At 31.6% G+C, this 71,401-nt stretch overlaps 6 protein-coding genes, 1 non-coding gene and 1 pseudogene across 18 annotated transcripts; 5 read left to right on the forward strand and 3 right to left on the reverse strand.

Annotated features, from left to right (window-relative positions):
- The first annotated feature begins 4,307 nt into the window (after window positions 1-4,307).
- Window positions 4,308-8,900, forward strand: LOC114375102 (annotated as a pseudogene).
- A 9,984-nt stretch (window positions 8,901-18,884) lies between these two features.
- LOC114376020 (ankyrin repeat-containing protein At5g02620-like) lies at window positions 18,885-23,410 on the forward strand. Its single transcript, XM_028333919.1, has 4 exons — window positions 18,885-19,308; window positions 19,537-20,157; window positions 20,722-21,131; window positions 22,399-23,410. The coding sequence occupies exons 2-4, from the start codon at window positions 19,800-19,802 to the stop codon at window positions 23,278-23,280; spliced, it is 1,650 nt and encodes a 549-aa protein (XP_028189720.1). The 5' UTR covers window positions 18,885-19,308; window positions 19,537-19,799; the 3' UTR covers window positions 23,281-23,410.
- A 1,950-nt stretch (window positions 23,411-25,360) lies between these two features.
- On the forward strand, window positions 25,361-34,146 carry LOC114376250 (E3 UFM1-protein ligase 1 homolog). 4 transcript variants are annotated; one of them, XR_003658929.1, is made up of 22 exons: window positions 25,361-25,709; window positions 25,882-26,193; window positions 26,333-26,599; window positions 26,806-26,853; window positions 27,132-27,197; window positions 27,336-27,439; window positions 28,180-28,273; window positions 28,350-28,406; window positions 29,015-29,444; window positions 29,528-29,682; window positions 29,840-29,905; window positions 29,987-30,055; window positions 30,139-30,231; window positions 30,397-30,462; window positions 30,642-30,688; window positions 30,794-30,857; window positions 31,247-31,324; window positions 31,398-31,460; window positions 32,562-32,654; window positions 32,933-33,078; window positions 33,234-33,284; window positions 33,975-34,146. XR_003658929.1 is itself a non-coding variant. In XM_028334266.1 (21 exons), exons 1-20 carry the CDS (start codon window positions 25,536-25,538, stop codon window positions 33,035-33,037), a joined length of 2,451 nt encoding a protein of 816 aa, XP_028190067.1. In that variant the 5' UTR covers window positions 25,361-25,535; the 3' UTR covers window positions 33,038-33,078; window positions 33,975-34,146. The 4 variants fall into 4 exon arrangements, 2 of the variants coding, with proteins under 2 accessions (XP_028190067.1, XP_028190066.1); XR_003658928.1 differs by lacking the exon at window positions 33,234-33,284 and adding an exon at window positions 33,756-33,847; XM_028334266.1 differs by lacking the exon at window positions 33,234-33,284.
- Window positions 34,147-34,829: 683 nt separating this feature from the next.
- LOC114376252 (probable NOT transcription complex subunit VIP2) lies at window positions 34,830-42,809 on the reverse strand. 8 transcript variants are annotated; one of them, XM_028334274.1, is made up of 16 exons: window positions 42,560-42,722; window positions 42,406-42,483; window positions 41,079-41,211; window positions 40,506-40,614; window positions 40,253-40,431; window positions 40,098-40,146; window positions 39,774-39,983; window positions 37,583-37,789; window positions 37,391-37,492; window positions 36,878-36,966; window positions 36,580-36,762; window positions 35,986-36,408; window positions 35,845-35,897; window positions 35,717-35,758; window positions 35,310-35,454; window positions 34,830-35,205 (listed from the first exon to the last, which is right to left on the reverse strand). In XM_028334274.1, the coding sequence occupies exons 3-16, from the start codon at window positions 41,094-41,096 to the stop codon at window positions 35,146-35,148; spliced, it is 1,869 nt and encodes a 622-aa protein (XP_028190075.1). In that variant the 5' UTR covers window positions 41,097-41,211; window positions 42,406-42,483; window positions 42,560-42,722; the 3' UTR covers window positions 34,830-35,145. The 8 variants fall into 8 exon arrangements, with proteins under 8 accessions (XP_028190075.1, XP_028190071.1, XP_028190073.1 ...); XM_028334270.1 differs by adding an exon at window positions 41,326-41,476 and having other exon boundaries at window positions 39,774-40,146; window positions 42,560-42,721; XM_028334272.1 differs by having other exon boundaries at window positions 39,774-40,146; window positions 40,545-40,614.
- On the forward strand, window positions 40,506-40,586 carry LOC114377745. The gene has a single exon (XR_003659182.1). It is a non-coding gene; the product is annotated as a small nucleolar RNA snoR35 (small nucleolar RNA).
- An 11,256-nt stretch (window positions 42,810-54,065) lies between the features above and the next one.
- Window positions 54,066-57,275, forward strand: LOC114376327 (receptor-like protein kinase HERK 1). Of its 2 annotated transcripts, none has more exons than XM_028334408.1 (2): window positions 54,066-54,416; window positions 54,534-57,275. In XM_028334408.1, the coding sequence occupies exon 2, from the start codon at window positions 54,598-54,600 to the stop codon at window positions 57,106-57,108; it is 2,511 nt and encodes an 836-aa protein (XP_028190209.1). In that variant the 5' UTR covers window positions 54,066-54,416; window positions 54,534-54,597; the 3' UTR covers window positions 57,109-57,275. The 2 variants fall into 2 exon arrangements, with proteins under 2 accessions (XP_028190209.1, XP_028190208.1); XM_028334407.1 differs by having other exon boundaries at window positions 54,066-54,396.
- Window positions 57,276-58,552: 1,277 nt separating this feature from the next.
- Window positions 58,553-59,434, reverse strand: LOC114376328 (histone H4). Its single transcript, XM_028334409.1, has 2 exons — window positions 59,305-59,434; window positions 58,553-59,204 (listed from the first exon to the last, which is right to left on the reverse strand). The coding sequence occupies exon 2, from the start codon at window positions 59,159-59,161 to the stop codon at window positions 58,850-58,852; it is 312 nt and encodes a 103-aa protein (XP_028190210.1). The 5' UTR covers window positions 59,162-59,204; window positions 59,305-59,434; the 3' UTR covers window positions 58,553-58,849.
- Window positions 59,435-65,751: 6,317 nt separating this feature from the next.
- LOC114375569 (two-component response regulator-like APRR9) lies at window positions 65,752-68,871 on the reverse strand. The gene is made up of 3 exons (XM_028333395.1): window positions 68,329-68,871; window positions 67,223-67,396; window positions 65,752-66,293 (listed from the first exon to the last, which is right to left on the reverse strand). The coding sequence occupies exons 1-3, from the start codon at window positions 68,818-68,820 to the stop codon at window positions 66,066-66,068; spliced, it is 894 nt and encodes a 297-aa protein (XP_028189196.1). The 5' UTR covers window positions 68,821-68,871; the 3' UTR covers window positions 65,752-66,065.
- Between the last annotated feature and the right edge of the window lie 2,530 nt (window positions 68,872-71,401).

A 71,401-nucleotide genomic window follows, 5' to 3' on the forward strand; every position in this document is an offset into this window, starting at 1 on the left:
TAAATGTTTGCAAACCAAGGGAACCCCCGCGGGTTGGCCGAAAAGAACACAAAAGCGTGAGTCTAATTAAGGCCCAATGGAATCTGTTGAATTGTAGAAATCAAATCATCTAGTGTGCGTGGGTGACTGGCTCTCATTGACTACGTCTCATTTATCATCTTGCATTATCCGCCGAATGTTTGGCTGTGGTAGTAGAACTTCAACACTTTTTCTGTTCTCCTTTTTTCATCTTCTGTTTTTTTTGGTAAAGAAGTCGATCAAACGCCTTTTTTTATTCGAGACAAACTGGGAAAACACTCAGAGCATCATCAAGAGCTAGCCACGCATATATGCTCTCCTGAAGAGTACATCATCATACAATTAAATAACACTTGTTGATTTTGAGGCCAGGAACACTACAGATGGGTGGTTCTTTTTCCCTTTGCTGCCAGATCCTTTAACTGGACCGGTGTGGATATATATCTGATTCCAATGCTTAAGTTAAGTTAAAATGGTGTATACATAATGTTTATGTATGACAAATAATGTCTATTTGACCTTAAAAAAGCAACGTTCTCTATGATAAGTTTTAGTAGCATTTTTTTTTTGTACGTAGGAATAAGACAATAGTACAAAAAAATCTATAACACTTATACACTTTATTCATTCAGCTAAATTTCTTTGTTTAAATTTTAGTATTATGTAAATAGCTAGAATATGTAGCCATAGTATAACAGACTTATGCTCTCATTGAACCAATAATGGTGTATAGTAATTTTGTAAATTTTTATAATAATAATTATCTTAAAAGTTATATTAATAAAAAAATTATCACATAATTAGTAAATTATAAATCAACTGATACACACTTATTTTAACTTAATTAGAGACCTTAATTTTAAGTTCAAGATATACCTAAAAGTACGTTAATTAAATACTCATAAAAAATTTATGACTCATAATTATGCTATTAGTTCGAATAAAAATAATCTAATTATTTAGTTGGTACTGTAAGACATTTTATAGTGTACATATAAATTAAACAATTTACTTATAATTATATTTTCCGCTTTTTATAATTAATTTCGAGAGAAAAAAATGATAAAAGGGATAAGTATGTAATAAGATAAATAATTTGATGGGAAAAAATAAGTTACGAAAATATTATAAGAATTAAATAATTTCTTATTTATATAAAAAAAATGTGTTTTCAATGCAACTTCATCTTTATTTTCAATACATTTCTAACACAATTTTTTATAAAAAAAAATATGTGTTAATTTTTCAGCCTGTATCCTTAATAATGACACTTGTTAGTCGGACTCATATTTTAATTAATAATTATTTTATATCAAAATAAGTTATTCTTAAATTATCATTATCAAATAAAATTCTTTTAAATAAATTGATTTTAATGTTCTTTAAATTTATTTTTTTAAAAAACAACTTGTATTTTATACTTAATTTATATTTTTAATATAAGAAAAATAATCTTCAAATATCTTTTATTTTATGCATATTAAATACTCATAATTTACAGAGTCTTGTTAGAAAAGGACATGGATAAGACGAAGGAAATTATTAATTGTATATGCATGAAAAACTCCTTGCAAGTTGTACTTTAACGTCGTAACCCTTAAGCAATAAGCATTCGAGCACATGATAAAATCTCCATAACTTAAAGTCATTAACATCAATACAAATCTTCATAACTGGAGAAAATGAAAGGGAACGTGATCTTCCTTACAGAGTGTGGGCTATTAAAAAAAGGGATGAAAATGACATTAAAATTTATTTATATATATGATTGATCTTTTGCATCTCAATTTCTGTTATTTGTCCTCGAAAACAATTTTTATTCGGTAGAAGTTTAGAAAAATATTTTATTTATATGGATACAAGATTTAACGGTCTATTTTGCATAATAATTTTATTTAAAATGGAAGTTTTATTAAGTCAACCATCATGATTATATATATATATCCATTATCTTCATTATTTATATGTCAAAGAAACAAAAAAAAAAAAACAAATAACGGTGACAATATAATTAAAAATTATCCATCTACATAAAATAATATTTATTAAATTTTTCTTATTTAAAGTTCAAATCTTTAATTAGCTGGGAGAGGTTTTCACATGTCAAAGAGTACTTCAAATTAAATTGCCTATGAAAAGAATAAGTTGAATATATTTTTGGCTTCTTGAATTTGGGTCAACTAATCAAAAACTTTGGGTCACTTTAATTTTTTATCGCCTAAATTTAATTTTTTTTTAATTCCTCAATTTTTTTAAAAATATAGCCCTTCTTCGTGAAAAAAAAAATATCAATTGATTTTGGGGTGAATGAAAAGTATATTTTCTTCGAAGAGAGATTAAAAATAATATTTTTTAAAATTAAGAGACTAAAAAGTAAGTTTAAATTTAAAAGACTAAAAATAAAAGTAACAAAACTTCAAGAAACAACTGAAAAATATTTAAGCAAAAAGTATATAAGTGAAAAAAATGAAATATAAATAACAACAAAGTATAATTAAAATATTTAATTTGTTATTTCATTTCTTATATTTTAAATGTATGTTTTAATATATATATATATATATATATATATATATATATATAAATATTTAAAATTATAGACTTAATTATACATTTTGCCTCTCAATTTTCATAATTTCATAAATTTTGTCATTTAATTTTTTTTACATATTTTATTTCTTAACTTTAAAAATTTTCGCACATTTTATCTTGTCATTAGTACACCACTAATGTAAAAAGTTGATTATTGATGTGTTGGAGTATTGTAGATATGGACTATTGTTGTGATTGTACAAAACATTGTTAACATGATAATTGATGTGGCAAGAAAATTAAATTATACTTTTTGCCTTTTTACTTTCAAAATTTTACATTGTTTGTTTGTCTAACTTTTTTTCACAGATCATGTCCTGACTTTTTAAATTTCACAAACTTTACCTCATATTATTTTATTTTTAGTGTGAGAATATTAAGATCTTAAAAATGTAAGTGTAATATGTATATTAATTTTTTAAATTTTTAGAGAGAGACTTTATAAGGTAGGTTAAACCACAAGCTTTTGTTTTTGTGAATGATTTAGCATATTCTCATCTCTACTTACATAACACATTTCTTGTTAATTTTTCTCTTCTCTTTCTTATTACATTACATATCACATTTATTATTCTCTTTCCTCCTTTCACATGTCTCTCTTCTCACCTATGGTATAGACACTCCAATGGATGCGACAAAAGATTTGTTTAATTCCTAGTCCCACAGGTAGATGAAAAGAAAATTGAAAATAATATATATATATATATATATATATATATATATATATATATAATAAGTTTATAGTTTGTTTCTACATAATGTGTGAATTATTATTATACTGTAAACATTGATATTTATCTTTAATTTTTACTCATAAAAAAATATAAAGCTTAAGAGTGCAAGCATAGCTTCATATTGCGATCCCACTTGGGGACTAAAAGTGGAAATAAAGCTTAGGGTTGAAGGGTTATTTTTTCTACACCATTCAAATTTCTTTTACACCCAACATATTTTTAAAAATTTCAAATTTATCCTTTTTTACTTTTTCTTCTTCAAATGGTCAATGCAAGTCTTGAACCTATGACTTTGCATTATTAACACAACACTCCAACCAACTAAACTAATAGGTTAATTATATTAAAAAATAATTAACATCGCTATATATAATACTAAAGATTCTAATATATATTTAATACACATATAAGTTTACACAATAAATTTTGATCTAATAATATAAAAAATGTAATAATAATTTTTATCTAATAATATTTTTTACATGTATAAATTTTAAATAAAAATAATAGGTTTAATAAAAATTTATATATGTAAAAAAACACATTATAATATAAAAGTTACTGATACAAAATTTATTATGTAAACTTATATGTGTATTAAATATACATTAAAAAATTTAGTTTTATATATAGCTCAGTTGATTAGAGTATCGTTCTAATAATATGAAAGTCACATGTTTGAGACTTACATGGGTCATTAATTTTAAATTATTTCATAAAATATATTTTTAATATAATATGGGGATTGGTAATCCATATGGGACTTACGGGTTCGGATTGACAATCCGTATGGGGTTATATGTAAGGGTATTTTTAGTTTTTCCCTCTCCATTTTTGGGTGTATTAGAAAAATTCCGGGTGCAGAAAGAAAATCGCAGGATTGAAAACAAAGAAGCCCAATAGTTACCCAAACTAGAACCCAAATGTTACCATTAATCTATCAACGGGCCCAGCCCAATATGTATCTTCGAAGAGGAGAAACCTCTCCGAGTCGGAGTTAGCATCGTCGACGTTGCGATGGAGAAGGAAGCGAGTAGCACCGACGACACTTCTTCGTTCACGCTTCTAGTGTCATGTACTTCTGGACTTTCACTTTCACAGGTTCGCTTCACTCCGAATCCTCACGACTCGCCTCAAACGTGCTTCACTAACGAACTTTTTTCTCATCGCTTTTGAAGGTTTCTGTGGCATGCAGCGAAGCCTACGACCGGATCCCCCACTCTGAGGTCAGCTTGGAGAATACGATTTCCGAGGTCGATCGCATTCGTTAACATTCGTTTTTACAAGTGATGCATTCATGTATTCTGCGCGTGCGTGCGTAAATTAGGTACTTGGATTTTTCATTCCGTTTTATGCTTTTGTTTCCTCTTATGCATATTTTTCTGTTTCCGTTGTGCAGATATGGGAGCAGAGGAGCCAGAAGAACAATTCGCTCTTCAATGGAAAGAAGTTCAGGGTATGTGCGCCTTGTTAATGAGATATTCTTACCTTCTCTGAAATTACTGTAATTCACCAAAATCCAAGTCATAACCCTTGACATTGGCAACTAATAACCATACGTGCAGTAATGTTAAAAATATAATGAGATTAATTATTAAATTAGATTCCGGTTGCTAAACTACTGAAGATATTAACTTCTTTTTTTTATCGGCAAATGCTAGTTTGTTAGTTTTGTTAGAAATGTCGGTTGGGGATTCGAAGCCGCGCCCTCTTCCTCCTCCCTCCTCCCTTCCCCAACCTTGTATCTCCTTATTTAAGATATTAACTAACTAATGTCATAGTACATGAGTATTTTTTATCTTTATTAATGTGTGTTTGGCTCGTTGGTGGCCCTGTTTTTTGATTATTTGGTTTCTTAATAGTACTCTTACGGCATGGACCAGATGAACAATAAAGGCTTAATTTAATAATTCATAATGCTATTTGACCCTAACATCATTGGCCCTTGGGATCATGGCATGTTTATTAGTCTATGGCCCTTGGATAAACTTCTTTATAGGAGAAGAAAATAAAAAAAGTAAAAATGCATTGAGTTTCTCTATAACTTGATCAACTTATGCACCTTAGCTTTTGCAAAAGTCAAATGAAAAGAGCTTTTGTAGAAGTTAAGCGCATTAAGTTGATTGTAGTTTATGTGACTAATGTGAGAAGCTCAATTCGTTTTACCTTCTTATTTTCTTCATATATAAGTGCTTATGGAAAAGTTCATCCAAATAGGGCCTATGTACATATTCCACAATATAATGCAATGACCTCAATCTCTTTCTCTTTCTCTCTCATTAGTCCTTTCTCTTTTTATGAATGTATGTGAGGTGTTATTGTAGCTAGAGTAAAGTTTGAGGCCCTGTCAAGGACTATCCCTAACAGAGTGTGTGTATCTTTTTTTGTTGCAAATATGACAGTATGGAGGGTATGTTTTGGAATCTGGAGATGGATCTGTCTGTGAACCACATTTATGCCTCCACCTAGGTTTGACAGATTATAGGTATCATCTCAGCGCCTCTCTTTTAAATGTTTCATTTTTTTTAGCATGGTTAGTGATATTGATAAGATGATAATGATCCTATAACATTGAATGATTCTATAACTTTTAATATGCATCTATGATTGATAGGTAGAAAATAGTTAAAAGTTATATTTGATAAATTAGTGAGAAGCTTTTTGTATTTCCAAATTAAATTTCAACATAACTGTGGTCTTTCGCTAAAAAAACATGTGCACGATTGATATATTAAACAATTTCTGTTTGTGTGTGTGTATCAGCTGACATACAAATTTCTGATGTTATTTGCAACAAATTTTGTAAAATCTGTACAGTTATCTTTAGTGTTTTTCTGAAACCAAGCATAGTTGAATCTTATTGCTATTCTCTCGTTGGATTTATTTTTGCTTATCAGTTGTACTTCCCTCTATTTATTAATTATTGGTTAAACTTTCTTCCAGGACTTTTGTGGGGACAAATTTAAGTCCTATGTGGGAAAGGTTCCTGTTTCCATCAGAAGGTAAATCATTACAATTTTCTGCCTTCTTTTTAACTCAAGTACTACTATTTTGTGGTTACCCTGTGACCTTAAACTGTTAGCACCTGAACTTAGGATAATGTGACACCTGACTTTCAAAATGAAGTTGCTTTGATGTCCAATAAAATCATCAGGAAGGGATCAAGGGGAAGGGGATGAGGGTTGAGTTATGTTCCCTCTGGATCTGCCTCCTCCTCTTCCATCCTTTCTTTGATTTGAATTGGTATTGATTTATTTGTCAATCTTTTGGCTTCATCCTTATTTCTCCTCAGATGATTCTGTTCTTTGTTAGCACACCTCCAGCCCACTAGGAAATGGTGCAGTGGTAGAGACAAATGACAACAAAATACTTGTATTACAATGAAGTAATAATGTTGGTGAATTTCCTGGACATTTTGTTTTCCCTGGGGGCCACCCTGAGGTATTCAATGGTGAAATGGATGTGCTAAATCCTTTCTGTTGCTGCTATCTACTGTTGCAGTAGTACCTTTATTTTCTACAATAGATATGTAATGGACAGTTAGTTCAAAAATAAGTCTTTAATTTGATTTTTGGGGGTGTGATGCATTTATTTGTCATGATATATGCTCCTTTTTGCTGTACCGTATTGTATTTTGCTCTTTCTACTTTACTGTATTGTCTTCTGTTCAATGATTAATTGATTACTGAATAGAAGCCCATAATTTTTTCATGTTCATAAAATTTATGCAATGACTTGGCTATACATTGATTTTTCTTTATTAATGATTGACAGCCTCAAGAAATTGGTATAACATCTCATCAATATGACAAGGAGTTAACAGAATCTGTTAACATTAAGGTTTCACAGGAGATTTTTGACAGCATTGTTCGTGAAGTAGTTGAAGAAATTGGAGTGCCAGCTTCATCCCTTGTAAGTTTCATAATTCCTACTCTGATAGTATTACTATGAGTGAAAACAACATACGTGGTTTTTACCTTTACAAGTGAGTGAGCTTCAGAGCCACCTAGTATGCTAGCTTTGGTAGACTTTCTGATTTATATGTTTTGGTTTTTTGTTATACACCTGTTCTCTTAGTGAATTGATTGCTGGTAAAATTTCAGTTGGTTGTGCTAATATTAATCTCCTGTCCCTTTTCCCTTTTAAACTGGGGTTGGATAGGTTTGAAAAGTATGTATCTAATTTTTGATCTTTTGTCATGTAGAGTATCCCGGCTTTCATTGGTATATCTCAAGGAATTTGAATGTGAGACCAGCTGCATTTTTCTCTATCAAATGCAATCTTGACTCAAAGGAAGTTCAGCAGTTTTATTCTATCACACAAGATGGCTATGAATCAACTCAGCTATATGCTGTTCCAATGGTGAATCTAAAGCTTGTTCTTATCATGTTAATGAAATTCATTCTTAATAACAATTATGTGATTATTTTCATTCTTATTTTTTGGCTGTTTCCATTTAAGAACATTTGCATTATTTCGATAGTGGCATTAATAAGAGACATGAGCATGGCCTTGGTGGGCTTTTTTTTTTCTTATGCAACAGAAGGCACACATCAAAATGATGATTGGTTCAGACTTAAGAAGAGCCCCCCATGGTGGGTTGCAGCTGTAGCATGATGAATCGATGATAATGACATAGCTACTTGTTTAGTGATATTTCTTTCTCTAGGTTATCATGGGATTTATTGGGACTAATAAACGTGATGGTTCAAAGATAAAAGCTAGTTTATTGTTAATAAAACTTTAAATCAGTCATTTTTAATGCCTATATTTAAAACTTGATTTTTTATCTTTCAGATTGAAGTAGAAAACATGACTTCTAGGATGCCTGGATTTGCTCTCTATAAATTGATGGCTGACACCAGGAAGATTACTTGATGAAAATTTGTAGCACTCATATTTGTCAAGAATCGTGGTAGCACTACATGCCTTCGAGGATTTTTCCTTCGTATGTAGTTTGATGCTGACATTGCCGTGTTGATTCTCCACTTCCCTTCCCATTGAAAGAGACATAAATCTTCCCACGGAATGCTATACAGATGTTCTCTTTCATTTCAATAGATTATACTAATGCTTGTTTTCAATTCATACCCAAATAAAATAAGGACAAAACTTAGATGCAGTTGTTTAGGTGTTTAGTGTTATTCTTAATTTAGAATTAGAGTTTCATCTTGATAGTTTGTGTAGTAAGGTTTCCATTAAATGTCAACACAAATTATTGAGGTGAAATTTTAATTCTAATTAGAGAACAATACCAAAATTCTATTGTTGTATTTATATTTTATAGCATATTATTTCGAATGGCTTCTATCCGATGGCCACCCTACCCAACACGGATAGACGTACTTGAGCTCAAGTGGCTCAAACTGCAGTCCATTTTGGACGAGTTTGCAGTCCACTTTAGTGTTATCATTTGAGATATTTATTTTGGATTTATCGCCGCATCCGTTTCGGTGAGAAAAATTATCTTCTTTTTATGAGGAAAGTGCTGCAATTGTTGAATAATATACATTTATTTGTAAACAGGAGCCCTTTAAGATTGAGATATTTTTCCTGTATCAAGCTTTTAGCTTTGTTGCCTATGAATTTTATGCTGCAAATTGAGCTTGTTCATTTTGTTTGGTTTATTTATTTATTTAAAATGTATGTATACGATAGGATATGCAGTTCTTATCCATTAAAATGATCGAATGAGTCTATGATCTTGACGGCTGATCGTTGAAACTTGTAGCGCTGACAATCTTTAGCTTCAAACTACAGAAGTTATTCCATTTTGTGATTTAAGACATGTTACATTCAAGAAGCTTTTCAACTTGCGCAAGGGTGGACCTAACTTTGGTGCTAGTATAGGGAGGAGGTGGCCTCTCAAAGCCAAAAAATTCCTTCGTAAACTTTCTTCTATATTTTATACTATTTAATTTAATTCATTTGGTAGGCTTTCATAAAGTTTAAATTTGCCTAGTTTTAATGCGTAAGTAATCTCACCTAATATTTTGTAATTAGGCCTCCCCGTTAAGTAATTTTCGGTGTGACACGGCACGACCACAGTTGCTGACTTATACCGCCAAAAGTGGTTATGCTGTATTGTGTGAGCATGTACGTGATATTATCAGATTCCTAAGCATTTACCAATAAAAAAAATCAGATTCCTAAGCATTAATCTTCATTGTAAAACTCAGATAGAACCTAATATTCTTATATATCACGAAGAGTTCTATAATTGAGGGAATGTGGATGCTATATTTTGAACAAATACCATTATGAATTGGGAATACCGGCAGCGTAGCTTAAAATCCGTATGTCAGGTCATGCTCATTGCTCAATAACTATTTCAGTCAATGGTCAACGGCCGGAAACATAAAAATTGGTCATCTTCCCCGGTCAACTTTCAGTTCACGTCAAACCAAAATTTTAATATGACCTTTAGAGTTTGGACAATAAGAAGTAGGGTACTAAAACCCACTATGCGAATAAATATTCATTAAACTTTTACACGATAAGAAGATGAGGGTCCCACCCTACGATTTAACATTAGTAGAAGAGAAACTAGAATTAGATGAGGGTCCCACCCTACGATTTAACATTAGTAGAAGAGAAACTAGAATTTTCAAATAACCTTATCATATAAAAATCTATTCTCACAATTTTTTTTTTGAAAGCGAAAAATAGAAAAATCTATTATAAAAGGATTTATTCTCCACATCTAGTACTAGAGTTTTATTATATTTTCTTAAAAAAATTATATTAATATTTCAAATATTAAATCTATGACAAATAAATAATAATTGTATGTAACATTTTAAGAATATCCAGTACCATCTTTACTTAATAATTAAAAATTATAATGGAACTTAAATTTATTCGCAATACCACCCTTTAACAGGATGTGCTTAAGGAGGCCAAAAAACTCTCAAACCAAAAGTTTTTTTTTAGGGAAAACCAAAAGTTTTTAAAAGACCTTTTATGTTTAATTTAAAATATTTCATTGGATGAGCTTAGTTATTTACATTATATATTATATCATTTATTTTTAGCTCTCCTCAAATAATAGGATTCAGACATATGGATGTGTATTATTCATTTCTTGACATCAATTAGGTTATGTAAGTATATTCCTTTCAGGAGACTATCATCGTGAAAAGAAACTTCAGTATTTTTATCTTTCCTTAGTCACTCTAATGCTAGTCTGTGCAGCAGGGGTCGAACTAGGTGTAGCCCAAGTTTAATGCTCAAGCTTCCCTCTTCATAATGTGTTAAATTGTTGCTCCCCCTAACATTTATTTTTGGTTCCGCCCTGGTCTGTAGTCTCCTAGTTATTCAAGTAGGTTTTATTTTAGCTTCCTAACACCCTTACTTTCTATTCACTTTTCCAAATAGAGCATACATGTTTTGTCTTGTGATTACATTGCTTCTCAGTCAGTTGCAGCTTTATATATGCCTAAGGGAAGAAAAAAAAAAAAAGACAGGTTGTGTCTCCCTAATTTTTTTTATAAATAAAGCATAGAATAAAAGAGGGAGAAAAAGGAGGAAGTTGATTAAAAAATGGAATGGTATAGTTAATTTTATATAATAAGAGTATTTTAAAAGGTAATTTAGTAAAAATTGTGATTTATAAGTTATTTTTTTATTAGTAAGAATTAAAATCTATACACAAATATTTAATCACGTGAATTAGACCTAGCTCCTTAATTGTGATTTATACATTCAATTCATACTTATATCAAGGTTTAACTTCTACCAAAAAATTAGATTTAAATGTAACTTTGGTTCTTTTATTTTTTTTAAATCTATAATTTTGATTTCATATTTTTATAGTAGAAACATTTAATCTTTCTTTTTTTTAAGTATGTAATTTTAGTTCTCCTATTTTAAAAGATATATTTAATCTTTCAATAATTGTAAAGGTCCTTCCATCAAATTTGAGAAGCTTGCTTACTAAGAAATTAATTTAATATGTCCCAAATTCAGTGAAATAGGCTGTGGAATGATGTAATTTGTTTAATTCACCTGATAGTGAATGTTAATCTCTTTACATACAATATTTTTCAGTTTGACGAAAAAATTAAAATTATAAATTTTATAAAATAAAAGATTAAATATTTTTATTTTAAAATAATAAATTAAAATTACGAATTTTAAAAAATAAAATATCTTTATTTTAAAATAAAATACCAAAATTACAAATTTTAAAAAATAAAAAGACAAAAAGTGCATTTAAGTGGAAAGATTAACATTAGCTTGGTTAAAAGAAGAGATCGTTGGTTTTGTTTGTATTTTCCTTTGGATGCTTGGCGGCTTGGCGCACCATGTCCATGCGACTCTGTGGCTGAGGTTTCCTGTTTTCTCATTTGTTATGGATATTGTTTTATTGACTTTCTTTTTTTATTTAAATACCACTGTTAGTCTATACACATATTTTTTTAGTTTTTATAAAAGTTTTCAATCATTGTATTTGAAAAAATTAACGAAACTTTAGTCTCATGTTAAATATTAGAAATATATTAATTTTATAATTCTTAAGGAATAAAAAAATCATTATTCATGTGTGTGTCTGTGTCATAATATGTTTTTCACATAATTTCATTTTGCCAATGTGTCAAATAATATGTTTTTCATAAAATTGAAAAAATAAGTAAAGAAAATGTTTATTCTTAATTATCTTTTACACAATTTTTTTGTTATCTAAAATTAGCAAAAATAAATAAATGCTGGACTAGGGTTGAAACTTGAAAGAGAGAGGCCGTGATTCACGTTTTTTGTGTACTCCGTATGTGAAATTGACCGGTATTTGAGGAATATATGTTATCAATTGCAGCGTTCGTGTATAAATTAGCATTTAATTGTCAACGTTAATAATTTGTATTGTTGAAATTTTTTTGGAATAGAAAATTGATAACCAATAAGAGGTAAAGTGGTAAACTTCTTTGCTGAAAATGACAGACTATTTGATTTATATAATTATACAAAGTAATGTTACAGTCTCTTTTAACAATCTTATTATAAATATTTTTAATATTTAATGAAAATATTAATTAAACTAAAAAGTAAAATGTAGAAATTCTGATATATGATTCAATTTTTTTACCATAAAAATTAAACATGAACCCTAACGTTTTACAATAATTACACACTCTTTTCAATTAAATGAGTTAAATCCTCTTCATATTTAATATTATAAATTTTTGCATAGTGGAGTAAACTTTTCATATACTTTTATAATATGTATTCTCTTTTAAAATAATTTTTACTTAATAATTTATTTTTAATTTTAAAATACATAAAAAATAATATAAATGGATATGATTATTTTAAAGAAAAATATTGCAAAAAGACCCCAAAAAAACTCAATTTTACAGTAGTATTAGTTTGATAGTACCAACTACCAACAGTCACGCGCCCAGCAGAACAACACTTGAAAATATTAACTTGGTTTGGAGGAACTCGCTGCTTTGATATATGGTATCTTACAATCTTATTGATATACTTGAGTATTCAGACGGGTCCATTTATATTTTATATTGTATATGAAGAGGATTTGGGTTATTTTTTCTTGGTTGTGTTATGAGAAAAAAAATCATGAAAAATAAATAGTAATTTACATAAGGTTTATCATTTTTTTATATTTTTATTGCAACATAAAAAAATATAGATAGATAGATAACGGTATTTTTTTTCCCAATAACCATAGATAACGGTGATATACTATAGTGATAAACGAATCTGGAGATAATACAAAACACATGTGCAAGAGACATATGGGAAAGACAAATATATAGCATATTTTGGATTTTCCCCGCGCAAGAAATAATAATGCTTTATTTCTTTAAAAGTAAATGACGTGACATGAATTTCAGTTAAATTTCATTTTAAGTTATTTTTCTTTTTAATTATGTAAATGTTTTATGACAGAATTCTTAATTAAGATGGTAAGCAGTAACATTATTTGATGTGTCATTTTTTAGTTTATATTATGGCTAATCACAGCATATTGAACTTTTACATTGGAACCGTTCACTATCATGGCATAGTCAACGAGATGAAACAACGACCAAACTCTTGAATGATGTTAGCATATTTATTTATTTATTTTGAAAAGTTGGGTAACTCTCAAGTCTCCATGAGTCAGATAGCCTATTGAATACAACAAGGTTACTCCAGTATTCTCTTTTCTTTGAAAATTGGGTTTATTGAATGTGAAATTCAATCCTAGCTAGTTCATTACATTTTCAAAGACCGTCCTCTACACAGACTACATATATAGTTAGAAAAAAAAATCCCATTGAAAATTGTTAAGAATATTATTAGTTTATAGGTATTTATTACTGGTCAAATAAAATTTGATTCTCTTAACAAAATTAATGAGATGTGATATTATCTTAAAAGATATATAAGGTAAATAATTATAAAATTAGAGTTTAGCAAGTTCTCCTGTATAAAAAACCTTTCATTTATATACCTGTATAAATATCACTACCTAGCACTCAGCAAAAATAAAAAATAAAAAATCACTACCTAAATCGTTTGATAATATTGACAAACACAAGATAAGACATACACTGTGACTTCACAATAACGGTTGTGAGCGAGACATTATTGAGGGAATTATTTATAGGGGGCACAATTATTAGGGAATTTTGTGTATAGATGTAGATGCCTCCTTATCTTGAGTGCAAATTCTGAGTAGGGATATTATATGCGGAAATTAAGGCAATTATTCTCTGAGACGAAATCGAGGGCAATGCCATAGTTAGTTTTTTGTCGATTGGGAATGTGAGGAAAGATAGTTATTAGAATCTCAATCTCTTACTACACCATTTTGCATTGGCATGGATAAACAAACCACTTTGCATATGCGTTTTTCAGTGTTTGTCGGGTCAGGTTACCCAAATGAAGCATGTCAATATGTTGCTTCAGTGATTCTAATTTTGCCTGCACCTTCACGCGGAGAACAAGTTCCACCATATGGTTGAGTACCAGAAATTTTATAAAGGAAAAATTTGCGATGGCCATTACTGACCCAATTTTTAAATGGGTGTATTGTAAATTATTAATTATATGAGTATCCATTTAAATAATGTGGCATGGGTGTGCCCACTTTCCCACGTCCGTCCAAAAACAGACACTATCACGTCGTCAAGACCAATCGTGTGGACCCAATGTTGAGTCAACTCGCTGTAACCCCTAATCACTAATCACGGCTGATACCAAAGATGGAGGAGGTGGATTAAGTCGAACAAAGTTAGAGGTAGTTAAAATTTCTTTTATCGACTTAAATTTGATTTAATTTAAACTTTTGAATATTTTAGTTTAATGAATTTGTTTTTTCTTTTTTCACCATGATCATTTTTATTATTTTTATAATTATTATCACAACTTTTATTATTGTCATGTATCATTATTGTCTATTCTAAATATCATTTTTTATAATGTTATCATTTTAACTATTATTAATTTTGTCATCATGATCACTATCACCATATAGATTATTATTGTCATTTTCATTGTTTACAACCATCCATTACCTTTATTTTGCTGTCATATATGTTGTCATTGAAATTTTTATTATCATAAATATTACCTCATCCACTATTGTAATCATTATGCATGACATCATTTCTAATATTATTATTATTATAATTATTATTGTTATTGTTACTATTCCTACTAACATATTCATAACAATTCTTATTGTTGTTACATGACATTTTTATTATTATCATTATCATTTTATTTTTATTATCATTATTTTATTTATTATTATGATCATTATTTTTTTTTTCTCTCACCACTCTTATTATGACTATTATTGACATCACCTCTACCAGTAACATTATTATACACTCCTATCTCATGATTGTTGCCGTCAATCCCTTCTATATGAATAACTTTGTTATTTGCATGTAATATGTATATATTATTTTATACATTCTTATCGTATCCTTATGATCAAATCAATCCTTAAATACCTATTTGTTTTCTTAAGACTAAGTAATTTAAGTTGTTTATAATTACTTTATAAATAAATAAAAAACTTTTCCTATCCGAAATCAAAACATCATCTCCTTATCCAAAAATTACCTTTTACCAAAAAACTATCGACTAATAAATTGAGTGTAAGAAAGTTTAATCTTTCGATAATAAATGTAAAGAATTTTATTTTACTGAACTATGAATAAATTGAGTCATGAGTAAGCCAGTGAATTTGCTTAGCTCACTTCCCACCTTCCCTCACTTTTGTTCTCTTTCTTGTTATCAATAATAATAAATTCTCCTTTCAATTGTTTGAAAATAATTAAATAAATAAAACATGTTTTATACATTAAAATTTGATTCCCACTATTAAAAGTGAGATAAATCTCTTATAAAAAAAACATTTTAAGATGTATGACTTGATGATTATTTAATATTTTTGTTTTTAATTTTAAATTATTAATCACTTAAAAAATATATTTATTTTTTCTTCTGAAATTTCAACTACTTATACTATAAAAATATTTATTTTTAAATTTCTTCTTTACATTCGAATTTTCTTCTTCCAAAATCTAAACTGCTTATAAATGCCAAGTTGATCCCTTTTGAATTTTACATTATTATTATTTTCTCTCTCCTAGATCCCATATGCTCCACTTCTGTATGTTAAATTAAAATTAACTACCTTGAAAATGACTTAATCATTTAGTCTACTATTACTTGAAAACGGCACATGTAATTCTTAAGTTTTTTTTTAGAAAATGAACTTTATATTTTTTTATAATTAATTATATATGTACATACTAATTATTTTAAATAGCTTTTTAAATTGTATCTAAATAAATTATGTATATATCTTATAATTTTACTATTTTCTTTCAATTTACAAATTTTTTAAATTTTACTCAAATTTGAAATACTCATATCATTTATGTGACACTGGCTAGCTATATTAATCTTTGTTTAAATTATTTCCCATCGCAATCAACCTGGTTTAAGACGAAGTGCATGCACCTTGGCTAGTTGTTGTTGGAGTGTGCCAAATTAACGAGGTTGACATTAGAAAGGCACGTTTCTGGTAGTGTGTTTAAACTAGACTATCCATTGATCAAGTATGAAGCATGTCTTTGAAAAGTGAAAACTTCGGATTTAATATATGTCAAGATGCATAGAGCCATCTCTCATAGATCATAACTGGTATTTTTATTTTATTGATGAACTAAAAGTATATTTTATATTTTATAAGAGACAATTCACGTACAATTGGAAATTTTTATATAAATCAGTAATATAATGTAATATTTACAATGTTATGTGACTAGCTTTTTCATTGGAAAATTTCCTCATACAGTCGAATCTTTAACCTTACTTAAAACGAGTCAAGTTTATATTGCTTGAGTCACCTACTCGTCAGTACTTAATCATATACATTGATATTGTTTACTTTTAAAAAAATGGAAATACCCAGTTCAAGATGAAATAATTATTAACAATGAATTTTAAAATGTTTCATTATAGCCACAACAAACTTACAATTTAAAATCTGAAGATAAAATTAGTATTTTAATTCTCTAATTTCAATTTAATTTTCTAATTTCCTTCAGTTCAGTTTAATCTTTTAACACAGTCTTAAAAAATGTAATATTGTAACTTTTCATTTCATAATTGTTTTAGAAACTCTTTTTTTAGTTAGAGTGAATTAACAGAAAGGTTAACATTATTATAACAAAAAATTGACGATAGAAACTTAAAAGACCACCGAAACACAAAAAGAAAAGTTTAATGATTAAAATTTACCAAAAAATGATTATATTAAATTTTTTTATTAAAGTTAAAGAACTAAAATATTAATTTTATCAAACTTAAAAATGTTAGTAAAGGCGACAACTATATAAATTACTTTTATTAAAAAAATTATCAAAATTACTAAATTAAGATTTTGACTCAACTTTTCTGTCATATAATTAGAAATTAAACACTGATGATTTGACAAAAACGAACTTGTTATGAATATTATGTTTAAAATATAAAAATTATATTGACGATTTTTACATGCATACTGTAAGATACCCACAGGCTGCTATGTTTACTAGCTTCGGGAGAGGAACAAATGTCTCTGTTGGAAATTGCTCATTCGTTTCGAGTTTTTATTTTTATTTTCTGTAACAAGAAAATATTAGGATTTGGTAATAGTACTTAACTATCTCTCCTCCTACCCAATCTGTTCATTTGAGAGTAAAATAATACCTTTCTTTCGTAACTTCATTTTCAGCCAAAAATTGAATCTCTCAATCTTTCATTAAAGGACGCAAATGTTGAATTATTTGTGCCACTTTTTTGAGTTTCTATTACTATTTATCAATGCAGGATAGTTTGTGTGACGAATGCTATTTTTTCCCCATTTGTTTTTAATGTTTACCATTAAAGCATATTTTTTAAAGCATATTTTTTCCCCATTTGGTAAATTGGGGTTCTATTACTATTTACGAAATAACACGCATAAACCCACAAGCTTATAAAAAGAAAATAAGTTTGACCAGATTGAATTGATTTAATTAATTATACCTTTAGTTTTTTTAGGAAATACCTTTAGTTTTTTAAAAATGAAAATTACTTTTTTAAAATATTAAATAAATATAAATTTGTAATATAAAAGTAGTTAAATCAAATATACATTAAATTTTCCCTTAAAAATATATAATAAAAAAATGAGTCCAAATGTCCTTAAATAAAATGTATAACTCAATTGATTTAATAGAATACATGAATAATTGGAAACCTTTTGATATTATTTCCGATTCTTACAAATAAAAAAAAGAATTATTAGTTAAATTGGATTAAATCCACTTTGAGAATGAATTACAAATCTCAACCATCTCAATTATGAGTAAGTTGCCACTTGAATTGGGTTGGCTTGCTATAATTATAAAATAAAAGTTATAAAAGGGCGATCTATGACACCAAATAAGTATATAGTAAAAAATAAAAATATAAAGATGAAATTATATTTGCATTCTTGAGATTTCTTTGAATTACATATAACATTACTTTTTTTTTTTCTATTCTCACACTAATTCTTTTAATATTTAAAAATATTACGCGGATATTCATATATATGTTATATTATACTAACACCCCTTAATGTTTAAAAGTATTATAAAAAAATAAATTATAAATGATTCAACGCAACTTATTATAAGTTCAACTCATTTTACCATTCATAATTTCTCAAATTCAGAAGCTTAAAAAAATAAAATATAAACTATAATAATTGATTAAAAAATGATGAAGAATATTTTTTTCACTTTTAATATTTTATTATAATTTTAAAATTTATTTTAATAGATACAGTATAGTACTTTATTATTTCAAATATATTTCTCAATTTAAAAAAGAAAAAGAAAAAAAAAAGAAGGATAATGAGGACTTAAAATTAGCGATGGAGGAGTCAACTGAAAATCTGTTGCTTAAAGAGAAAGCACATTGTCCACTCGCGGCAGTGGGAATCGAAGTGCGCGTGGCACTTCCTTCTGTTAATTACGTTTCCATTCGTTGGACGCTTTCGTTTTTTTGGTCTCATGCTTGTCTTTCACCGCCGTTGCTGTTTGCCACTCTTTTTTCCTTTTATTCTTCTCTTCACTCACTCTTCATTTTTTACTATTATTCACAAACACAACACTTTCTCCTCCTTCTAATTCCATCGTCACTAAGTTACTTATTAAGTTTGGTAGCATAGCTCTGCCTCTGATTTAGATCCGCATAAAGTTGTTACTTACATGTGCCTTTCGTCTCTTATATCTTAATCATTGCTCTCTATTGCCTTAGCCTATGCTTATTCTTTTCACCTTCTAAGTTCTAAATATTCATTGCCCAGAACCAAATCACTTTCTTTTTTTCCTTCTCTGTCCCCAAAGTTCGTTGCTTTACATTACAGGGTGTCCAACCAAAGCTATCCTCAAATCTCAATGCTTTCTACCAACAATAACACAACAAGGTGAGACTGGGACTCTTCCTTCAAACTCAGCTATGATAAAAAAAAAAGATTTTTTTTCTTTTCTTAAATTTGCACCTTTGTGATTACTTCTTTTAGAACTTCACTCCTACCACTTTCTCTTAAACACGAAGAAAATGCAATTTTTTTTCTTGGTGCTGTGGTTTTAACTTTTTTAAGTTTTAACTTTTTTAAGTTTTAACTCCAGTTTTTTTTTTTTTTGGTGACCAGTGCAATGATTCTGGAGGGTTGCAGGAGGATATAAAGTTTCTGATATTTTCAGACTTTTTTATTTATTTTTTATATTGATTTGGATGATCCTCTCCTCTGAGTTGCTGCTTCAAGGAGAGAGATAATTATTTGGGATGAAAGATGCTAGTGTTGATCTGGGTTTTTGCTGGAAGGAAGAAAAGAAGGTTCTGAATTCTGATATATAGTAGCAATTAAGAGTCAAAAGTGAGAGATTCATTAGGTTGGTGTTAAATCCAATTCCAATGGACACACCAAATGCACAGCCACAAGCTGCATCAGCAAGCACGCCAAGGACGCCAAGGAAAAAAATGACTAAGCAATTGACAGGTAAAAGGGATGATACACCTTTGCACTCTGCATCAAGAGCAGGGAATATGAGTGTTCTGAAAGACACGGTTAGTGGTAGTGAAGAGGGTGAATTGCGTGTGTTGTTGACAAAGCAGAACCATGCCGGAGAAACGATTCTTTTTGTTGCTGCTGAATATGGTTATGTTGAAATGGTTAGGGAGCTGATTCAATATTATGATCCTGCTGGTGCTGGAATTAAGGCCAGTAATGGTTTTGATGCACTTCACATTGCTGCCAAGCAAGGGGATTTAGGTATGTCTTCAATGTGGTTTTGTCTGTTTTTTCTTTTGTGGTGTGTGATCTTCGGATGGAATCTCAGTTTTGTTTTTGTTGAGATGCCTTGAAGAGAAATGCAAGCAACACACTCTTTTCTATTAATTGAAATTTATTGGAAATTACAAAATTTTGTGTGTTTCACATCTTATTCGATGAACTTTTCTCATGATTTTGTAGTTGTCAATAATTTTAACTAATACAAGAAAGTATGTTGGAAAGAGTGTGTTACTAGAATTCCTCGTGCCTTGAATTTTTTGTTAATGGATTGTCCTGAACTAAAACCCGACCCAATATTTTGGAGCTCAAAATCTAAAGATTTGTTTTTTTGTACTTCCTTGGAATGTGAATCAGTTTATTGGGTTGCGATTAGGGTAAAATAGGGGACGGGTTGTTGATTGTATCATTGATAGAGACTCTTTGTATTTGTTCTCTTAAAAGAAATTGAATCTCTCTGACTGTCCGTGGATGTAGAGGTCACATTGGCCTTTTCTTTTTTTATTATTTTTGTACTTGTCATAATAACAGTTTTTCTTGTTGCAGATATTGTGAAGATCCTGATGGAGGCTCATCCTGAATTGTCAATGACTGTGGATCCATCCAACACCACAGCAGTGCACACTGCTGCATTACAAGGGCATACTGAGATAGTAAAGCTTCTATTGGAAGCAGGTAGTAATCTGGCAACCATTGCTAGAAGTAATGGGAAAACAGCTTTGCATTCTGCTGCGAGAAATGGACATTTGGAGGTTGTGAAAGCGCTATTGGGGAAGGAGCCTGTGGTTGCAACGCGGACAGATAAGAAGGGACAGACAGCACTTCACATGGCAGTGAAGGGACAGAGTCTTGAGGTGGTGGAGGAGTTGATAAAAGCTGATCCCTCAACAATAAACATGGTTGATAATAAGGGTAACACAGCATTGCATATAGCAACCAGGAAGGGCAGGGCTCAGGTAAATTAGACTATGCCTGTCTTAATTATGCTTATATTTACATAAAAAATTCATATGTAAGATTATGATGATAAAAAGTAGAATGTGATTTAGATCGCCATTCACTATTCACTTGTATAAATCATAAATGTGTTCTTTTCATAGTGTGCCTATCCTGCATAGAAAACAAGAATACCATATTGTTTGATAGTACTCCTAGTATTAGGAATTCATGGTAGCAATCAGCTTGAATGATTTCTTCCGGATGGTGAACGTTGTTGTATTCTTTTTGTTTTTAGTTTGAAATATGAGTCCATAATCTTTTATTACTATATGAAGACAAAGGAAGTGGCAGCCCAATTTTTTTATGATATTTGGCTAATCATTTTGGAAACAGTCATCTGAAGTCATTTTAAGTTATTAGAAATTTAGAATGTTAGTGCCTGTTATAGACTTATGCGCTTGTTTCCAGGACGAAAGAAAAATGTAAGAATAGATTTGGCCAACATTTGGGTTGAAATCTAATTTATAGTTGCTGGTGTCTGTGTTTTCTTCATAGCAACTGAGGAGTCAATTTCCCCCATATTTTAGATGTGAACAAATTGCCCACTTCCAAGAGATATGCATATGTAACATCTGAGTGTTGAATCTTATTCCAGATTGCAATGGTTTGATTTGTGATATTCATAAAGTGTCTACATTCGAGCCTTTAGCTTCTACATTCTGAAAGTGTCTTCAGAAATATATTGTTTTTGAAAATAGGACTGTATTTAACAGGATTGGCTATTGAAAAAATGAAATGAAAAAAAAGGAAGTTTTGAGAGCATGATCTTACTTTTAGTGCCTAGACTCTTGAGTTGAAGAATCATTACCAGAAATAGTGTTGAAACTTGAAACATTCAGGGCTAGGAATTAGTCTTGATCAAGTTTCACATTCATGAAAAATAGTTTTTTGGGGTATTAACGAGATTATTAATAACATAAAGCACAATACTCATTATGAACATAAAGGAACATTCTGCTGCATCTCTAAGTGGAAGAAGCATATATGCATCATGTTATAAACCATCCTTTTTCTGGTTACCTATTAGCAAGACCAGAATTGACCCTTTTGTGGGACTGAATCATCTCAATATAGCAAAATCCAATCCAAACCATCTTCAATTTGCTTTCATACAGATACATTGCTAGTATAAAGTAACAATGTGATTGGAAAAGATAATTTAATATTTGTTTCAAGTTGTTGGATTAATGGCAGAGTCTAAACTCTTAATTTCTGTTAGTGCAGATTATTAAGTTGCTTCTTGGGCAGACAGAAACCAATGGCTTGGTAGTTAACAAATCTGGCGAAACTGCACTAGACACAGCTGAGAAAACTGGGAATTCTGAAATTAAAGACATTCTCCTTGAACACGGTGTTCGAAGCGCCAAAGCCATAAAGGCTCAACCAGGAACAGCTACAGCCCGAGAGTTGAAACAAACTGTGAGTGACATAAAGCATGAAGTCCACTACCAGTTGGAACACACACGCCAAACTCGAAGAGGTGTTCAAGGCATAGCCAAGCGCATCAACAAAATGCATGCTGAAGGACTCAACAATGCAATAAACTCCACAACTGTGGTTGCAGTCCTCATTGCCACAGTTGCCTTTGCAGCCATCTTCACAGTCCCTGGCCAATTTGCTGATGATCCAAAAGTCCTCCCTGCAGGAATGACCATTGGTGAAGCAAACATAGCACCGCAAGCTGCATTTCTCATTTTCTTCGTCTTTGATTCCATCGCGCTCTTCATTTCTCTGGCCGTCGTGGTGGTGCAAACCTCAGTCGTGATCATAGAAAGCAAAGCAAAGAAGCAGATGATGGCCATCATTAACAAACTAATGTGGTTGGCTTGTGTGCTTATCTCTGTGGCCTTCTTGGCACTGTCATTTGTAGTGGTGGGGAAGGACCAGAAGTGGCTTGCAATTGGAGTCACAATCATAGGGACAACTATAATGGCCACAACTTTGGGCACCATGAGTTACTGGGTCATTAGGCATCGCATTGAGGCCTCAAACTTAAGGAGCATTCGGAAATCTTCAATGGGAAGCAGGTCAAGGTCTTTTTCAGTGTCTGTTATGTCAGATTCTGAGCTACTAAACAATGAGCGTAAGATATTGTATGCGATATAGAATCACTAATAAAGCCTTGTTGCCCTTTCATACTAAAGTGAGTATAATCATACTTCCCCCATGTTTAATAGTATGCTTAATACTCTATTTTCAGTCTAATCAAAGATTTTGAGTCCGAATTTTGAGTATACATTACACAGCTACATTAAAATATTTGGAGGAAAATTTTTATTACCTAACATGATCCTATCCAATTTGAATAAGATTATTTATTATAAAAAAAATACATGTTATTTAAACAAAAAAAAAACACATTATTTTAATATAATGATTCCAATTTTAATTAATAAAATATATTTGAATAGGTTAACTAATATTAAAGTGATCATGTGATTCAAATTTCTTAAACAAGATGTATGAAGAAAGGTGCTTAATAGTTTTTTTTACAAAGATTACTCATAATCATTAAATACTTCACACTGATAAATTGATAACAAAAAATGAATTGGTTCAAGAAATAATACAATGTTATACGTTTATTAAGAATAAATCATTAGTTCATTTACTAATCTATGCCTTAAGTAATGGTTAAGTTATTATTAATCAATAAATCATGTGAAATTTTCAATGCATCAATAACACGTTTGCTTTCACAAAAAGTACAGCCCCATTGTCCCAAGAAAAAAAAGGAGAAAAAGAGAACAGATAATTTTTCCTCCATTCATTAAACCAAGCCAGACAGTTTTCTAGTATCTCGGGTACAATGAAGTTGCAACAAAAAATAAAAAAAGAAGAGGACACAATGCAAAAAACAGCTGTCCCAATTATTGTCGTAGTTGACATTTTAGTTTATATTTCTTTTCTGCTATGTGACAAAATATACAAAGACACATCAAAAAGACTAAAACATGGCATCGGTTAGAGAAATCAAGTGATAGATTTATTGCTATTGGGCCTAATGTATGCTTTGTCTGGACTTTGATGTTCATATCAGCTGGACTGAATGAACTGATCAAGACTATGCTTGGTACTTGGTAGGTTGAATCAGTGTTGTATTTCTGTTTCTCTTGTTTTGCAGTTTCCTCTTCTATCCGATGCATGACACAAAAATACAGTAATTTACTTTTTGTTTTTGACTTTCTTTGTCAGTACAAACATTGAAAAAAGTTCTTACAGAAACAAGCTTATTCTGTTTAATTGCTTATTTTTCAGAAGTTAATTAATAATTAATAAGATTTTTTCATTAAATCAACAATCCAATTTCACAACTCATTTTAGAAAAATAAGGCCTCGAAATTGGCAAATGTAGGCCCAATTTTCAGCTTTTATGGACCTAGCCTATCCATCAACTTAGAACTTGCAATTCCTTTATGCAATCATTTTTGCTTGATGCACCCCAAATTTTGTAAAGTCTCCATCTTATCGAATCTTCTTGCCACAGCCAATAATCCTTTCCCTTGCACCTCTGCCTCACCAAAGTTTGTGATTTAATGACAACATATCACTAATTTTTATTAATTTCTAATTTTTGCTAAAAAAATTATTGGTTAAATATAATAGAATTTTTTCTTTTAATCATATTTTTTTATCTATAAGTTCAAATATGAAATCTTACTTAAAATACTTGACTTTTGTTTAACTCAAACCAACTACAAATTCATAAAACTATAGAAATTAAGCTCATATTTTTAAGTAAGTAGTCTATTCTCTCTCTCAAAAAAAAAAAAGTAAATAATCTATGTTGATAACATAGAAAACTTTTTTAATGATAATTATAATTCAATAAGAAATAATCATGCACGATAAATTGTTGATTTTTATGCTTGTTGTCTTCAAATTCATATTAATATCCTTTCTAATTGTAAATTACAATTATATACTTTTTTCTTGACTGAATTTTTTTGTATATTTAATATAAATAAAAATTAAACACTAGTATACTTTACTACTATTTTGTAGAAGGATTTTTTTAAAGGAATTTTGTCGAAGGATTCAAAGTATGAGTTTAATATTCACGGTTAAAACAATTTTATGGTTTAATCAATTTTCTCTAAAAGTATATCTAAAATTATAAAAAAAGAAGTTAATCACCAATAGCATTAGGAAGGATTAAAATTTGGATTAAAGACATCTCGTCCTTAATCCAAATTTCCCTTCAACAAAATCGTGTGACCGAACATAAATGCCGTCGTCACTACAAATACAAAACCGAAGAACATTTCAGGGATCCAAACGCCCAATCGAATTCGCAAGCTCGGAAGGTTGAAAGAGAAACGCATTGCAATCTTCTTCGGTGCGTGCGTGAAGATCGAACCATGGATGACGAATTGCTCGAGCTGCAGCGACAATTCGAGTTCGCGCAGCAAGCCAAGTCCAGCATTCGCTTATCGGAGCGAAACGTCGTCGAATTGGTCCAAAAACTGCAGCAACTCCAAATCATCGATTTCGAGCTTCTGCACACTGTCTCCGGCAAAGAATACATCACTCTCGTACGCTCTCTCTCTGCTTCGCTTCTTTTTCTGATTAGGTTTCCGCGTTCGTAATTTTCATATTCAATGAATTTGATTCAATTCGATAATCGATTGTGCTTCCGTGCTTCCTTCACTGTGTTGTGCTGATTCTTAATCGAACGTTTATTAATGCGATCGTGCATGCTGTCAGGATCAACTGAGGAACGAGATGGTGTCGGAGGTGAAGAAAATAGGGCGCGTTTCTTTGATCGATCTCGCTGACGCTACTGGAGTTGACTTGTACTACGTGGAGAAGCAGGCTCAGAGCGTTGTAACGGAACACCGAGAACTGATGTTGACTCAGGGAGAAATTATGTCGGAGTCTTATTGGGACTCAATTGCAGAAGAGATTAACGAGAGGCTTCAGGAATGTAGTCAAATTGCGCTGACGGAACTCGCGGCGCAATTGAACGTAGGTTTGGACTTGGTTTCCACCATGTTGGAGCCGCGCCTTGGAACAATTGTGAGTTTGTGTGTGTGTGTGTGTGTGTTGGTTTGAATTGAACTGTGTTGTGTTAAATTTGGAATTAGAGTGATAATTGTGTTTTGATGAGTAATCAGTGAGAATTTGGAATGACGGCACAATCCGTTTTTGAAAATAGGTGAAAGGAAGGCTTGAAGGCGGGCAGTTGTATACTCCTGCCTATGTGGCTCGTGTTGGTGCCATGGTTCGTGGTGCTGTGCGAGGCATCACCGTTCCCACAAATTTGACTGTGGTATGGAGCTCATTGCAGCAGTTGCTGCAAGAAATTGATGGAACCAGTGGTTTGGCTGTTGAAGGATCTTTCTTCCAGTCTTTGTTTAATGGACTTGTGAAGGAAGGCAAGATTCTTGGGTTGCTCCGCGCAGGAGTACACTGGACACCAGCTGTAAGTGGATCCTTCCCTAACTTACTAGGAGTCTAGGATCTCAGTTCACATCAATAATCCTCTGACAGGGTCTGACCAGTAGAGCCTATGGCCTATGGGTAGAAGTAGTCAACTGCTATGGCATATATGCCTTGGGCTATTGAACTTAGTTCCTATATCTTTAGAAAGTATTTGTTGTGACTTCTATTTCTTATGTCACACAACAGGTGTTTGCTGTTGCTCAAAGGGAGTTTGTGGATTCATTCTTTTCTCAGGTAGGAACTCTCACTTCCCTCATGTTTCTCTTCCGTTGAAAATACCACAACTTTTGCCTACTTCTAGTATATGATCTATTCATCGGAGCTGTATAACTGTCTTTACAAGTTTGACAGATTGGACATGTATACTGACTTTTACCTGTTTATTCGTTGTAAATTGTATATTTTACCTGTATATTCTTTGTAAATTGCATCTTTTACCTTCTCATTATCTTTTGGAAAAGCAAAATTCTGAACCACTGCATTCATTCTGCCTTCTTTTTTGTATGCTATAGAATTCTTTTATCACATATGAGGCGCTGCACAAACTTGGAATTCCCCAGCCCATTCAATTCTTGCAGGTAGCTAAATTACTCCTATGCTGATTCTTTTTCTAAATAATAACTATTAGGATCATAGATATATGTGAAATAAATACTTTGTACTACTTGTTTCCCTAGCTTAGTTAATGAAGCCTAAGTTTGCGCAATCCAATTTAGTCCAGATATCCTGAAGGCAAACCTCTAGTTTCAACATTTGTTCATCCATCTATGATTGAGATGCTAGACGCTTCTACTGAGGATGCTCTTGACCGTGGTAGCTGGTAAGCACCGTAACATTTTTTTTTGCATTATCCCCAGTTTTTGTTTTCATTCCTTTCTTCATTACTAAATTCAGCCAGGCTTAATACTATCAATTGATATACAAATTACAGTTGTACAGTATAAACTATTTTTTTTAATTATTGCCATGTGTATAGTGGTGACTTTCTTATCTGATGGATGACTGTTGTGAACTTGTGATATTTTTACTCATCTATCCCTCTGATTTAAACTAACTTTCACATTACCTAGTTATTGGCTTAGCAAAAATAGATATCCAAATTAGAGTATAACATGTTCTTTTGTAAACTCTAATTTACTTATCGTTCCCAGTATCAATAATATGCATGACTTTATTAAATGGGTCTGGATGAGTTGGTGAAGAGGAGTAGGCGCACCCTAAAACCCAACTTCTCTGGTTGCCTTGTTATGTTAAAATTTGTTTCTTTGTCTTGATAATGATTGTTTCCACTGGATGATAATGACTGATCCAATTTTATCAGTTTGTCTCTCTCTCTCTCGTCCTAGCCAGAACTAGATAAATCCATATATTGTGTTCTTGAATTTGAAAACTCGTGATGAAAGTTTGGTTAATTTCTGTGAGAATCTTTATGCTATGTGGGATGTAGTGCAAGAATTCCCTTGACATTGTTTCCCAAAATCATTGCAAGTTATATTTACTGTTTACTCTTTGGAAGACAATTTTTTCTAAGCATTGTATTCTGATATAACAATGCTGCAGGAGTGATTCTCTTTCCTTATTGCCTTCATCATTTACACCCCAAGATGCATCTAAAATGTTGTCCCTATGTCAATCTGTTCAAAATGCTCTTAAGGTGATACTTAACCATGTTGTAGATTTATGCTCAGTGTTTTTGATTCATGTGTTGATAAACTTTATTTTCTTTGCAGTCTAACAAAGCACATATTTTTGGGGATTTTTATGTGTTGAGCAGCAGCTTTATAAAGGTTTGTTGTGGCATTTGATATTTTTTTTTGGTAAATAGTTGTGGCATTTGATGTAGTCATGTAGAAGTCAACTTAATTATTTAATTTTACAACCACATTGCCTATTATATAGTGCAAATGCTACTACTATGTCCAGTTTGAATATTGGTTTAATAGATTAGGTTAGTATTGCCAATGAGAACAAAAATTAAGATGCTAGACATGTTATGAAATTTGCTTAGAAGAGGTTCAGCAGTTTAGTGAATACACAGTTCAGAAAATTAATGCTCAGTTCACCATCACAACATGGCTATCAATGGGAACCCTAAAAAAAGTGGTGATATAAAATGCTTGCAGTGTCATCTACTGTACAGAATGGAGTTAGATGTTAGGCTAATATGTATGACCCTTTTATTTTTTGGTGAACACATGTATGACCCTTTTGGGCTATATATTTCTTTCTGTGATTAATTTCCTTTACTATATGCAGATTTTGGTTTCATATCTTTCATTTTTTGCTTAAGAATCAAGAATCAAGTGTAGAAGTTACTGTTGAATAAAAAAATATCTATATGCAACTATTTTATTGTTGGTTTCCTGATGCCATGTTTCTCTCCCTCATCTACTAGGACATCTGTGATCGGGTTGTGAAAGAATTGGAGACATTAGGTGTTTCAGGGTGTGCTGACAGTACAATGCATGCTGATGTTCAAGTACCCAATGAAGCAAAAGTAGGGCATGAGTCAGGCAGGTTGAATGAGATGGTGAGTGATGGTGGTGCCAACAGGCATGCTGATAAAGGATCAAAGAAAAAAAAGGGAAAAGCCACTGGGAATGCAGTAGCAAATCTATCTGAAAGCGGTGCAGATAACCAGGAACAGACTTTGACAAAATCTAAGAGAGGCCAGAAAAGAGGTAAGGATGCATCTTCACAAACGTCAGATTCAAAGACAGGTTCTAAGAAAGAATCGCTTAAAGTGAAAGAGGATAATCCCAGTCCCTCAGAAGATTGGATCATGCAGAAAATTACAGCATTGGTTTCCGATTTTGAAGAACAAGGTCTGTTGATTTAGATATCAAATTTGTTCTTTTTCCTTTACATGTTACCCAATGTTCTCAAATGCAGTGCTATAAATTGATAGGTATAGATGATCCTGAAACAATTCTTAGGCCTTTGGCTAACCAATTAAGGCCTACAATAATCAGTTCTTGGATGGAGAAAAAGAAGGCATTGCTTACAAACAATGCAGAAAGAATGAAACGTTTGCTTGATAATTTGCAGAAGAAACTTGATGAGGTTTGACTGCTAATTGCATTTTTTGTTTTTTTCTGCATCCATTATTGTTGTCTTTATGTAGCTTTCTTTTCTTCTTTCATTCAAGGGTATTTATCAAGACATGTAAAATTAGTGCCCTTTTATATGTACAGTTTCTGATGTTCATCTTTTTTGGCAGTCTTTCTTAAACATGCAGCTGTATGAAAAAGCCTTAGAACTGTTTGAAGATGATCAATCAACTTCTGTAAGTTTGATTTAGTTATTCGAAATTTTGGGTTGTTTTCATGGATGAAACAAAATAAGTTAATGCATATATGATGCCCAGGTTGTTTTGCATAGGCATTTACTAAGGACAGTAGCAGCTCCTATGGTGGATATGCTTCTTCAAAACCTGGTATTATATCTAAACAAGTTATTTGTTAATGTTTCATGAGAGTTAATAAGATCTAAATCTAATGCTGGATTCATCATCTGCAGGATGAGCACAACAAATTAAAGAATGGACATGAGGTGCAGGAAGCTCCAAATTCTGAATCTGTTTCACTTAGTCCTGGAGACAGAACTGCCATTGTAAGAATAAGGCACTATTCAGTATTTGGCATAATTTCATGCATCATTTTTCTGTTTTTTAGTGTAGCAAATTTTGTATTAGTCTCATATTTTTGCTGAAGATCATCATTTGGAATGAGCACACAGAATGACATCAAATCTCTTATTTATTATGTTCTTTTGCAGTGTAAGAGTTTTCCAGGAGCTCTTGCAAATAAGGCTCTTGCTGTTGTAGAAGCATTGGAAGGAAAGGTTAGCATTTTTAATTCAGAAGCAATTCTCATTGTTAAGGTTCATTATATAAGTTTACTTCACTTTTCAATTCACAATTACAGCTGGTTTGCCTGGAAATATCTTTTTAGAATTTGAAACTTATTATTCTGTATTATTTCCTAGTGGTTTAACTAATATTTGAATATTCAATACAACAGAGTGTGGAGATATTCATGGCTGCTTTTAGAATGGTAACAGAAGAGAGGTAATGTGTCTATTTTTGTTTGTAGGACTTTATCATTGATTTGACCTCCAGTTCTTCTGTCCTGATGTGAACCCTAATACATAGTTTGTTCATTAATTTTTACAGTGGGTTGCCTTTGAAAAAGCTTGACAAGAAACTAGAAAGAACACTTTTACATTCATATCGCAAGGTATTTATGTTTACATTTATGTAAAAACTTGCTATAATTTACTGGAGGCTTGATTCTACTGCTCAATTTTCACACAAGAATATTCTTTGTTAATAATGAAAACATCTACTGTCATCTTTAATTTATTTTTATTCATAAGTTTTACTTACTTAAATTTAATAATTTATAAGATACTCTAACTGGAAGTTAGTTGCAATTTATGGTTAATTTTACTTAGTGTTTAGTTTATCTTTATCATTAATTGTTATTTCAACAATGACTTGTAATTCTCCCTAATATTAGTTAGTGAAGCAATTCCATTTCCATGTAAAACTCAATCAGTTTTATAATGATACTCTACAATTTAATTGTTCTTAAACTGTGTGCCTTCTATCATTGTTATTAAACAGGAGTTGACATCTCAAGTTTCTGCTGAGACTGACCCTGTATCGCTTCTGCCAAAAGTTGTGTCTTTACTTTATATCCAGGTAACTACAGTATTTATTATTTTTGCTCCCACCTCCCTTTATCCATTATAAACATGGATATTTGTATGAATAGGTTTACCACAAAGCTCTTCAAGCTCCTGGAAGGGCCATTTCTGTTGCTATTTCCCATTTAAAGGTATGTTCTTTCTGTCAATTGATTAAGTTATGCATCAAATCATAACCAGAAATACTTAGTAATAGAAATAGCAAATAATAATGATATGGTCACCAACCTAGGAATTGCATTTTTTTTCTATTTCCAGTAAATAATAAGTTTAGTTGAGTTGAACACCTAAGATAGACAGTGGCATCAAATATGTTGTAATTGTAATTGGAATGAAGCCTGCTGGTGTTTCCCTCCAGACTTATTATCCATTATGATTATCTTATGGATAGAACCTAAATCCAAGCAGTCTTTCTCATGCTACAATTGAATGGTTGTATAATGCAATGCTATTATACATGATCCTTGTATGCTTCATTTAAACATCTAGGATTTTTACAATTTTAACCTTTATAGAATTGTTCACTCAGTGTATTTTTTTTCTTCTTTTTTGTTGAGTGAGGTGGGGGTACCCAAAAAAGCACTTTAGTCCTAAGTGTTCCTTATATGTAATCTTTAGGGATTGATTGGTGGCTTTTTCTCTTTAGGGACTAAGTTGGGTTTATTCTTTTTTTTTTTTTTCTGGGGTGCTTGCTTTAATATTTTATGATCACTGCAACCTGATTTGGTCTACCAGCTGCTGCAGTGTGACATCCTAGTTCATGTTTCTTCTGGGATCTCACCGGAATCAGTCAAGCAATAGGAATAGGTTCAAATTTGATACACTATTAACATAAAGTAGTAAATGCTATTATGTTTTTTACACTTATATTCTGTTGAAAATAATTTGCAACACCTGTGTTGCTTCACATCACATACATGATACACTGAATGTTTTAGCCACATTTTTGCTCTAGCTTTGACAATAATGTAGAATGAGACAGCCAAAAAAAGGAAAAAGGAATCCTCAGGTTTCCAATAAGAACAATGAATACTTCAAATTGAAAAACACCCGATAATATTTTTTAATTTAATCACGATAAAAGTGATGAGGTGAAGTAGTCTAAACCCCAGTTTTTTCCATTTCGCATACAGCTAGAAGTTTGTCAGTGTTTGTAATGCAGTCCATGTAATGGTTTACAATAAGAATTTTACAGAACTCCCTGATTTTGTTTAATGTGTATTAATTATCAGGATAAGCTAGGCGAGTCAGCATGCAAGATTTTAACTGATTATCAAACTGCCACAGTGACTCTTTTGACACTATTAGCAGCTTCACCTGGTGATGTGAGTAGCTACTAATCAATCGTGCATCCTTCTCACGTACATGTCATTCAAATTTGATATATGTCTCTTCTAAGTTAATCATTAAAGTAGAACTATTCTTTTATAGCTAAATTTTCTGGTGCAGTTTTTCCAACGATTTTTTTAAATAGCTAGAATTTTTCCCCCCTCACTTCTGTATGAGCTCCTTGTTTCCAAACATGCACACAAAATTTAGATTATTTTGAATAATTGAAATAATGTATAGATTGTGTACTACTTTTTCTTCCCATTTTCTACAGGAAGAGGATTGTGCATCTGATAGGATTTTGAGTAAAAAGGAGCTTCTTGAGAGCCAAATGCTGGACCTCAAAAGCTTGGTTTTGAGCACCTCCCAATCTTCATAAAAATTTGTAAGCCAAGTTTGGCTGCTGAATCAAGCTTCATCGTAAGGATGCACTAATTTTGTGTTGTCTATTTTGTTAGGTGCAAAAAGCCTGTGATACGTTGCATTTTGCTAAAGTAGACAATCTTGGGAAATTAGATTAGATTTTGTGGCTATTCATTTTATTCTAATTCGCACTATAAATCTTCGCGTCGCAGGAAAACCTCTTAAGTCTTAACCAAAGATTTATACTTGTTTGATAATTGAAGGTATACTGGTTTATAAACTCTTCTGAATGAAAATTTCTTGAGAAGACATAGTTTACATAAGTTGTGTAGAGTAAACCAATTTGCCAAATAGACACTTCATCATTTTATAATAAATTCGTCTCATAATTATTTGAAATTTAAAGCCATTTTACATAACTTTGTTACTTTTTAGTCTACACAACTTGTAAAAACTAGGTCTATACAAGTTTCTCGTTATCAACGTTCTACAAAAGTTTTCTGAACTTTCCCACCTTCAGTCGTTTTAAAACCAATTAATTTGGCTAAGCGTTTTTTCTCTTCTTTTTTTCGGGTGGTGGATTTCAAATTCCTTGGGAAATTAACAGATAAATCTGATAACTTTCAAATAAAAAAGAAATGTTAAATATAATTAAGTAAAATATTAAGGAAGGTTGGTGTTATTTTTCCTTAAAATCATCAACGTTCATTAGCTTATGACAATTTTTCTGATAGCTAATGCTCGAGTCCAATCTTTAACACGTCACACTTGGAACGGCCATGACGGAAGCTGAGTCACAATTACCAACACTTAATCCACTATTCAGGTGGAATATAGAATGCTAATTGAACCGTGATTTTTTTTTTCAGTATTGAATCATGGATTAGAATCACAAAAATACTAGCTGGATCATTCATCATCTGATATCTTGCTGCTCATCTTTGTTGTTACAGAACCTCAAATGCAATGACAATCTTCATGCCAACAAGCTCTACCATTTGCTCAGTGGAACAAATTTCAAACTTTTCTCACCAAGCAAGGCCTATATAATTCCCTAATAATCCACATGTTTTAATGTAAAATCTGTGACTAAATTTAAACATTTATTTCAGTTTGGTTCAACAATTTGAAATTCTATTAAATCAATTATATCAACTTAAAAGCAAGCAGACCCATTAGAACAAGTAGCCAACAATTGAAGAACATTCAAATGTCATTATGTTGATGACAGAAAGGGAAGGAAAAATGGGGGCTGACGACGTCTAGTCTAGCAATTTAAAAGTAGTGTCGTCCTATATACATCGTTCTCCACCCCTCTGCAACATAATTTTACGGCAATCAAAGCCATGGCAAATGGACTTTGCGTAAAGGGAGACAACTATATTTTACAAACAAACTATTTCAAAATCCCTATCACGTACGTAGTGCCAACCATTTTTTTAAAATTAAACCTTTCATAGTAAATATACTACATGATTCATCAATTCAACCACGTTTAAATCGGAAATAATTACATATTTTAAATATTAAATGATATGGTTAGTAACAAACCTTACATGAAATTATTAAAAAAATTACACGTCTAACAAAATGAAAATTTCATAATAGTCAAATAATAAAAAATCATACTTGAATTTCAAGCATAAATATTTGTTTTAATAAAAAAAATTGAATAAATCAAAATATCTGTTAAAGAGTTCAAAACTATATTCAGCTATTGATTTTATCAGCTTTAATCAATTAGACTAATACTTGACCAATTTTTACTTGCACCAGTTTTGAGCTACCTGAAGTAGTCACCTGACCAATTCAATTTTAGATCTCTGATCCTAACATTCAGATTAAGATAAAATTATTTCGGAAAGTACATCCATTTTCGATCCAGGTGTTTTTCCTGTGCATTAGCTAATGGGCAGAAAACCATGTTTGTCAGACAGCTAGGTTATCCTATGTATCCTAATTATTGTATATATTAAGGCAAGGAAAAATAAAATACTAGCTTGGATCACTAAAGCGACCAGATAGGAAGAAACGCCAAATTGAAGAATACTAATACTGCAAAATGACTCCAAGGCATTAAATCCCTAATCGAAACTTTACAGTAAAAAGGTTTTTGTTTCCTCCTCAAAGTTGAGGCAGATGTGGTCTCTTTTCCAACATTTCATAATGTAGAACAAAATTATCCTGCAAGGAGGTTCTACATTAGAGGCTAAAAAAAGAATATTAATTGGGGAATAGGAGGCAGAGTTCACGAACACCATCGACAGAGTATATTCACAAAAACTAACCTTGCGGACGGTTTCAAATATGCTTGGATCGAAACAGTGATAAGATCCTCTCTCATATGTGTTTGTTTTAACCAGCGGCTCCATGTTGGGAACTCTTATTAACCATAAACGATGTTCTTTGTGATAAAACCAACCTCTGTTGTAACTGCGAGCAACAACCCCTATCCCGTTAGAAATTATTGAATTGGGAAAATAATTTCAGAGAATTAAAATTTAGGAATTTTTCAACATATTTTTAATTTAGGAATACTAAAACTAGATATAAGTGGTTAATGTGCTAACCATGCATTATTTAATTAACCACGCATCCGAGTTAATTGTACCCAAATTATAAAAATTAGAAACAAGCTCAAATTATCCAAAAATAAAAAGAAACAAAAATGACAGATTGGAGGAAATGTGCATACAGCTCACTGGCGGCATATAATTGGGCTTCATCTTTGGGCATGCTGCAAAAAAGATTATTTTTATATTTAATTATAAAATAACAAGCAATTCAATGAAAAAGTAAGTGATATTCAGATTTTTAAGCCACCTATAAAATATGTAAAACAATGTTTCCACCGAAAACTTGGAAAAATAACCTTGCTGCAACATGCAATAATAAAAAGTTAGCCCAAAGAAAAGGTTTGAAAATAGGGAAATTAAATTATAAAACATAATGTAAAAATCTCACATGTAGAGCAGGTGGCTGTTTGGCAAAATAACATTGTGGCACTGTAAACTCTGGATCTCCCTTAGCTGATTCATCAGTCCATGGAGACCCAAAGGTCTTGTGAAGATTTTCTGATGAATTCAAATTTAACCCCAGTGTAGTAAGATCAATTCCAAGAGCAAGAGATGTCAGGTCAGGATCACTCATCCTGATCACACTTAACAGGCCAAGCAAACCAAATGGATCTGGTGCTGGTTGTGCAGTTTGAATAGACTTCATGCCCTGATCCCTAAAAGACTGATTTACAGCTGACATTTGAAGGCGGAACTGGGACTGATTTTGGTGCTGTTGATATTGCTGGATGAGCTGGTCATATGAACCCATACCAGAAACTGTATTTGGAGAATTTAGCGGCCTTAATCCAATGCCAGGAGGTCCACTGGTCTAAACCAAAATACAAAAGTGATTAGGATGTCAGAAATACTTGTTTCAGTAGGAAACGTGTAATTTTATTTTCATCAGGCACCTCATCTTGAAAGACAAGCTGAAGGGAAAGGAGGGGGGGCTTATTCATTACAAAAACATGTTCCATCGACGAGTACAAAGCTTGCACACCTGTGAATGATAGGTCGAATGTGAAGATGGGAAAATATCTGATCCATGTAGATGGAGAATATCCTGGTTGTTAACAGATGAAAAAGAGACATTGCCACTACTGACTGAAGGAGCATGCTGTTGCTGTTGTGCTCGATGTGATGAATATGTACCCCCTAAGCTGAAACCAGCTGACCTTCCCATCTGCAGATAGAAAGCATGGAAAGTTCAGAAGAACAGTGTTTTGATCCATCAAATATTGTACAAAAGGATATGTATATAGATAAGATTTTTTTGTCTTTTATAAAATGTAACCCACAGAGAAATGCTGAGATTGCATCATTGGCACAGTATTGTCATGAAGTTGTTCTTTCTGGTGCATATCCATAGCATAATCTGCATTACCACCTGCACAAACAATATGGTAAGAAATAAATATTGAAGTCAATTGAACAACTTTAACTAAGTAGAATTCTGCAAATAAACAGAGGTAACCAAAAATAATTAGAAAAACACAGTTGTCATTTCCAGCAAAGCAATCTAAGATTCATCAGCGCAACCCTTGGTAATTAATTTGCTTGCAAAATTTAGAACAATATTGCATCCTCACTAAATGTATAACAGATAATACAGATGGTTAACTTAAAACAGAAAGCAGGGGCACATACTCCTGTCACAACCAATCAAAAGCCAAAACACTGAAATAATACAGAGAATAGTAAAATAAAGAGAGTAATAAAGCAAAGCACTGAAAGTAAACATGCATACAGATCCAGAAAACCCATCTCGCTAAGGATACTCTTTAAACTCCAAAATATAAGGCATACTACACCTTTGAATCCTGGTAAAGCTGGGAAATCTTCATTTTGAATGCTAAACTCTTGGTTTTGTTGAACAATGGGACTAACACCAAGACCCTGTTTTCGTAAAGAACCTGAAATATTTTTTGTTTATATCATATTATTCTTTATTGTACAAGATGCATAAATATATCAAACATAAAAAAACATTTATCATCACTTACCCAACTGTCCTTGAGGCCCTCCAGCAGAACTAGGACGAGTTGTCAGTTGAGGGAAGTCATTGATGTCAAAAGGTGAACTGTCATTAGAATTCATATCATTCAACATACCCATAGAGTTCAAGTTACTCACTGCTTGAACATGGCTTTGGGAAAGTGGACCCCCACTAGGATAAGAATTTCCTAGCATTGAAATTACCTGCGGAGACCCTGGATCAAGAAAATGTTGGTTACCACAGTCAACTCTATTAAAGGGGGAAATTTTATATATTCAACATGCATGAAACGTACAAACAATTTGATCATGCAAATATGCAATTCATATAAATCTCAAACAGGCAGCAGTTCTTTAAGTTGTTTTCAATCAAATTTTGCTGCCGTAGTAACAAATAACATTCACATATCATATCAAGAACCCCTTTTTATATCAATTGATGAAAGAAATAGCATGGTGACACCACAAGAGCCAACAAATTTGATGCAGGCGAACAAGCAGCAATAAATGCAACAAAAAGCTTATCCACAATATCAACCCACATTATCAAGTTTTAGAAAGTGAAAATTGCAGACTAGCTTACTCTGGTTGAGGACAACAGTCCACCAGTCCACATAGCAGAATAATGTGGTTCAGAGGGGTCCCAGTTTTAAACAGCCTATTGTGTCTTTGACATGGCTGCACTATTGCAAAGCACATGAAAATAGTGGCCAGAGTGAATATGGCTGACAGATGGGAATTATCTTCAAAACTCTCATTTCCCCTGTTCCAGCCTTTGGCTTCTTACTTTAAGAATTTAGTTGTGTTATGCATGGATATAAATGTTGAAAAAAATATATATTTAATTATAGTAATATTTTTAATGTGGCAAGTTATATTCTGGTAATTGTGTTGATTAGGGTAACTGTATATTCTTGTATTTATGACTCTTAATATAAATATATGCTCCGCGGTGTAATTCAGACACAGAATTATTATCAGTGTGTTTGGATTGGCAGTGAAGACCCGAAAACAGAGTGTCCTGCCATGATTTTCCACCACACCAAACAGTAGTTTTAAAGCTACCATGATTTTTTCAACATGGTCCACCACATTTCCAAGCATGCACTATATGTATCACATTCTCTCTCTTTGAACAATAAACATCTCAATTGAAAGAACAGCCCAAAATGCTCAAAATCTAGCCAGTCAGAATATCAACATGAAAAATAATTGAGGATTCTACTCAAATAAATAAAGAATTTCTATGTGAGGCATATCATTTTTGCACCTGAATCGCATGAATTGTGTGAGAATCGCATGAATCACATTCTCCTTGTGAATCACTCGATTCTGATTCAAAATGGGTCGCACACAAAGCATGTCGGGTCATGCGCGGCCCAATTATGAAACCCTAAAAAAAAAACTTTTTCCAAAAACTTGTGTAAAAGGGGGGAACAAGCTGATTTTTTCTTCCCAAAGAGACCCAACCTGTCCCCATTGTGTGAAAGACATATATTTGTTCATGTGATACAAAAGCATGTCTCCTTACCTTGTTTTTGCTATTCTCCTCTTTATTCATGCGATGCAAAAAGAGAGTGACCCACCCTTTGTGCCCTCTCTTTTTGTATGTTAATGTGTTGATTGAGTATTAATGCAACCACACGTGCCTGCAAGCTGAGTGGTGGTCCCCTGTAAACAGTGTTTGTTTTGAAGCTTATATGACACTTGGTGTGTGTTTTCATTTCTCTCTCATATGTTTCTTTATGATAAAATGATCCTAGTAACGTTTTTCAGTTATTGGTCATGAATTTGTGCATATATATATATAACACACACGCACACGTGTGTGTGTGTGTAATTTGTGCATATATATATGTGTGTGTGTGTGTGTGTGTGTGTGTGTGTGTGTGTGTGTGTGTGTGTGTGTGTGTGTTTTATATTTAACATGAATCTTACGATTCACAATTCAAAACATAGGCTTTCTGATTCACGTATCCCGATTCAACTACCATGCTTGCAGCCACTCATCAAGTGACCACATGTACCCCACTTCACTCACCCATGACAATATTTGCCCACTTCTTTTGACAATACAAAAAAAGAAAAGATTTTCAATTAATATGGCAAGGGGAAATAGAAAATGCTTACATTAAGGTAAATTTCTTTCATATACAAATATTCCATAAAAGAAGAACTTATAATGGTAAAAGTGCATACCTTGTGGAAGCACACCACTCATCAATCGATTCTGTCCTTGCATACCTAAACCACCGGATCCACTGTTTGCACCCAAATTTAGACGAGACGAGAGACCAGGCACAGACAATCCTCCACCAGTCCTTCCAATATTCCCTCCTCCAACCATGTTTCCCACAGAACTTGTGATTCGAGGACCTGCATTTCCCAAAATTGGGTTTACTCCCAATCCTGGAACAGCATTTCGGTTACCAACTGCAGCAGATGTAGGAAGAATCCCAGGAATAGAACCACCAACTCCATTTGTGCTACTACTAAATCCAGGGTTTCCTACAACACTTATACCTCCTCTATTGGTGACTCCTGAATGTCCAAGGGAACTTCCATGAGATAGCTGCAAATATAATTGAGACAGGCAAAAAACCAGTAAATAACAAAAAATACAATGACAGAATAAAGAGGTGAGAATAAGCTAAAAATTTCAGTTATTACTCTCATACCTGAGACAATGCAACTGGGAGATTGTTGGATGTAAATCTTCCACTAGAAAGGCTTCCAGTGGGTTGTTGAACACCCCCCGATGGTACATTATTTATAGTTGAGTTTCTTGATGTGAGTGTACCGGGCATGTTGGGAACATTAAAGCTCCCATGAATATTGTGCAATCCTTGAATACCTCCTGCAGCAAGAACCTAGCAATTACACAACTACATGGACATATGAAATGAAGAAAATCCAGTAAAAGCTCCCCACCAGTGTGATGAAAAATTGGGGAGGCTGCACCAGACTGACCAGAAAATGATGAAGCAAAAGACCGTCCAGCACCATCTGGAAGATTTGAAGCAGATCCATTCAGAGAAGACTGCAAGGAAAACTCTGCTAGGATTAAAAATTAAGATAGGCATGCTAAAAAGAAAAAAGTCTGAAAGTGGCAATCAACATCTTATGATTTAAAATAGTAATAATCATAATATATATAGATGTGTGGGGATATATTTTAACCATGTAATCCTCTAAAAAAACTCAACGCATCATACTACCATGCATGTATGCAATGCATCATATGCCAAAGAAATGAAAATATATCAAGCTGGAATTTGCAACTCATAACTGAGAACAGAAATCATATAAAATCCTAATATAAGCCGTCTACTTCAATTTAGCAAGAGAAAAGTCAGTTTTTCATGAAAATAAATCAAAATACAACATTACAGTGACCACGCAGGAGAGTGCACAGAAATATAAAATACTGAAAATAATCGCCAAAAGACAAAAAATAAAACAAGAATAGAAAGGGGAGAAGCTTTTTGGGACATAAGGGAATACATTAAGTAACCCCGACATGGCATGAATTTCAAAAGGTCAACCCAAAAATCATCCCTTGCTGAAAATGGTCCGCCTTTGTACTCAAAGTCCTCAGAACAATCTGAGAAGTGTTTCCTTGTTACCAAATAACAACCTAAAATAACATGACGTAAAAGAAAATATTAGACATGATGCAATACAGTAACTTTTAAGCATTTAATAATATAACAAAGTAAACCAAACTAATTAAAATGAAAAAGAAAGTCACATTTGACAAGTTCTCCCATTAGAATCCCGTTCCCTTCTCCAAACTAGCATGAAAGTCATCCAGATTCTACCATTTAATCCCTTGTAACTAAACATGCTTCTCTATAAATCCAGGTTACTTCTCCATATAACTAACATGGAAACATCCGTGACTACAAGACAAACAAACAAAATAGATACAAGCTGTAAAACATACTACGCACTTTTGAATTTAATAGGCATGCACAATCGATGTAAAAAAGTTCATACTATCCTCAATTCAGAACCCATATTTGGAACAGCTTTTAAGGTTATTATAATAAAAGCTAACAAAATTACCATACATGACAGTTTGTTGATCGACATCATCGGTACATATATTATTTATTCTACACCTTATTTATTTTCTGACATCAAAATAAAATTTGTAGTTCCACTTAGAATAGACCAATACTGCAGTTGCAGTATTGTCCACAACCGCATCAATCCACAATTGCGGAGTAGTTTCGATTAATAGAGAAAAAAGCCACAGCATAATCCCAACGGCTGCAACGCAACCACAACGATCTAAACAATCCAGATTTTGTTTTAAAAAACAGATGCATTCACCACAACTCATCTCACAGTAGTCTCAACTCCGGCAATCACATTAACCACAGCGCACCGCAATATTCTGTTCGTACTAAAATTTAAAAACCATGGCAGAAACAACCGAAGCATGTTTCAACTCCCTATTTACAGATTAAAAAGATATGTATTAAGCTAAGCTTAAACCTCTAGTAACGATGTGCAAACCCTAAATTAGCTTCAAAGTACATCTCATTTCTTCGCAAGGATACCTAGGCGGGAAAAAAACAAATTCAAAGCAGAAACCATAGCCAAAAAATTATTGCCGACACACTGATAAATCAAGAGCAGCAACAAGTTACAAAAACAAAGCCGCGTCAAATTTTCAATTGCGTATTCCTCAATCCTTTCACATCGTAAACCAAAAAAAAGCATGCAAATCATTACACAGATAAACACGCTATACTACAAACCATTGGCAACCTATAGGTTTCAGTTCACGGAATCGAATTAACTGTTAGGAATAAAAACCTACACCGAAATTCGAAGCTGGAGAAGCGGAAGAACAAAAGCGTGCAGAGTTGCGAAGGAGTGAGGGAAGTGTAACGAGGATCTAAAGGAATAAAATGATGAAGTGAAAAGCAGAGTAGATCGAAGGTGGAATCAACTCGGAGAGGAAGAGAGAGTACCTGAGGAGCAGATCAGAGCTAGTTCTGAGTCAAAGACCGAGTTCGGATGCCCTAAATCGGAACCAGAAAAATGAAAGTGAAAGCTACAAAGGAAGAGAAGAGAGAGATAATGTTACGGGTTGGGTTGGGTCCGAGACGACAAAAGAAAAGGTTTATGATAAATTTCTGGTGTAAAAATGAAAAAATGTGCATGCGGCTGCCAATACAGGTTCCTTCGCACCACTTGGGCCTGTCTAAATTGTAAACTAGTAAGTAGCAAGTGTTCCACCTTTCATTTTGAATAATATTCATAACAAATATAATAGCTACTGATGGATACAAATCGAGTCGTCCTTGCTAATAAGTTTGTGTGGATAGCCAGTTATGATTACAAAATTTGGAAATTTTGGTGAAGTAATTAAATAAACAAAGATTTTTTTTAGAACACAGTATTCTAAAGAAAATTTTATTCAATGTGAATTAAGTAAATCAATGGATAGTCTTAGTTCCATTGAAAATACCAGTCTAAGTCTAAGTGAAGACTCTAAAAATTTTAAGCATATAAAAAAAAATCATAATTGAAATGATAGTGACAATTCTAATTACAGTTATTTTGATTATATATTTAGTAGGTGCCCATAACATCCAAAATTTCTTATTTGATAAAACTTTTTTAGTTAGGGATAATAAGAGGAATAATTATTCTATCTATTTAGATATTGAAAATCAAACTTTGAGGATTAACAATGATCATTCTTTTCTAAGGACGGATATGATATTTTGGAAGACAACGCTATTAATTAAACAATTTTAACTTGTCTCTTATTGTGGTAAACTTATTTCAGACCCTTTGATTAGTTCATTTTAAATCAGTGGTTGACATGTGTTTCTCTTTCTTTGTTTTTCTCTTATGTTTTGCCCTTTTTTTTTCTTTTACGTCTTCTCTCTTATTTGATGTTTGTCAAGGGGAGGCTTGCGCATTGCTTCAAGTACAATTGCCACAAGGAGCCATTGAAACCACCACAAAACAGGTGCAACAGTAGGACAAAGTTAGAGACGATCATGTGTTGTGTCACGATGATCATGCACACGATGTTGCATGCAATACGAAGTTTAAAGATTTGTGTTAAACAAAAACAATGGTTATCAACGACAAAGTTTAGAGTTTAGAGCAGTGGTGTTATCGGCAAGCATGAGCGCAACAATTGGAAGTTCCTTACAAATACGACGACACCAGAATCAAGATTTGTGGATGAAGAAGATCTTGCTATTACTCTAACTTCCTTTCATCTTCATTGGATTTTTTATTTTCCTTATATAGGTTTGAAACTTTTTATCCATTTCCTTGAATCCTTAACTGATTTGTAACTTCTAAATAATTAATTTTGTTTGCTTCTTAATTCAGAAATAACTTTGTGATATAATTAATACAGAGGTTGAAGATTTAGATTGTCGTGACATTTGTATTTGTATTTGATGGTTGCTACCTCTAGCACAACAACACGATAGTAAATCTAAATGGGGGAAGTTTTCACAAAATTAAAAAAAAAATATCACTCTTCTAAATTTAATTTTAAAATTGTTTGTATAAGTTTTTACAAAATAACAACTTGCACTATATGAGAGAGAAGGTACTAGAAAAGGGCATTTGGCTAGGGCAACGTCTTAAATGAGTGGTCCACCAACAATGCACTATATGTTAACTATAGACTAAAGAAGGTAATAGTTAATTAAATTAAAAGAATAAAATTTGCTAATATCATCTTTATCACATATTGTTGTTTTCACATCATCTGTCACAAATATATTATTATTTTTTTTCACTAATACACACTACCTTTTTCCACACATCTATTTTTCGGTATTGGCCTTCTCCATCTATTGATGCCCCTACATGTATGGGTAACAAAACAAGCTTGGATTGTCAAGATGACTTGGTTAACCTATTTGTTTAAGTGATTTGGGACACTTATATTTTTTTTTTTGTCTGTTTGAACCAATCCCACCTTTTTCCTACCAAAAGATGGGCATGTGGCAAGACAAAGCAACCTAACGAGCCTTATTTTTCAATTATGTAAAAAATAATAACCCTCATTTTCCACATATAAAAGGACTTTGAGGTTGTAAATATTATGTTTGCTTTATTATCTAAAACAATAACATTCCTAAGAAATATTATTTTTTGGGAATTTTTTTTTACCTATGTAATTCTCACTAAAATATTCTGGTGGGAGAGTTGGGAAATATAACTTTTTTAGATTGAGAAAAAAGATTTTGTGTGGTAAGAGTGCAATATTACTCTTATTTGATCATTTGATTTGATACGATAAATAATTAAAGTTTATAAGAATGTTCTGTTATTCTTAAGAATCATAATTTCTAAGCATAAACAAACTTTTCTTATACCAAACGTTATATATGACAGTCTTTACTCTTTAGACAAGCATTTTCTTTCTCTCTTTTTTTGTGTTATAGTTTCCGTTGTCAATTAGCAAGTAACTATGTTATTGTTAGTGTTAAGAACGAAACTTACGAAATGTTAATGTGTAATTAATTTTAATTTTTTATAAGTAAAAATGTTGAGAGATATTAAAATCAAAATTTTAAGGTCAAACAGCAGTATCCCACTAATCAGAATATTATCATAGTATTTGTCGTTAATTGTGGGAGTTCTCCCACTATCTACAAAAGCCACATCCTATTTAAAGGAGATGAATGATCGAATGGCACAACATTCTTTATAACCTTGTTTGTTAATAAATAAAGAATACAACAACCAACCCAATTGCAGTAGGGGGAAATTTTATCCAATAACACTGGAAACGAATTGAAAATAAAAATCAAACTTGTTTGATAGCATTGGGGAGAGAATAGGGTGGAGTTCTTATTGAGGCATTCAACCCAAGACTAGTGTGACGATTAGGTACGTGGGGTGCACACATATCAGTGTGGCATCGAAAGAGTTGAGATCAAGCTAAGTTATTCGAGGGAATCGAAATTGCCATACTTCCTTTGATAGGAATTAAAATTGAAACTGCATACAAAAAACTATTGTATGTAGTTGCCACCATCATTCGTGTCATTCGTACGAAATATTGTACTACAAAACATTTTCCTGTTGAAATTGTGAAGAATTCAATTTGATCAAAATCATCATTCGTGTCATTTTGACGAAAAAAATGTTTGTAAAAAATATCATTTTCCTTGTGAAATTAAGTGAATAAAATTCATTTATTAATACTTAATTAATATTCACTGTATTTGACTAATTAAATAAAGTCCAATATAAGTTACTTGCGCCCATAGAATTATTGCTCTAACCCAAAGTATTACTGTAACAATGTAAAATTTAAGTGCATTCACATAAGTAGGAATTATTTATTTGGCAAGAATTTTGTGTTTTTTATTTTGTACAAATTTCTTTTGAGTCAGCAACAATTACAAAATACGAGTAAGATTGTCTCGATCTGATGGATTGGATGACATTGTTATTTCTGACCCATCATAAAAAAAAAAATTATTGTTCTACATGGAAGTCTACACTAAATAGATTCAACATATGACAAAGAAGGGAACTACTATATAAACAACATAGAAGTATCATACCCAATACAGGTTTTTTGTTTGTCCAGAAATCAACTATATCGATAAAATACATAAAATGTTGAGTGCGTATACGAAATATCACTGCTTTTTTTATAAATAAAAAAAAAAGTATAAGAGAGATCACCCACGCATGCATTTCTAATTTTTTTACCATAGTGGCTTGATAAAAAAAATGCTATTTGGAAGTTAGTAATATCTAACATATAAAGAGATCATCATTTGAGTACGTTTAAGTTAACTTCGAAAAAAGTGGGAGACATTAAGCGACACAAAGTCACAAACCAGCAAAATTTCAAATCATGAAGTAAGTTATTAATTATGAGTGTTTCTCTAATATCAAAATCGTTGATTTCCAAATATACAGTTTCTTAATTTTCCGAAATATCATAATAGTGTGACTATATATATATATAACCAGAAAACTAATAGCAGGATAGACACTCATACCTGCAACAACTTTTGAGTACCATTCCCACGGTTGGCTTGAGAAGTTCAAGCTAAGATACGAATCAAGTTATTTTGTCGTTTTGAAGTTATTCAGTTGATACAAGTAATGGAGATGAAATTGAAATCCGCAAAGAAAAAAAAAACAGACTAGTTTCCTTCAAAATTGTTTTTGATATGGATAAAAAAAAATTTTTACAAAGTTACAAGCTGATTATTCTCTTGCAACAAAACAACTTAAAGGAAGAAAATACAACAAAGAAAGGTTTACAATTGATATTTATTGTAATGTTGGTGGATTAGAAAATTTTCCTTTATGGATGATTGGAATTATTTCAAAAGGAGATATAGCAAGGAACATTGGGATAGGTCAAAGCTTGATGGTGTGCTTTTCAAGCAAATTCCTCATAAGGATGAGAGTTTCTTGAGCTCAAATTTCAAAGAGGAGGAAGTTAAGGAAGTGGTATGGGAATGTGGAAGTCATAAAAGTCTGGGCTTGATGGTTTCAATTTTAAATTTATGAAGTCTTTTTGGGAAACTTTGAGAGAGGATATCATGTGTTTCATGGAAGAATTCTATGAGAGGGGTATTCCCGAGGGGAGATAACCCATCTTTTATTGTTCTCATACCAAAGATGAATGATCCTATGAGTTTGAGGAGTATCGGCCAATCTCTCTTGTTGGGTGTCTATATAAAATAGTTGTCAGAGTGTTAGTTAATAGATTAAGGCGACTTTGCCACATGTGACTGACAAAAAGGCAATGTGCTTTCTTGGCATCAAGGAATATTCTTCAAAGTGTGTTAGTTGCAAATTAAGTAATGTATAAGGCAAGAAGAAAGAAAAAAAAAGGGTTTACTCCTTAAAGTGGACTTTGAAAAGGCGTACGATTTCGTTAATTGGGAATTCCTTTGGTATATGCTTCAAAGACTTGGTTTTGATGGAAAGTGGATTAGGTGGATGATGGCTTATTTGAAATCTAGCTCTATGTTGATGCTAGTAAATAGGAGCCCTACAAATGAATTTATCATGGAAATAGGCCTTCAACAAGGGAACCATTAGCTCTGTTTCTTTTCACCATTGTGGTATAGGGTCTTAGCGGATTGATGAGACAAACAAAGGTGATGGACCTCTTTAAAGGCTGTGTAGTGGAGAGAAAATGGTAGAGGTGAATTTGCTCCAATATGCCAACGACACAATCATTATCGGTGAAACATCTTTAAGCAATGTGTTTGTTATCAAGAGTATACTTCATTGCTTTGAATTGGTATCCAACCTAAAAGTCAATTTTTTAAAGAGTAGTTTGGGAGCGATCGGGATGAATAGGAGTGTTTGTGAAAAGGTGGGTGAATCTTCTAAACTGTAGGACAATGGAGATCCCGTTTAGTTGTCTTGGTCTCCCTATCAATGTAAATCCTAGAGTGGAAACTACTTGGAGACCGATCATTGACAAACTCAAAAGAGAAGGTATCTACTTGAAATCACAAAAAGTCATCATTGTGTGGGGAGAATTTGTCTCATCAATTTGGTATTGTCTTCTATACCTCTCTTTTACATTTTTTTTTCAAAATGCCTAATAGTGTTTTGGGGAAAGTTGTGGCTATTCAAAGAACTTTTTTGGGGCAAGTCGGGTTTAAAATCTAGTATATATATGTAAGCTTCACTTTGAGGTTTTTAGAGTCATCGAACCTAAACTTTAACTCGACAACAATCGTTAAGCTTATTCAATTATGTAACATTCACTTCAATAATTTTAAGTTGTCAAATTAAAATTTTAGTTTTATAACAATTATTGATATGATTTAATGTGACCTATATTTATGGAATATTATTAAACTTCACTCAAATCTTTTACAACCATTAGATCAAAACTTAAATTCTACAATAATTATTGATTTGATTTAATTTTTATTGAATGATAAATTATTTAAATCAATTATTAAGGATATAAATTAAGAAATAAATTATTTATTTTGCTCCAACAAATAAATTATTATGTATATAAATAATAATTCATAATAAAGTATGTTTTATTCAATTAAATAACCTTTGCTTCAATATTTTTGAACCGTCAGGTTAAAATTTATTTTGACAAAAATCATTGACATGGTTTAATGTAATATAAAATTAATGAAAGAATATTAATTTTTAAAGAAACAATGTTCTAATATTATTATAATTATTATCTTTTATATATTTATTAAATAAAATTAGAAAAAAATATAAAATATTTTAAAAATAATTATTTACTTTTATAAATTAATAATTATACTAAATTCAATATATCTCTATTCATAATTTATGAAAATATTTAACAATGATGTATTAGTATTATAATTACTATCCTTTTCATATTTATTAAATAAAAATATATTAATAAAGGAGTAAGAGATAGTGTAGTATTAATTTTTTTTTCAATATGTTATAGAACAATTGAGAAAATTATAGAATTCTTAAACACTATTAAATAATTAATTATCTAATTATTTTTATGAAAAGGAGGAGGAAAAACGTGTCACAAATAACTAGTGGAAAAACGTGTGATTATAAATAATTAGAGATAAATTATTAAATCATTTCATGTATACAAAAGAAAGAAAGAAAAATGGCGAGAATTAAAGGGAATGAGTTTTTTTTGTGTGTGTTTATTCTTTTCTTTGTTGTTTTCCGTTCACCAATAAAATAATTTATTTAATTAGTTAGTATTATATGAGTCATGAATTGCGGTCATCAATGCTCAGCAAAGAGGACTGGTAGTTATAAGTCTGTTTTAGATACAATTTGACATCCTTGATATATTTTTTTTAAACAACAACATGATATTTTATAACCCATACAATTTGATACTACATTGAACATTTGAACGTAATATATATTATTTATCAACAATTTATGCGCAAATCCTTTTAAAAAATACGAGAGTCGGCAAAATTTCCATTTTTAATTTAATTTGTTTAATAAAATATTAATTTAAATCAAATCAATTTGATAGGTAATAGTTTTATAAACGTTGCTATTTTACTCTCTATCCTGCCTAATGTTTTTGGTTATTAATAATAATTTCAAAAATGATTATTATGATGAAATATTTAATCATAAGTGTTTGAAAAACTAAATTCAGTTTTGTTTTATATCAACGGAGTAACCATTTCTTTCTATCTTCGTATTAATTTCTTATTAGCAATTGCTACACTTTTTAATCACCACTATGATTAACCTCATCTCATAGTGTTCCTTTTCTACATTTATTTCTTGCCTTTCTTTTTCTTCAGACAACTCACGCACTGCTCAAATCAACCCACAACAACGTATACGTCAACAAACATGCGCTTCACATGATGTATAGCATGAAGTAAAAACAGGTATATCTGTATAGATATTGATTAATCAAAGTGATTGTTTTGTATACGATCAACACATTGCACACCTCCCATTTTATGTATTATTGATTTTCATAGGTTTCTTCTCAAATTCGTAAATCTACAACCACTTTGACTTAGTTTAATTAATTTTTTTAATATCAGTTTATTTTTTTGTCTTTATATGTTCAATTTCTATTCATTTATGCATTTTGTTTCAGAGTTATTTGATTTATTGTTTTGATCATTTCAGATAATAAATATGTTTGGAAATTTTAGAATTCAAAGCATGTGGTTAGCTTTTATTTTTGTAGTCCACTGTTCTTTGTATAGTGTTAGCTTCCACATGAAGCATTTAAATCAAATTGGACCAAAAATGTTATGAGAGTATGAAGTTTAACATATCTTTTGTTAAAGATTAAAAAAAATTGAAACACAAAAATACAATTTTATCTCTCCAACTTATTTCTTGATATGCTATTTTTTGTAATTTATTTCGAAATTTTTTATTATTATTAGTTCATTTTATATTGTTTACTTATTAATAACATTCCTTGATCCACATTAGATACAAAAAAATTGCCTAGCTACGTAATTTGTAAGCAACATATTAAATTTTCACTTTTAAATCCCTTAATTTACTCTAATGAAAAGCATGCCCTGCATTATTTTTTAAATTACTTTAAAATAATAATTTTTCAAAATTAAAAGTGTTGTTTATTTATTAATTAATTTTCAATATCAAATTAACATTTTCATATATCATACGCAAAAAAACTTCTGCAAATTCGAATATTAATATAGAATAAACTTTTCCCCTTAATATCTACAAGCAAATCCCACGCACTCTAACTTTTTTCAATATTAATTAAATAAATGTCGAATAACAAGAATTATTTCATACATTTGAAATTATGTATACTAACACATAGGTAACCCAAAAATATTTATATTTATTATATTTATAATAGCAAGTTTAAATTTTGTCATTTTTTTATTAGTCTATTTATACTGACACATAGGTAAGCCAAAAATATTTATACTCACACAATTGAAATATAATCTTTCTTGTAATAAATTTAAAATTTGTCATTTTTCTTTTTTATTGATTTAAATAAAGATGTTCAAATAATACTTTCACATGTAACAATAATATACTCTTTTTAAAAGAATAAATCTACACAAATTAGCACAGAAAATATTAGGACTAATATGTGTGTGTCCATTTTGTGTATATATTTAATATTTTTAATGTAAAAATATAACTACTTAAAATATAAAATACATTTGCCTCAAAATCATTAGTTAATTTGTGTATGTAACACCGGCTCAATTAAAAATATAAATAATCACCTTTTTTATTTTTGATGTAATTATATTTAACATACTGCTGAATATTGAAAACTAAATTTTATCATTTTTGCAAAGAGAATACATATAAATATGAAAAATATATAAGGTTTAAAATCTATATTGAGATTAAAATCTATGATCCTATGTAAATTATTCAACTCTTTATTATTATACTAAATTTCTTTTATATTTATGTAGAACAAACATTTTTCTCTAGGATAATGGTATATACTGATGTATTATTTTGGTCAAAGGTATATACTGATATTTTTTTATAACGTACGATATTTTAATACTTAATGCCCGTTTGGCCGTTTGTTTTGACATTAAATTAAATGTTCCGTTCTCTCGATTAATGCTATTTTTACTTTGACCAAAATTGTGTCTGAAAACGTGTTTTTACGTTGTAACAAAAAAACAATACCTAATTTTTTTATTTGGTACAGTATCATATAATTAGGATCTTAACCTTTTAAATGATATCCCAAATATTCTTATAAATTTTGTTTCTTTGGATGACCATGAGATTATTCTTCCATCTGGATTTATTTACACTTAAAAAATTTATTATCCCTTTCCAAAATTGTATTATGTCCGATCAAATTCATGTTTTTTTTCTTCATAAATTGTCAACTTAACTACATTCTTTAATTAATACCTAAATATTTTATGTAAACTGTCCCGTGAGGTGAAAATAGTAAACTATACAATTAAATTCATATGATTAATACAGTGTTAACAAAACAGTACGTTTTCCTTAACATATAATTTTAGTATATAAAAAAAATCAAAATTAACTGTTTCAAGCTTTGACATGGCTGAAATTTTTTAATTATCAAAACATTGTATAGATTGTGAGTCAGTTTTGGATGGTCTTCTGAACTCAACTCTTGGGCATTCAAATCTTTATATTCTCACACACAAATGTAAACATTTGTTTTCTTTTTGTTTTCAAATTTAATGGTGAGTTTAATTAAGAGTTAACCAAATTTTATTGTTCATTCTTTAGCAACAACGTCAATCTTATATGCTAGCTCTCTTATCTTTCATTATATTCCTCATTGTAGATGTTGTTTTGAATGAAATGTCTTAAGTTCATTTACCTAAAAAAATCAAAATTATTAACACGTAACATAACATACAATAACTGCGTAAAAATCATAAAAAGAACGTGACATATTTGATATTTAAAAATAAAATAAGATTAGATGATATATTAACAAGTTAGTATATTATAATTTTATGAAAAATATTTAACAAAGAGAAAAAATATTATACACTGGTAGTATAAAATTTTGTACACATTCATCCAATCATAAGTATATTGATTTTTAAAATAATTATCTTAAAATAAACTCATAAAATAATCCATTTTTTTAACCGATGCCATTTTCTCCATAATATTTCTTTAATTCTATTTTTCAAGGAATTTCATTTCTTAATGGTCATTGAGAAAACTTCAATTTTACGATATTTTGATTACACTTTAATTTATTTCACTGCCCGTTTCTTACGGTTACCATCTGCACGTAGTAGATATTATTATCTTGCTCAACGTTTTCATTTTCTGGCTATTACATTAATTATCAAATTATTAACTCCTTATCTATTTGTCGTGTCGTGAGATTTGTAGCTTTGACAAATTTTATGTCAATGTCGAGGGTTCAAATACAATTCTTCTCTTCTATGTTGGTTTGAAACCAATTATAAAAATGGTTATTTGAGAAAATTATCAAATAAATACCTTATTTTAAATAATATTTATTCTGACCTTTATATAAAAGACAAATAAATCTATTTTTTCATAAATACAAGAAATATAAATTCACTTTAAGATGTATTGATTGTTAATTCTTTGTCATACCTTAGTTTACATTTTTTTACTAATATACCTTAATTTACATTGAACTCTAATAATGAGATGTTCACTCATTTTTAGATGTATGTATACATTCATAAAAATATTATCACTACTTAAATCATGAGTACTTTAGAATAAAATTTAAAATCATGATATTACTAATTAAAATTAATTAAGATACCTATTTTTATTGATTTCGATAAATTATTTATTTAGTTATTATAAAAAGAATCGGATAGAGCACTTTTAAGGATTTTTTTTTTTGTATTAAACATAATAAGAACGTCGTGTAACTCAATAAAATAAAATTATGTCGTTTTCATAAATTTTTCGATGAATTAAAAATACTTATTTTGATAGTTGTTGGTAGTTTATGCCTTTATGGTAGTTGAGTCTGAAATTCGACTAGGTCAATATATTAAATGAGAGAGACATAAGATTGTTGATATCGTATTATATTCGATCACTACTTTACCAACTTTTTCAGTTCATTGATGGTTACTGCCAGCAAAAGCGAGCCCACAAGCATATGGTAATGGCATAATAAACATTCGTCTCATCTCCTCTGTTGCCAATATCATTGCATTACAGTATCATTAACTCTTCTTTTTATTATTGTTTATGTTTTTTTTTCCTAACCATTGATTTTTTTGTAAGAAGTAATTCCCCGTTCGATTCCTGTTTAATCTTTAAGAAAATAATAAATATTTTTCTTCTAAAACAATATATTTTATCTTTAATTCTGAATCACTTAATTAAAAAATAAATGTTATTATCTGTTACCATTTGCTTTGCTTCAAGTATTGGTGATTTATTATTATTGTATAACCAACTCACCTATCTTAATTTATTTATTTCCAGATAGACATAATCATGGTTCCACCTCAAAAACCACAAGGTCATCTATCTGAATCTCAGGCGGTTTTCCAATCTTGTGCACACCCTTTCAGTCTTTTCTCTTTCACTCTCTTTTTTTAATCTTTTTTATTTAAATAAATAAAGTAGAGAATAAAAGAATCTAGGACTATATATATTAATTTCCTTAAAAAAAAGGACTATATATTAATTACTAACGTTGTCATCAGTTTATACCAGCTTGTCCTGAGCTAGATGCGTGTTGAGCATGCGTTTCATCTTCTGCTTTCATCACTTGTTTTGAATTCCTTTCTATTCAACAAAAGGGTATTCAGATTTGCGTTCTGCACTTCTGCTCTTTGGTTCTGGTGGAGCTCTCAAGGTATTGCATTGTGTTTAAAGGTGCATTTTTTATAATCGGTTTCCATTTTTGTTATGCTCTGTGTTTTCGACCCTTTTAGTTTTATGATTGACAAGTAGAAATTCATAGCTTTGTTTTTCTTTTCTTGCATGTACCAGTACTCTTCCTTTGATAGCAGAAAGGAGGAAATTTGAGAGAAAAGGAGAATAAACTGTTATAGAGATGAAGGATTGCAGAGAAATTTGCTCATTTATTTGTGCCTTATCAATCTTACCCTTGGTATGTTTTTCTGCCAACTTTGTTCCTATAGATAATTACCTTATAGACTGTGGATCACCAACCAATACTTCAATAGATAGCCGCAATTTCTCAGCGGATAGTTTCTATAAGAATTTCCTTTCCACACAACAAGATATTCTTGCTAGTACCTCCTTGAAATCGATCACTTCCACCCGTGATTCGCCTCTCTATTCAACCGCTAGAATTTTCACCGCACCCTCAAAGTACACTTTTCCTATTAACAAAAAGGGGAGACATTGGATCCGTCTTTACTTCTTTCCATTTGCATATGAGAAGTACGATTTGAGTGCTGCGAAATTCGCTGTTTCCACCCAGAACTATAATCTTCTCAGTGACTTTAGTGTGCTGAAAAATCCTGTTATGAAGGAGTACTCTCTAAGTGTGAACTCAGACACCCTTGTGATCACCTTTGTGCCTTCCGACAATTCCATTGCTTTCGTGAGTGCCATTGAAGTTGTTTCGGTCCCTGATGACCTCATTATTGATGATGCTTTCACCCTAAATCCAGCAGGAAGCTACTCTGGCTTGTTTGCACAGGCACTGGAGACAGTTTTCAGGGTTAACATGGGTGGTCCAACCGTCTCCTCTGGCAGTGACACGCTTCAACGAACTTGGGTTCCTGATAAAAAATTCCTTATACAACCTAATTTGGCCCGTAATTTTACAAATATAGGTGCTGTGAAATATGTAGATGGCGGGCCAACAGCAAATACTGCCCCACCTATTGTTTATGGTACTCTAACACAGATGAATTCAGCCGATGATCCCCGAAGTAATTTCAATGTGACTTGGCAATTTGATGTTGAGCCTCAGTTTCAGTACCTTGTTCGACTTCACTTCTGTGATATAATCAGCAAAAGTCTCAACGAGCTGTACTTCAATGTTTACATTAACTCCTGGTTTGTTGCCAAGGATCTTGATCTTAGTACGAGAAATAATATTTTGGGTGCTCCATTTTTCAAAGATATGATTACAGCCCCATCTGCCAGCACCAAAATTCTCGTAAGCATAGGCCCTTCTACCGTGAGTAACGATTATCCTAATGCTATTTTGAATGGGCTGGAAATAATGAAAATGAACAACTCTGTGAGTAGTCTCAGCTCATCAACGGCTGTGCCTTTGTCTAGTACTTCTGGTTCAGGTTCTAAGAATGTTGGCTTGATAGTGGGCGTGAGTGTTGGGGCATTTCTTGCAGTGTTCATTGTTGGAGTTTTCTTTTTTCTACTATGCAGGAAAAGAAAACGTTCTGGAAAAGAAGGGCATTCGAAGACATGGATTCCCTTATCAATCAATGATGGAACTTCTCACACCATGGGAAGTAAATATTCTAATGCCACAACAGGAAGTGCTGCTTCAAACTTGGGGTATCGCTTCCCTTTTGTGACAGTTCAGGAGGCTACAAATAATTTCGATGAGAGTTGGGTTATTGGCATTGGTGGTTTTGGTAAAGTATACAAGGGAGAGTTAAATGATGGTACTAAAGTTGCAGTTAAGAGGGGTAATCCTCGGTCCCAGCAGGGGCTTGCAGAGTTCCGAACTGAAATTGAGATGCTGTCTCAGTTCCGCCACCGCCATCTAGTATCATTGATTGGATATTGTGATGAAAAGAATGAAATGATATTGATATATGAATATATGGAGAAAGGAACTCTCAAAAGCCATCTTTATGGTTCAGGTTTCCCAAGCTTAAGTTGGAAGGAGAGACTTGAGATATGCATTGGAGCAGCTAGAGGACTGCATTACCTTCACACCGGGTATGCTAAGGCCGTTATTCACCGTGATGTGAAATCTGCAAATATCCTGCTTGATGAGAACCTCATGGCCAAAGTTGCTGATTTTGGGCTATCGAAGACTGGGCCTGAAATTGATCAGACACATGTGAGCACAGCTGTCAAAGGGAGTTTTGGGTACCTTGATCCCGAGTATTTCAGGAGGCAACAGCTTACAGAAAAGTCAGATGTGTATTCATTTGGGGTGGTTCTGTTTGAGGCTCTTTGCGCTAGACCTGTTATTGATCCAACCCTTCCTAGAGAAATGGTGAACTTGGCTGAATGGAGTATGAAATGGCAGAAAAGAGGGCAATTGGAGCAAATAATAGATCCAACTCTTGCTGGGAAAATCAGACCAGATTCTCTTAGGAAGTTCGGAGAAACCGCTGAAAAATGTTTGGCTGACTTTGGCGTTGACAGGCCTTCTATGGGAGATGTCTTGTGGAACTTGGAGTATGCTCTCCAACTTCAAGAGGCTGTTGTTCAAGGTGATCCTGAAGAAAATAGTACAAACATGATTGGTGAACTCTCTCCACAGGTCAACAATTTCGACCGTGAAGTAAGTGTTTCTGCGGCACAATTTGAAGCAACAAGTCTCGATGATCTGTCTGGTGTTTCTATGAGTAGAGTATTCTCACAGCTGGTGAAGTCTGAAGGGAGGTGATTTTGAATATTATATCTTCTAAATTTGCATCACATTACTCTTCTTTTATTATTCTAGTGGTTTATCTTCTGAACGGTAGTTCTCAGCCTCCTTACAGAGGATTGAGGCACTTTATAGACTTGTAAAGAAAGGTAAAGTTAATGAAACAAGTTTGCATAATTGTGACACGACTATACAGCTCACGGTTAAATATCTGATTTGTGATGTTTGAGTAGGATTATCTTGAAAAATGAATGTGCATTGTGTAAATATGATCTGTAAGTACCTTACCACTCATCAGCCAGATGTTTATCTGAATCGCCAAATTCTTATGTCAAGCTGCCAAACAGAGATGGGTTTCCTTTTTTTACAAGTGCTGATACCAAGTTGTTTTTGTCCAATTGTCTAGCATGTAGTTTCTCTGAAATGCTTGTTCAATGTTTGGCATGCTGTGTTATTCTTTGCAAGGTTTGGTTCACACGCTTCCAAATTTTCTAACCTGAACTTAAATACTTGCAAAAATTTATGTGAGCATCATGCTCATGTACCGTGTCAAGATTGGAGACAAATATCATGGTGACATTGGTCAGAAGGAACAAGTAATTTAAATCGTTTGATTAAGCACGGTATATGTCAGCCTTGACCACCACTGGTTCTTAATTCCTCTGTAATCCAAGTCTTATTATAAGGGAGTCTGAGGTTCAGATTCCTGCAAAACACTCAAGACTTGCTATGTAGAGCATGTAACAGATTTTTGAAACTGCACAATCAAAATATAACTCTCAATCGTAGAACTATATCAGGCCTAATTTTACTATAAGAAAGTAAAATACTTTTGGGTTGCATACAAAACATTGTACATGTAGATAGTGTTTGCACAATTTTCATTTTTCTCAATTACTTTAGCCATATCATTAGCAATGGATCTTGATTCAGGAAACACTCTTGTACTCTTATTGCTTGAGAACCCTTGTTACCTACCTTATTTTGTACACAAACTTTTACCAGCAACTCCATTATCTATTTTCTAACTAACTTTGTACTCGGTACGACGGTAATGGAACTTTAAAAGGTCACGCTACGTTTTTTTTATAGTGCAACACTAATAAAGTTTTCTAGATCGTGGATTTGAATCCTCCGAATAACGTATTGAAGACAAAATAAAAATAAAGTCCAAGCTTCGAGACTACACCCTCACACGCAAGTTGATGCAGACAATGTTGAAAACACTCCCCAATGGCTTAAAAGGACCACCATCTACCAAACTAAGCATGCGCTGAAGGACTAAACGACAACAATATGCTTTGAAAATCAGAACCATACCCTGACCATTATTACAAAAGTAATATTTCACTAATAGGGAATAACGACGGGAACCAACCTGATAAAGTGGTCCTATAGAGGACCAAGCAAAACTGCATTGCTAGCACATTCAACTAAATCCATTTCGAAAACGCTAAATCACTAAACAACAATCCACTAGCTCATTACCCACAAGTCCAGAACACAATTTCAGGTAACGAATAACCAAACGCGAAAATAATACTAATACCAAGATTCTAACATTAGCAACATATAGTGATTCAATTACAAACTTGCCAGCAATAACAGCTAAAGACTGCATTACAAGTTACTGCAACACCACCGGCAACTTCCCACACCCAATCCTTGCCATTTCTTTTTACTATATCCCTAACAGCAAGGGTTTCTCAAATCCACATTAGCCTCCAAAACAAAAGAACCTAACAATAAAATAAAAAACCTAGCCCCCAAATCCGTAGAGGGTCCTTCCCTGTCTCTTGAGAGCATAAACCACGTCCATTGCCGTAACGGTCTTTCTCCTAGCATGCTCAGTGTAGGTAACGGCGTCACGAATCACGTTCTCCAAAAAGATCTTGAGCACGCCACGTGTCTCTTCGTAGATGAGACCACTGATACGCTTCACGCCACCCCTACGAGCCAAACGCCGAATCGCGGGCTTAGTGATTCCCTGAATGTTATCGCGCAACACCTTACGGTGTCGTTTCGCTCCTCCCTTTCCCAAACCCTTGCCTCCCTTTCCACGCCCAGACATTCTTGCTCAGAAAAGTTCAGTTAACAACTACAAGTCTCACAATCTGCACCGTAAATTCAAACACACAACAATTAAACTAAACCAAAGAGGATTAAGAGTAAGATGAAGAAAGCATGGCAAAATTAGTAGTAATTGGAAATTACCGAGAGGGAAATGGTGAGAACTGCGTTTTCTGTACTGGTGGAATGCGAGGGAGATTTTGTTTGTATTTATATATACGTGGTGTTGGGGTTGGGGGACTAGTGCGCGGATCCGTGAGAGGGATTTCGGTGAAGCGTTTTGGAGCGTTGATGGACTGTGAATGAACGGTTCAGATGTGAGATAAAGTTGCGTGCGGATCGATGACGTGGATGAGAAAAGAAAAAAACCTAGTGGCTTCTGTCTTTGGCGCCTATGCCAGTTTGAACTTTCGAGCCCGCTGAATTCTATTCTCAATGCCACGGAGTGTGTGTTTAGAGTTAAATCCAACAAAAATGAAAGTTATAATAATTGCTTTGGAAAGTGTGATACAGCTGAAAACATCTTTAAATGTATCAACTTTTTTTTTATTGTTTAAGCGATCCTGATAATATCCATTACTTATTTTTACTTTTTTTTAGTATAAGCGTTTAATCTCTATGACCCACTCCAATTCTTTGAGTGCTTAAATAATCAAAAGTGTTCGCATCCTTATATTTATAATTATTTTATTTATGAAATAATTAAATTTTAAAAATTAAGATATTTATTGAGACTATTATTTTGCAAAATATTTTTTGAAAATATAAAATAAATTTTATTTAAAATAATAAAAATAACAAAAACTCACTATTATCTAATGTTTTTAAAATTGACCTGATTTATCATATGGATGACCTAATTGATTTGAGTCTATTATTGAATCGGTCATGAGTATGACCTAACTTAGTATAAATCAACAACTTAAATATGCGACTCAATCTTATTAGAAATATCTCATATGTTATATGCAAGTTTTAACTTTTTCACATGCTCAATGTGATTACACGTTATAAATATAAAACAAATCAAATTTTAAAATTTATAAGAATGAAAATAGGTCAAATCAGACTTTAGTAAACAAACATAACATGTTTTATAAAACTAAAGCCTAAGTCTCACATATTATCTATCAAACACATCCTTTTGAGTTTGATTTATCTTGATCTATTAGTCTATTTTATATTTTTTTTTCAAAAGTAAAACTTACAATTCATTGTTAGGTTTTCAACAACATAAGTGTTAATGTCTACACACAATAAAAACAAACAAAAAATGGTGGTCAATAAAACCAAATCAATTGGATAGTATGTAAATGCTATTTTTTTAGTATTTTTATTTTTTATCTATTTAATATATGTTGATGTCAACTTGTCAAAAAAAAAAAATGTACATTCTTACCAAAAGCTTAACCAACATGAATAGAAAAATTAGCATGTGAGACATTATCAACCTGGTATATTACATATTTATGATCCACGAAGTTAAAGTTATGATTTAGGTTAATTTATTTTTTATTTTAATTAAATAAATTTTTTAAAAGTTTAAGCCTATCAAACCAGACTTTAAATACATCAAATCATAAGTCTTTATCTACAACTTCACCTATTATCATCCCTACTTGCAATAAAGACATCAAACTTCGAACCCATAGCCTTTGAATTCTAATAAATGACTAAACCACCACCATAGACCATTTGCTATCAAATAATTGATATAATGCACGTGATACATTGTCTGTGGCTTTATTTGGTCCTTTTCTTTCCTTAGGCATTGCAATAAATAAAAAAATCTTCCATTTAAATTCACAAAGCATTAATTAAACATTAAGGTGAAATAAATATAAATAATTAAAATACATGTACAAATTATAATTGTAATTAATATATATAGGAGATGCTAACATAGGTTCACATAAAAAAAATAGAAGGTATAAGTTAATAGTCTACTTTCATATTTGAACAAAATAACCATTTTTCTTATATTTTAGATTGCTATAAGTTGAAGGATATTTATGTAAATTTATTTTATTAATCCCTTTTTTTCTCTCCCCCACGTCTACTCGTTTCATGTTGCTTTCCCTCTATCTCTGCTCACCTCTGCCTTCATCGTCTACCCCATTGTTTCCATGAGCTCCACCCACCAATCACGACGGCGGAGAGGACCGCACACCTAGTTGACTAAGTTACAAGACTCCTTTTGCCGTGCTTTTCCGATTTGGCAAAGAGAAGAATCGAGTCGGGGCTCCGATTCCTGACACTGAATACAATAAGCACTTGATAGGGATTTTCGCATCAAAGCTATTCTTTCTGATTTGTTTTCTCATTCCTAATAGCGTTGAACATAAGCGTTAATGGAAAGCCGGAAATAGAACATGGGAAAGAGAAATTAAGGCTTTTTATTAACTGCATTTTAAAAAAATAAAAGAAAATTACTTGGCAGCCCTTTAATCTATGTTGCTATAAACTAACGGACAATGGTTTTTAAGTCAAAGAACTTCTAATTTTTTAGTGGGTTTATGTTAGCAAACCCAATATATACTTACTGGGTGAGAATAGCAATTTTATTGCTTGCTACTTTTGGGATCAATCCTGTAGTGGCCTGCTGTTACGGGCAATAGTGGCCTTCAAACATTAAACGCAGACTGTTACTTCCTGCACCTCCATGTTATTTCCTGTATCATTTCTGGAATGTTTTTTGTACCTTTCAGATTGATCATTCTGGAAACAAAAAAAAAAGTGCATTCCAGAACATAAAGAAGCCATGAAATAAGTGCAGGAAGCAACTTGGGAGGAGAAGGAAACAATAGTCACGAAAACAATTTTTGTGTTAGGCCGGATTGTGCTACTTTGGCACCCAAATAAAAATATCTCTTGAGAGATAAAAAAAAAAAAAAAAAAGGTGGCGACTACCAAGGTCTATTTCCAGTGTGACCGTGTGGTGATACTTGTCACGAGCTTTTAATTTATTTATTTTTTTATAGCTATTAGCCTATTTCAGTATTTATTTCTATATATTTCATGCTTCTTTCTTAGGCAACATGTGCTTAACATGTGCTATATAAAAGTAGTGCTTTTGGTTCCATGGTCTTTTTTGGCGTTAACAACTTGAATCAGCATGATTAAGAAATGCTTTTTCCAAGTTCCACCATCGTAGGTGTTGCATTCATAGCTCGTGTAGCTCAGTATTATAGCCACCAATATTCATATACTATGTATTTATTTATTCCTTTTAGTTGTGAGGTGGTTTCCATAATCCCCATCACTGAGCACCAATCACACAAGGGCAAGGAAAGTACTTTTGGAAACATAATCTCAACCTTTATGCAGTGTGATATTTTTCCCCCCTCTATATACATAAAGGATTCTATAGGAAACCAAAACCCAGTTTTGGCCCCTTGAATTCGTGTCTCGGTGAGAATCAATATAAAAAATTATTAAGTTAAAATAATTTTAAATTTTAAAAATTATTCTTTTTCGTTTTCTTTACACCTTATCAAGCATATGTAAAATTTTCTTTTCAACTATCTCCCACACAAACTAATCACTAGTCAAACAAAAGGCTATTGGATTTCACTTTTATCAATGTTTTGCATTTTTGGATATTAAAACGCCGACCGTAAACCTAGCTAGTGGCTAACAAAGACGATGATGATGGGGCTGTCTTCTTTCCCGCCTTTGGAAGTTACCCTAGAAACTATAGCCTTAAAGCTTAACTTGAGAAGAACATGGTTGCATGGATTCAACTAAATTTTAGATTATTATGACTAGACAATAAGTTTCAATGAATTTATAATTTTTTATTAGTTAAAAAATTATTTAATTATTCAATAAATAAATTTTTTAATAATTTTTCATAAGTTTTAGTATTTTATGAAACACTACTAGAAATAATATTTTTTAACATACTAACTTTTAATTTCTAATTTTTTATATTTTTTATCTGTAATATATTTATTCTTTTTTATTACTATTTTTAAAATAAATCATAATTTTTATTTTTTTATCATTTCATACTTTTTAATTATTTTAACATATATTTCTACTAAACATCTCTAATTTAATAAGTTTTCAACTTAACTAATTTTTCTAATTTTTCAGTTAATTTTGTATAACTTATATAATATAATCTCGTATTAAACATCAATTCACAACTTGTTATGCTAATGTGTACGAGGCCTTAATTAATGATAGGCTAAAAGTATAAAGTATGGCTGACTCTGCATTCTTAAATTAATCACTTTAGAGCAGGTAAAGTAACCGATTTCAAATATTTTGGGAGGCTTGAGATTGTTAACATATTTGGGTACTGGTTTTACGTAAAAAAAAATGTAGACAAAAGTGAAATGCAACGTTAAGTAGGAGCCTATGTTGGTTTTTGGATTTGAAAAAAAAAATGAAATGTGAACCGATTAGTTTTAATTGGTTTGCTTTTGTTAGGATTTTAGTTTTTTTTTTCCCTAATTTGAATCAAATCAAATTAATGTTGAATGAATTGGTTTGATTCAGATCATTAAATACATAATTAAAAAAATGTTTAAAACAATATATAAAATAACAATTTTTATTCAAAAATTAACATATAATCGGTGACATACATCAAATGAGCTAAATCCATCATGGGGAGATCCAGAGATAAAAATTATACTTTCAACGCCAACTCAGTAGAGGTTCAAAGGAGGCTCAAGAGAGTCAACAACCGTTGTGAGAAGGTAGAACAACTGAGAGGAGGAGGCTATGAGAGTATGCATGTGTGACGTTCTTGTAGTAGGATTATGTAAGAAAGAAAAACGAAAATGTCAAAGTGAATTTTTATATGTATGCAATGGACATAAAACTCAAAAGAGATGTACAAAATAACATAAAAATATAAGTAACTTCAACATTTAAAATATAATAATAATAATATTATATATTTTGTTTGAAATAATAATTAGAATCAATTGTCATTGATTTGATTCGGGTTGGATCCAAACTAGGAAAAAATTGAACCAATTTAATTAATTTGATTTGAATTGTCGAGTTTATTGGATTAACCTAATGAATACCCCTAATTTAAAATACTTTTGATGTTATTTTTTAATTACTTACATGTCAAATTGTATTACATGTTACAATAAAATTTTAATTTAATAAAAACAAAGCTAAAAATATCTAAGTGAACATCGATTTGTATTGGGATACATGCAACCTAAGATGGATCCAGGAATGTATAAAAAAATGGTCATTTTTTTTACGTAATTATTTAAATATTTAAGTTTTAATAAATAATTATTTCATAAATAATAAATTTAAAAAATATTTATTATTGATTTTATGAATAAAATTAGAGATATAATCTATTACTAAAAAAATTTAAATAAATGTTAACTTAAAAATATATTTTTCTTATAAGTCACCTGTGTCACACATTATAAGTTTTGAAGTATTTATCTGTGTAATATTATTAATGTTAAATCCATCATTCATTAATACTAGTTCATTAACAAAACAATATTCGCACATAGTAAAAATAAGAACAGAAAAATAATATAGTTTTTTTAACTCAAAAGTCAATTTGATTGTTTCTTTTTTTTTTATGATTATTTTAGTATCAAAATGTCAATATAAAATATAAAAAATACGATAGAAATCAATATCTTAAATGAATTTTATTACTTCTAAAGTTGAATCCATAATTTTTGACATAAGTATGAGTTAAATATTGATGCTTCATGTCAAGTAGTTCCGTAAAATATCCAATTCCGGTTGATTGTAATATAACGGCTGGGTGGAATTTATTAATTTTTTTTGCAAATGTTTTTGAGAATCTGCTTTGCGGTCCAAAGACATGATTGAACCTTGAAGTTCAGCTTGATAGGCTAATAATGGCCTTAGACTTTCGATACGTAGCTGAGATATATAGCTTCACATAATGTTTATCTTCTTGTGATGATTGCTGCTTGCCGTTTTAGTATAATCCCACTAAAGTTCTTGTATTTGTGATCGGTATCTGCCGTCATTGACCGCAAACAAAACCAAGCATTATCCGGACAAGACTTGATTTGACTCTAGGCTTTCATTGCTTCAGTGAAAGTGCATTGTAATATAAGCTCAAAACTGCTAAGGATATGGCTTGTGCCCACTAGCTACTTTCGTGCTTTTTCACATTTTTTTTGTCACTTTTGAGAGCATCACAAGCTCCCCGCAAAAAGAAACAAAAGGTTCAAGATGAAGCATAGAGACCCTTTTGATCTTCACTCTCCACTCTTCAATACCAATATGGCAATATATGCAAATGTAACAATGGTCAAAGAAGTAAATTGATCACCCTTTTGCTCTGCTTTTCACCCTGCTGAAATCCAAGAGTGATGTGTTTTTGTAAAGTGAAAAACAAAATGGCTTTTAGGTTGAGCTTGAAGACAAATTCAGAGCACTCCATTTTTGTCCCAAATTTCACTGTAAAGAAGTGATAGGTACATCACCCCCGTAGCGAAAGTGATGGTCACCACTCACCATCAATTTTTTACCACCTTACCTTTCTTATCTTTTTTCAGGGTATCCACTTTTAATTTACCTTTTTTCCCTCACACAATCGTATCAATAAAAGAAGACTATGGTATAAAATATATAAATACATCATATAGGAAATAAACCCCAAGTACAACTTGCAAAAGCTTTTTTGTCCAAACAATACAATGCTGCTGCTGCTACTGAGGCCTAGTCTATAAAACCATAAAAGGGCACTAAAAACTTCACCCCAGATTGAAGTCTAAAACTGCACATGGTCACATCCATGATTCAAGTAAGTACCTATATATATATATAGATATATATTTACATTACCAACTTCAAAACTTAAAAAAAAAAAACATGGAAAAACAAACAACTTAATTATCTAGCCATGCTGATTTAAGGATGCAATTATTTTAATAGAACACACCAAAGGAGGAACTACTGCCTTGAGGCTCCTGAGCAATATTTGCAGGAACTAAGGAATCAAAGAAATCAGCCCAATTCTCTTCCTCTTCATCCTCTTCCTCTCCATTTCCCATGTGACTCCACTGAGCTGGAGGGTTCTTAGCAGTTTCATCATTCCTTGCAAATCGCCCTCTGATACGTGGCCTGCTATCTGCCAAAGTCTTTCTGCAAGCATACTGATTCCCAGAAGAAAAAACAAGTTAATATTTTTGTTGTGATTGCATCATGTCTAAATACTAAACAGTAAACAGTGCTGTGGTGGACCAATAGAGCTATATACAGTACACTGTGTTGGAGAGAAGTATAACATGTCTTACTTGTTTCTTTCCTCTCCTAGACGTTACAGTAATGAGGGTACTAGCTAGCTAGTTAACCTATAGAATGAGACAAATATGTGAGAAGATTTTTCTTGCTTCACAAATCACACATTTTTGGACCGGTTGCAACTTGCAATACACTAACATACACATGATATCACAATTATGTATGTAGTCTTCAATTAATATCTCTGGTGCGGCCAACAAGTCTCTATCGTGCAAAGATCATGAACGAATCCTTGTGTTGAAAGAATCACTACTTCTACATATCAGGATTTTTGTCTAACTTCTTACTATTTCCCTTAACTTTCAACCCTCGATATGATTTTAGCATGATATGATGCATCCTTCTAAAGGGCAGAATGGTTTTTCAGCAGTGATTTTCGTCTTCATTTGTGCATTATATCGCTGTGACGCTGTTTGTTTCAAATTGATCCACGTCTTACTTTCACTCTTTTTTTAATGTCAACAAAAATTATTAGCATATTTTGATGGAATATGTACAAGGTTTCAAAAAACAGTTCATAACCCTTTTGACTGCAACATCAATTTTCTTTTTAACTCGTCATAACCCTACTTGTGGCCACGCTGGTCGCATTTACGCACACTTTTCTGCAATAAATATTTGGATAAAACTGCAACCTCAATTTAGACTAAAAATTATATATTCCAAATTTTAAATCTATAAAAGTTTAATTGGCCCAATGCATGTTTTATTTAAAAACAGATAATATATAGAAAGCTTTGTAATTTAATACAAAACTATATCTTAAAAAAAGAGATTAAACCTTAATTTTCTTGCCGAAGTTCCTCTGGTTTCTCTTGTTCCTATATCTCTCAATCCTCACCTTCTTCTCCTCTGGGCTATAAGGACTGGTTCTGCTCATTTCTTCAATGATCAAACTACTTTCACTTGACAATGAGCTATCAGAATGCTGAAAATGTTGCATTCCATTGAATCTCTGTACAAAAAAAAAAAAATATATGATTCAAGAATCAATTTACATGAAATTGCATGAAGTATAAAACAATAATATACTATGTTACACATGTCATTTTTTAATGTGTGCGTAATTATTGTGTCCATTCATTACACGATTTATCATCCATGTCTAGTTTCACTTTTCTCTAATATAATTCCATTATCTCCAACAAAAATAGAGTTTGATTTTTAATTTATGTTTGTGCTTATTACTTAATTAGAATTAGAATACTTTAAATAAAAATAGTGAACCAAACAGGAACCGGTTAAAAAGGTTCGTGAAAGAACATAAAGAACACCATGGCCCATGGGGTGCCAAACAGGTGATCATGGTTATTTAGGTCTCAACAAAAAAAAAAAAGAAAATGAACCAAACAGGGAACAGGTACGTGAAGAACACCATGGGGTGCAAAACAGGTGATCATGGTTATTTAGGTCTCACAAATCATAAGAAAAAACGTGTGAATTTCATACATTTTTTTGTTTGTTAATTCAATGAGTCATGGATTAGTCACTCGAAATATTAAAAATTCTTATAAGGACTCGACTTTTTTCTTGACAGATATTCTTTTTTGGTATGCACAAGTTTCGGATTGAAATCACCAACTTAAAAAAAAATTAATAATATTTTTTATCGGTAAAAATTGAATATAAATAATAAAAAAATATCAAATAACATATGATGTGACGTGACAGTAATAATAGTAATATCAGGGTGTATAGATTTTACGGTGAGACCTACGTATTAGAGAGTGTATTTATGATTGGAAAATATTTCTTAGGCACTGAAAAGGTGTATAGAGGAGAGATAAGTATTTGGCAACAAAAAATGTGGTTGAAATGTTTTGTAAATATGATTATATAACTAATCTGATTGATTATAGGATTAGTGATGATAGAATAGGAAGGAACCTGAAGGTCACCGGTACTGCAAGCTCTCCGTACGGGACCGTTTTCCGAGTCAATGAACTCAACGAAAAGAGGAGAGAACTCAGAAAAGGGTTGGTGGTGGGCCCTACCATTCTTCTGCAGCGAGTGGCTGCTAACGCTCCTCTGCACTACTCGCCGACTCTCGTAATTACTCGCCAGCGAACTCGGCGACCCCATGTAGCTCGTGCACCCGCTGCTGCAGCTGTTGTACGTGTTACTCGAACTCATCTCCGAGTAATTGAGTTCGTGAACCGAGTTGTCAAACTCGCCCAGCCCGAGTTGGTGGTGAGCGGCGGCGGAGTACTGCATTGGCGACGCCGTGGATGCGTCCGGTGGAGAGAGGAAATGGCCGAGGGAGTCGGCGGCGGCGCGTGAGAGCGAGGCGTTGCGGTGTGTGTACATGGCGCGTGGGAAGGTGGATCGGGAAGAAGTAAGCTTAGTAGAGAGGTTGAGGAATAAAAAGAATGAATGCATTATGCATGTGAAGAGAGGGAGGGGGTTAGTATTTAATATTTTTCAGTGTGGGGGAGATGCGGAACAAAACAAAACCCAAAAAGCCAATGGATTCGAAAGAAACTCTTTTCTTTTCTTCTTTTTTTTTTCCCCCTCTCTTGAGAGAGTGTAAAGAGTGAGACGTGGAGATGATGTCACCAGTTTGAGCAAAGAGTTGACTTGTTCCTTTCCTGTATTCTTCAAAATCATAACAATTTGAGAGTTTTAATTAAGCTTGTCTTAAGTATAGTATAAGAGTTGTTTTAACTGATTAAACACCTAATATTTAGGTTGACTCTTAAAAACACACTTAGATTAAACTAAGGAGAGTTTACTATATCATACAAATTATGTCCAACTTAAATTAAGATCTTCACCAATTTATACATCACCTTTATATCTTTCATTAGATTTAATTTTATGTAATTAATTTTACCAAAAAAATAAAAAATTATATGGACATAAATTTTGATGACTTATTATTTTATAGATATGCTAACTCTTAGAATTTGACTTTTGGTCTATTTCAAGTGAATCTAAGATTTCTAATACATACGTCGTGTTAAAGACCAAATATTCCAAGTATAAAATTTATAAGATTGAATATTTGCATGTGATTTAATAATAACCCAATGATATGTTCAACATTAATTATTAAAATAAATTCTAATCTAATTAATTAAAAAAATATTTTAATATTATTTTTGAATTTGAATCTGAATCTAACTTAAAAAATTAACTCAAGAAGTAGGTTATCCCCATTTAGATATATTATTTTTTTCATATCACTACTTTATATAAAATCTCTAACCATAACCACTTGATATTCTTATATATATATATATATGAAAAAATAGGATTATTAGATAATTTTAGTATTATTCTCTAATTAAAAATAAGATTCCTTCTTAAAAAATTAATAGCATTCACTTCAAATATTAATCTTTATTGCGCAAACTATGTGAAACTCTAATTTTAACTTGAAAATAGTAAAAAAAATATTTTATTATTTATCTATAGCAAAAAAATATTGAGATAGTAATTTAAATAGTTAAATTACATTTTTAATCTTTATAAGTTCCACCCCCCTATTATTTATTTTTCTAGACAATGCTAATTTCTAATTTAATTTATATACAAAAAAGGTTGCGACGTGCAACCAAAGATATAGGAAGTAAGGTTAAATGTGAACTAACTTGGGTTTAACATTACTCAACGAACACCAATCTTACTTCTATACTACTTGTTTTAATAGAGATGTCAAAGTGAGTTTTATAACATGTGAGCTGACTCAATCTTACTCAACGGATCGGTTGGACGAGTTATCAAAATAATGACTCACTTTTAACAAGTTATTCATACTCAACTCACTTATATAATCTACGTGTTTGATGAATCAATTTATCCAATTTTATTAAATCTATTTGTTTTTAGGTTATGAATGTCCTTGAAATTTTTATTTTTATTTCATTTAGTTATCTTTAAGTTTACTTCTAATAATTATGAACTAATGTTTGGTTCGATCTTTTATATTTATGATTTTCTAATTCTGAGTATTTTTCTTGTACTTTTGGGTTTTTTTTGTATTTTTATATTTTTTAAATCATTTATGTCAACTTATGTTATTGCATCATCTATGATGAATTGAGCCGAATTTTATGTTATTTTACTTAACTCACTAAAAAAATTATGATGTTAAATAATTTTATATTCTTTATGCACTAAAAAAGTGAGTTTAGCTTCTTCTTTTTTTACTAGGAAAAAAGTAAGTTTAATTGATTAACTCTCTTGTTGAGTAATCTGAGTGAATCAACTTACTTCAACACCTTTTTAAGTCTTAACATTTTTAAGATTTAGGTTTTTGTATCTTATAACACAACTTTAATTTGAATGAAGAGAGTGTGAAATCCCCCCCTCCCTCCCTTATAATCCGCCAGTACATGAGAATGCTTAAAATCCTCTCAAATTCAAAGGATAAGACGATTATGTGTGCAAGTTAGGTCTCATTCCTTTACCATCTAGATAATCTGTGGCAACACTTGTGAGTTGTGATATCTTCATCATCCACCACCTTTTTCATAAAAGGACATGCATGGTAGACATGCATAATAGGTGTCAGGTTTCCTGATCCAAAACTAGCCTAGCCTCCTCTTACATCTTATAAGCCACACATCAACTTTTTCTTATAGGGACAATTGAAACTTTTTGACCACTAGGATCAAATTCAAAATTATCAGCATGTATAACTAATTGAAAATGAATATACAGTATTTTATAAAATATTTCAGTTAATTTTTTTATTAACTGAAAAAATTTATATTTCAAGTAGCTTTCTAACTTTTGGGTTAGTTTTATTAAAAAATATAACCTATGTATTTTATAGTTACATTCAATTACGAAACATGGTATTTGCATGGTATTGTATGTGCTAATGCTTCATATTTTTTGACAATATTAGACTTCCAACTTCCAAGAATTCTATGAAGATTTCATCCTTTTGAAATTTTCCTAGCATGTGATTCAATAAAAAGAACGAAGAAATGCAGTGGATCTAATGACAAGT

This window comes from Glycine soja, chromosome 11 (genome assembly GCF_004193775.1).
Source record: "Glycine soja cultivar W05 chromosome 11, ASM419377v2, whole genome shotgun sequence".
Classification (NCBI taxonomy): domain Eukaryota; kingdom Viridiplantae; phylum Streptophyta; class Magnoliopsida; order Fabales; family Fabaceae; genus Glycine; species Glycine soja.

Excerpts from the sequence above, each read along its gene's own strand:
- LOC114376020 (XM_028333919.1), top strand. The coding sequence starts at position 19,800 with ATGGACACACCAAATGCACAGCCACAAGCTGCATCAGCAAGCACGCCA. Across the intron at positions 20,158-20,721 it reads TGCCAAGCAAGGGGATTTAG|ATATTGTGAAGATCCTGATG; the intron begins GTATGTCTTCAA and ends TTCTTGTTGCAG. Across the intron at positions 21,132-22,398 it reads CCAGGAAGGGCAGGGCTCAG|ATTATTAAGTTGCTTCTTGG; the intron begins GTAAATTAGACT and ends CTGTTAGTGCAG.
- LOC114376250 (XM_028334266.1), top strand. The coding sequence starts at position 25,536 with ATGGATGACGAATTGCTCGAGCTGCAGCGACAATTCGAGTTCGCGCAG. Across the intron at positions 26,600-26,805 it reads GAGTACACTGGACACCAGCT|GTGTTTGCTGTTGCTCAAAG; the intron begins GTAAGTGGATCC and ends GTCACACAACAG. Across the intron at positions 29,906-29,986 it reads AAGATGATCAATCAACTTCT|GTTGTTTTGCATAGGCATTT; the intron begins GTAAGTTTGATT and ends TATGATGCCCAG.
- LOC114376252 (XM_028334268.1), bottom strand. Across the intron at positions 36,409-36,579 it reads ATTCGACCTATCATTCACAG|ACCAGTGGACCTCCTGGCAT; the intron begins GTGTGCAAGCTT and ends ATTTTGGTTTAG. Across the intron at positions 35,206-35,309 it reads TATTTGAAACCGTCCGCAAG|GATAATTTTGTTCTACATTA; the intron begins GTTAGTTTTTGT and ends ACCTCCTTGCAG.
- LOC114376327 (XM_028334408.1), top strand. The coding sequence starts at position 54,598 with ATGAAGGATTGCAGAGAAATTTGCTCATTTATTTGTGCCTTATCAATC.
- LOC114376328 (XM_028334409.1), bottom strand. The coding sequence starts at position 59,161 with ATGTCTGGGCGTGGAAAGGGAGGCAAGGGTTTGGGAAAGGGAGGAGCG.
- LOC114375569 (XM_028333395.1), bottom strand. The coding sequence starts at position 68,820 with ATGCATTCATTCTTTTTATTCCTCAACCTCTCTACTAAGCTTACTTCT. Across the intron at positions 67,397-68,328 it reads GCAGTACCGGTGACCTTCAG|AGATTCAATGGAATGCAACA; the intron begins GTTCCTTCCTAT and ends TTTTTTGTACAG. Across the intron at positions 66,294-67,222 it reads ACTTCGGCAAGAAAATTAAG|TATGCTTGCAGAAAGACTTT; the intron begins GTTTAATCTCTT and ends TCTGGGAATCAG.